The sequence below is a fragment of the Aquarana catesbeiana genome, linkage group LG05, assembly GCF_042186555.1.
Source record: "Aquarana catesbeiana isolate 2022-GZ linkage group LG05, ASM4218655v1, whole genome shotgun sequence".
Classification (NCBI taxonomy): domain Eukaryota; kingdom Metazoa; phylum Chordata; class Amphibia; order Anura; family Ranidae; genus Aquarana; species Aquarana catesbeiana.
Genome location: NC_133328.1, coordinates 35,147,512 through 35,219,600, shown reverse-complemented (window position 1 = coordinate 35,219,600; position 72,089 = coordinate 35,147,512). Strand labels below are relative to the sequence as shown.

General features: G+C 43.6%; 1 long non-coding RNA gene across 1 annotated transcript; it reads left to right on the top strand.

The window, feature by feature from the left end:
- The first annotated feature begins 21,245 nt into the window (after window positions 1-21,245).
- Window positions 21,246-58,281, top strand: LOC141144179 (uncharacterized). The gene is made up of 3 exons (XR_012244362.1): window positions 21,246-21,379; window positions 35,823-35,990; window positions 57,530-58,281. It is a non-coding gene; the product is annotated as an uncharacterized lncRNA (long non-coding RNA).
- Window positions 58,282-72,089: the final 13,808 nt, after the last annotated feature.

The window sequence follows — 72,089 nt, the reverse complement described above, 5'->3', positions numbered from 1 at the left end:
AAATTTACACGTCCCGTCATTGAATTGCCAACAGACGCCCCACTTTTTTGCGGCCGGCTGTCCGGGTGAAGAAGAACCGCCGGCCCCCCCTGGAAAAAACTGATTCGGGGCCCGAGCTGAGGACATAAGCTTCATCCAGAGGCTAATGTCCTTATGGTCCCAGCGAAGGGAGGGGCGCACCGCCCTCCGTTGTCGGAACTGCTCGTCATACCTGAGCCATGCTGTACCCCCATAAACTCTGTATGCCTCTCCAATGGCGTCCAAGTAGCAAAAGAGCGCCGAACAATGTTCGGGGTTCTTTTCACCGATTACACTTGCCAGAATCGCAAATGCTTGCAGCCAGTTAGAAAACGTGCGCGGAATCAACCGATACCGCCGTTTTTCTTCATCCTCCTTCTTACTGTCATCCGGCGTAACCCTGTCCAGGTTAAACTTTTCCAAAGGGAGAAGGGAAAAAATTTCCACATACTCCCCTTTCACAATTTTTTCACGCACTTCCGACTTCAAATGAGCCCCAAGCGGCCCCTCAAAGCAGACGTACACCTCGCATTTTGCGGCATCCGCAATGCGAACCACGTCCGTCCTTTTTTCCCCTTCACCTGCAGCCACAACAGTCGTGGCCGGTGCTGACCCTACCGGGTGCACTGACCCCCAGGGGGCATTCGCCCCCGCATCAGCCGTAGGGGGCACCTCCCCCCCCACCTGCGATGCCGCACTTGCGGGGACCCACACCGCAGTTTGCGGCGCCTGCCCATCCGTACCCGACCCAAACTTCTGGACTAAATCCCGCAGACCCCCTAATAGCGCCTGTAACTGCCCCTCCGTGCCCCCAGCAGAATGTCCCGGGCCCACTGGCAATGTACTGGCTGCCAACACCGCCCCTGGTTGCGGCCCACCCGATATGTTACCAGTTCCCCCCACATCAGCCGCCCCCAACAACCCCTGTAAGGCATTTGTAGGTGTGTAAGCAACAGAACGTGACTTACCGGGCCGACCAGGGGTTGACCCCGCCGCCGCTGTTCCTGAATCCGATGGCGCCGGACGCTCCTGCACTTCGTCCTCCTCCGACCTGCTCAGTTCTCCCTCAGACCGATCACTGGGCTCCTGCAGGGGCTCCGAGTCATCCATCCCCGGGGAAGAGGGCCTGAATGCTGCCGTCTCCTGACCTCGCTGACCACGCCTCCCGATGCCGGCTCCTCCCACCGCTGTCACTGTCTTCCTCACAGGCGTCCTGGAGACCTGACTGCTGGGCCGCCCACTCCTCCTGGACGGGGTCACGCTCCGGACTTCCAAGCCGCCGGCCGGGAATGGGGAAAGCCCGGCGGCCGTTGACGTCATCCTCCCGCGCTGAGACCTCTCCCTGGCTGCGTCCACAGCACAGGGAGCGTCCTTCCGTTCACGCTGCCCACGTCGAGCGGGCGGGGGGGAAACGCTGGGTCCTGCCGACGCCCCGCCCACTGAGCTCCGCCGCTGCCGAGGATTCCGACTGGGAACCACACCGGACGAAACAGGGTGTCGTTTCGCCGGTGGTCCCGACGGGTCCCGCTCTGGGGGGCTCCTAAAGTGGCGTGCAGCTCTGGGGGAGGCTTCTGGAGAAAAACGCTCCGGAGGCCGAGACCTCCGGGCGCGTGGAAGATCCTGCCCCCTCACCTCCTCTCCAGCTGTAGGTCCGAGGAGTTTAGCCACTTGGCTGTGCAGCCATCCAGGGCCATGGGTGGCCGCCGCCGCCCGCAGTTGGGCTAATAAACCGTCCACATCCGCCATTGCTCTGTTGCACAGTGTCACAAACTTTCTCCTCACTGTAATTCTCCCCGCAATGATGCCCGGGAGACCCCTCCTGACCCTTAAATAACCTAAACCCCTCCCATTCAACCATTTAACTTCTACCCAATCCCTTAATAATAAATCTAAAACAACTTTTATTTTAACCCCTGCTGTACCCTTATCTCCCTGTCATGCCGGCCCTCTGCTAGTTCCATTCTATTCCACCTGCTCCAGGCCTCCCTTTGGTCCCATTTTATAGACGCAATTCTAAGAGATTAATTTAAACAACTTTTATTTGCATAGTACTGTTGTGAATTAAATCTATTGGCTGTCACACCAGGTTGGTCTGACAGTACAACTGCTGTAATCACTATCTTGAAGCAGATATAGTAAAATCTCACTCTTGTTTAAGTACAATTATGTGGAGTGTTGTTTCCTTTGAATTGCTGACCAGGTGGAGAGCTGGAGGTAAAAGGTAAAGACAAAAGGTATATCATATTACATATTGTGAAATTGTCTTTAAGTTTCTGCTGCACACTAACATTACACCACAGCTGTGTCAAGGGGACTGAGTCAAATTAAGGGGGTGTGAAAGCAGAGTACAGGCCCAATCAAATATCAGCAGCTCCTTCGGGGGTCAGTGCTACACTATATATACACAAGTTAAGGCAGAACTCTACTAAGTGCACTTTTTTTGTGCAACCCCCGCCAACAAAAGAAGATTGGTAGGGCAAGATAACCAACCACAACCTGACATACCTTGCTATCTACCCAATATAATACAGTATGTTACAATGGAATACCTTTGCCGAAGCGTAGTAGCTCCTTGCAATCCTGCAGAGGAAGAAAGGAGAAAAATACACATGTACATAACTTTTATACATCCTATTCAAACTAAGAGTGGGAGCATCCGGGGGGGCGTGGCCTGGCTCGGGATGTGAGCGGACGTGTTCCTGTGTAGCTCCGGTCTCTCCCTATACAATCCTGCTCCATCCTGATCATCCATCGTCGGCACCTGACTCCTTTCCTGCCTAATCCCTTCAGGTGTGTCTTGTGCATTACTGAGGGGCATTTTGGTTGATGGGAAAGCGACGTACGAGGAAACAGCCTCCGGTAAAGATGAGCATCGCTACACGCTCCTGCCAAGATGGCCGCCGCCATACTGTACACGGGCCTAGCTCATCCCCAGCCTCCACTCCGGATCTTTTCGGTGACGGCCTGGACGGATCCCCACCACCCTCCCCAGAGATTCCGGACCCTGCAGCCACCCCTTCAATACCGACCCCGGGCTCGGCGGTCGCGGATGGCGCTAAAGAACCTACCCTGGCAGATGTCCTGGCCACTATCAAGGTAAACCATGCAGATCTGGTGGGGAAGGTGGATGGGCTCAAGATAGACTTAACTATTATGCGGCAAGATGTACACAAGCTGCGTGGCCGGGTTACCGAGACTGAACAACGTATCAGTGATTTGGAAGATACTATTACCCCCATTCTACCTAGACTCAATACATATGGGGGAAAGATTTCAACTTTGGAGGATAAGGTCGACGACCTTGAAAACCGCCTACGCAGGAACAACCTGCGCCTGGTTGGACTTCCGGAGCGGGTGGAGGGATCTGACCCTGTGGCCTTCCTGGAGAGCTGGCTTGAGCAAGAGTTTGGTCGAGAACAGTTATCCCCCTGTTTTGTGATTGAGAGGGCCCACCGAGTCCCTGGGCGCCCCCTACCAGAGGGACACCCCCCACGTACGATGGTGATTCGTCTCCTTAATTACAGGGACCGCGACTCCATCTTGGGGGCCGCCAGGCGGAAGGGAAGTCTCCGCATTAATAATGCAGTGGTGTCACTCTTTCCAGATTACTCAGCGACAGTCCGCAACCGTAGAGCCAGCTATCAACGGATCAAGCAGAAGCTTCGGGAACAAGATATTCAGTATTCCATGCTTTTTCCTGCTACCCTTCGGGTCACTTATCAAGGGAAAGCTCATTTTTTCCAATCCCCACAAGATGCCATGTCTTGGTGGGAAGCATTACCCCATCCTCCCAAGCCTCCTGCCTGAAGCGGATCTCCACTTTATGATGGCCCCACAGTTTACACACAAGTTTCCTCTCCTCTCTGGGATCCCCCTTGCCTGCATTATAATTTTTTTTTTTTTTCTTTCCCCCTGTCCCCCCCCTTCTTTTTTGCCATATTGGTCATGATGGACAATCTTTCCCTGTTTCAGTACGGTCGTGTGCTGACCTTGGCGGATCCTATTTGTCTCCGGAGGGAGAGTACCTAGTTCCGGTTTATAACTGGACCCGAGCTGCTCTGGGACTCAGTCCCCTTATTCTATTTTGAAATATTATAATTGACTAATGACTTTTTTTTTTGTTGCCTTTGAGCTTATAATTTTTTCCTGCCTTCTGTTCCGGGCCATGCGCCCCAGGCACGATACAAGTTTTGGGTATAGGCCCACTCCTCTTTTTTGGAGCTGGGCAGGGGAATTGATACCCCTGTTGGGTATTGAACATGACAATGTCTGTTGTTGTATGGTTCTATGTATGTTGTATGTATGGTTGAATGAAAGTCTGACACTGCGACCCTTAACTGTATATGTGGCCGTGACCGGGGGAGGGGTTCTGCTTCAGACCCCTTCTGTTCCGTATGCACCTATGCTATCAACCCCATGTCTAACGTAACTGTTTGCTCGTGGAATGTCCGCGGGCTAAATTCCAAATTTAAAAGAGCGTCCATCTTTGCGGCCCTGAAACTTAGTAAACCCCATATCCTGTGTCTTCAGGAGACTCATTTAATGGGGGCCAAGGTGATGGCGCTCAAAAAACACTGGGTAGCCAGCCATTACCACTCTACCTACTCAAATTATGCCCGGGGCGTAGCCATATTAATTCGTAAGGGATTACCCTTCGTGTGTCACCAAGTTATCCTAGACCCCAAGGGGCAGTATGTTATTCTACATGTGTCGATACATGGCACACCCTTCATTCTAGTGGCGGTGTATTTCCCCCCTCCGGTCGCGGCTGCAATGTTTTCTGATCTTGATATTCAATTTGCAAATTTGCCTAGCTGTCCTATGCTTATCCTTGGGGATTTCAACTCGGTCCTACAACCTGACCTAGATAGATTAAAACCTTTGAAGTCCGAATCCGGGTTGCTCCGCGCGTGGTGTAATACCTATGGATATGTGGATCTGTGGCGCTGGAAATTTCCAGAGGCCAAAGTGTACTCCTGCCAGTCTAGGTCCTATGCAACCCTCTCCAGAATTGACTTTGCTCTCGCCACGAAAGATTTCTTACCGGTTGTTCAATCCATAGCGTATCTTCCCCAGACGGAATCTGACCATTCTATGATACGGGTGGATTTGACTTTGGGTCATAGGCCGGGGTTTCGAACTTGGAGACTCAGCCCTCTGTGGATCTCTACTCCAGAGATAGCTGAGGGCATTCCGATTGACATGACTATTTATTGGTCCCTTAACGCTGACTCTGCTCCTGTGGGTCCTGTTTGGGATGCCTTCAAGGCTGTGGTGAGGGGTTCCTATATCTCTAGAATCAAGAGCTACAGATCTGCCGGAAGGAGGACACAGGATGAGCTTCGGAGGGTTTTGGAGGAGGCTCGTGCCCACCATGCGGGCGCCCTCTCCTCTGAAACCAGAGGCGTGCTGACTGGGGCCCACCGGGCGCTGCAGTTGCACTTGGTGGACTTGACTAGAAAGCAACAGCTGTACCTCTCAGCTCGTATACATGAACATGGTGGGAAGAATGGTAGGCTCCTGGCATATCTTGCTCACGCGGACTGTCAGGGAACCACGATTGCTGAAATTCACTTACCTGACGGATCGATTACATCCAACGCACTGACTATTAACAAAACCTTTGCGGACTTCTATGCCACATTATATAAGGGCACGGAAACCCCCCCAGAGACAGACTTTGTGGGCTTCTTTGGGTCCCTTGACCTCCCGGTACTCGACACCTCCCAGCAGTCCCTCCTAGACAAGCCCATCACGCTGGAAGAGGTCACCAAAGCCATAAGCCTCCTTCCCTCTAATAAAGTTCCGGGCCTGGATGGGCTTCCCTCGGAGTGGTACCAGGCGCATGCAGAGGTGCTGGCTCCTAGGCTCCTCAAATTGTTTCAAGACTCCCTTAAGTTAGGGAAGCTCCCTGAGTCCTTAAATGAAGCACTTATTGTGGTTATACCCAAACCCGGTAAAGATAGCAAATACTGCGGATCCTACAGGCCTATTTCACTTCTGAATGGTGATGTAAAGATCTTAGCAAAAATTCTCGCCCTTAGACTCCAGTCTGTCATCCTCGCCCTTATACCACCAGATCAGTCTGGTTTCATGCCTGGCAGGAGTGCATTTGACAATATCCGAAGGTTGTACCTACATGTCCATGAGGCGGCACGTGCGGGGCGATCCGGCTTAGTTCTGTCCCTAGATATACTAAAAGCTTTTGATACTGTGAGTTGGCCTTTTTTATGGGAGGCTATGGCACGGATGGGTATTGGCCCAACCTTTATTCATTGGGTCCGCTTACTGTACGCGGACCCAAGGGCTAGGGTGCGTACAAACATGGATATTTCTGCATCATTTTCCTTGGGTCGGGGTACCCGACAGGGGTGCCCTCTCTCTCCCCTGCTGTTCGCAATAGCCATTGAGCCACTGGCTCTGGCTGTGCGGCAGACGGCTGGGATTGGGGGCATCCGTTCGGGCCCGCTTGAGGAAAAAATCTCCTTATACGCAGATGATGCCCTGATATATTTAGATGGACGGGAAAGCTCTTTTGCAAAATTAATGCAGGTGGTGGAGGAGTTTGGTGTGGTCTCGGGACTCAGGGTGGGCTGGGAAAAATCGCAGGCCTTGGCTATCGGTCCCCCCTCCCCCTACAACTATCTACAGAGGTCATGCATCCAATTGACGCCCTCCCTTAAATACCTTGGTATCCAGATACATACTGATCTCCCTAGGTACGAGGAACTTAATGTCACCCCTATAGTCCAACAGATGACGGAGAAATTCCGTACCTGGTCCTCCTTACCTCTCAATTTAATTGGTCGCATAAACATATTTAAAATGATCTTTCTGCCAAAATTTCTCTATAGTTTTAGGGCCTCCCCCGTTTTCCTTACCAAAAAATTATTTGCAAAACTTGACTCTGCCCTGTTTACTTTCATTTGGAACGGTAGCCAACCTCGTATAGCCAAATCATCTTTACAAGCGGCCAAACCTGTAGGGGGATTGGCTTGCCCAAATTTGAGGAACTATTTTCTTGCTTCCCAGCTCACTTATATCCATGATTGGTTGCACTCTGACCCCCAAACTCCATCCACGGCTCTTCTATTGTCTCTATTTGCATCCCCTACCTCCTTGAAGGACGAACTACATAGGTCCAAAAAAACGGGTGGATCCAGATTTTCTCCCGCTGAGGTTTGCTTTATGGCCTGGAGGGAGGGGGGAAAGATACTGGCACAATCCCAAGTCGATATCTCGCCACAGACTCCTCTGTGGCGGAACCCGAACATTCCTGAGCTCTGTGGTCATCCAGATTCGATGTGGTGGGCCCGTTATGGGATCACGCACCTCTCTCATATTTTTGAAAACAATATATTAATGTCTTTTGAATCCATTCGACTTAAATATGACATTGCAAACAAATTTTTCTTCAAATACCTTTTATTGCGACATGCCCTCAGGACACAGTTTGGTTCATTGACCATAGAGCTCAGGGAATCCTCCATGGAGGACCTTCTGTCCTTTCCAGAGATAGACAAACTTGTGACGACCTTCTATGGGCGCCTTCAGGTGATGGGTGCGGATCCTTTTCAGAACTCTCAACGTAAATGGCAAAGGATTATGCCTGAGCTTTCTGAAGAGGACTGGGAGGAGGCAGTGGAAGTGTGCTTTCAGGATATCATCAGTACGGCTGATGTCCTGATACAATTTAAGTTTATACATCACTTACACTATACACCTGCTAGGTTGGTTACAATGGGACTGGGTCAGGATATTGCATGCGCTAGATGTAAGAGTATCGCTGCTGATTTCTTTCATATGTTTTGGGCATGTCCCGGGCTTGCAGCCTTCTGGAAAGATGTTTTTTCCTTTTTCAGCCGTAAGTTACATATACCGCTGCCACAAACTCCAGAGGTCGGCCTCCTGGGAGTACTAAATGATAGTGTTCCTCGCACTCATGCTAGGATGTTAATACGTATTTTATTGTTTTATGCACGTAAAACCATTTTATTGCACTGGAAAGATACTGAACCCCCTTCAGCCCAAGCCTTCTTCCGTATTGTACATGGGACCCTCCCCAAATTTAAGTTGATTTACAAGAGCAGAGCATGCCCTAGGAAGTTCACCAAGATCTGGCAGCCTTGGCTGGATGTTTCAAAGGACTTCTGGGGGGAGGTCCTCTCCTCACAGTTGTCTCAGTGAGGAGGCGAGGAGATGTGTTCTTAGCAAACATTACTTGACATATATCTTAATGTGGATGGAAATCTGTATGCGTTCTGATGAGGGGTTGTTCCACAAGAAGCGCCATAATTATACTGTAATATTGGTGGTCGCGGGTGACAGATGTATGTATGAGTGTGTGTATGAATGGTGCGAGTTGTTTCTGGTTGGGATGTTACTGTTCTGTACAGCTGTACTACTTCATGATTTTTGCTATACTCTCAATGATCAAAATACCTATGACATACATGTATGTAGGACAGTTTATATTATTGGTCTTCTTATTATTTCATCGTTTTTCTTGTATTATTTTTATTGCAAAAATCCAAAAATAAACACCTTTAAAAAAAAAAAAAGAGTGGGAGCATCCTCTCCTTAGAGGCGACCCTCCCACCTGACATGCATCTACCAGTAACATTCACGTAGAGGTGACTTCTGTGAATCCTGCCTCCCAAGGGCAACTCTTGACACGTTGTCTCTTTATGTTCCTGGAAGAAAACAAAGCAAACATTCTACCTAATCTAACTAGCTAGATTTTTTTTTTTTTTTCAATTAGAAAAAGGTTTAAATAGAAAATAAAAACACAAGAAACATTGGATTATTGCAAGTACAAAATTTCCAAGCTGGCATCCACAATTACTGTGGGCAACTACGAATAACATCATACAGGCAGTACATAAAACAGAGCTGCTGGCAATTAAAACCAGAAGGGAACAATACCTTCATTGCCACATTAAATGGGAATGAATAACATAAATTTCCACTTAGGCGTTAGGTTACAGTCAGACCTCTAGAAACATTAGATAGGTGGGTCAAACTCAACCAATTAATAGTCTGTCCATCACTAACTCCAATGGGCTTAAACCTGGTGTATCTAGCCAAGTGCCCCACAGGTTATCAAATTTACCAGGCCTACCAGTATGCTGATAAATATATTTCTCCAATCTAAGTGTTTCTTCCATGCATTGTAACCATTCTTTATGAGAAGGGGGGTTAGAGGACTTACAATTCCTAAACAAAACCCTGCATGGTTGGAAAAGCTTTCTAGGAACCTGCTCTCGCGCATGGACTGATAGATGGAGATCATCTAAGATGCCCGAAAGGGAGGGTTTAGAGTATAAAGGTAAGGAGGTCTGAAACACCTAATTTATGGTGCCCAGCACCTCCACCCAATAACGATGCAGTTTTGGGCATCTCCAGATTACATGAATCAAGTCTCCATGATCCCTTATGCATTTGTCACATGTAGAGGAGTCCAAGATACCCATTTTATGTAACCTGACTGGGGTGAAGTGAGCTCCCAGGAGTACAGTTGTACTCATAAGTTTACATACCCTGGCAGAATTTATGATTTCTTGGACATTAAGATAATATGAATGATAACACAAAAGCTTTTCTTTCACTCATGGTTAGTGTTTGGCTGAAGCCATTTATTATCATTCAGTTGGGTTTAATCTCTTTAAATCATAATGGCAACAGAAACTACCCAAATGACCCTGATAAAGTGATTGTAAAGGCTGGTTTTAAAAAAACAAACATGTTATACTTACCTCCTCTGTGCAGTTGGTTTTGCACAGAGCAGCCTGGATCCTCCTCTTCTCGGGTCCCTCTTTGCTGCTCCTGGCCCCTCCCTCCTGACGAATGCCCCCATAGACCAGCAGCTTGCTATTGGGGGAAACCGGGCTGTGTCAGAGCTCCGTGTATCCATTCAGATATGGAGCCCCAGACCCGGCCCCGGCCTCTCTCTCCGTTGATTGGCTAACTAACTTTAATTGTCCTAGAAAATCAGAAGGAGAGTCCTGGATGGCTGAGGACATCGCTGGCTAGAGAAGGGGTTCAGGGTAAGTATTAGGGGGTGCTCTGGGGCCTGCTTACACACAAAAGGTGCCACAATTTTAAAAAACGACAGCATTTAAAACAGCCAAACTTGACTATTTGAATGCTTTTAAGTTAAAAGGAGGGATAAAGAGTACCTGTCACTGCCTATTACTATCACAAGGGATGTTTACATTCCTTGTGACAGCAATAAAAACGATCAGATTTTTTTTTTTTTTTAAAGAGACAGTTTAAATAAATAAATAAATCAAATAAATCTGAAAAAAATGTAAAGCGCCTCCGTGCTCCCTCCCTCCGTGCTCGTGTGCAGAAGCAAACTCATACATAAGGCACGCCCGCAAATGTAAACGGTGTTCAAACCACACATGTGAGGTATCACCACAATCATCAGAGTGAGAGCAATAATTCTAGCACTAGACCTCCTCTGTAACTCTAAACTGGTAACCTATAGAAATTTTAAAGCATCGCCTATTAAGTACTGTAGTTTGTCGCCATTCCACGAGCATGCGGAATTTCAAAGCATGACATGTTAGGTATCTACTGTATTTACTCGGTGTAACATCATCTTTCACATTATATAAATAAATTGGGCTAACTTTACTGTCTTGTTTTTCTTTAAATTCATGAAAGTGTCTTTTTCCCGCAAATACCGTGTGACATAAAATATTGCAACGATCGCGATTTTATTCTCTAGAGTCTCTGCTAAAAAAAAAAAAAAAAAGCAGTGCATTGACGGCTACTGATTGGCCAAAGCATCACCTGACCTGCATGCTTTGGCCAATCACAGCGCGCTCTTCTGTGAGAGCCACGATGGGCCAAAGGCAGGGTGCCTTTGGCCAATCATGGCTCAGGGGGCTGAGTCCACGCCCCACACTAAGTTAGGCTGCTTACAAAAATTTTTTTTGAATGAGAGCAGAAAAATGACATTTGTAAAGGAAAAAATTTCATTTAAAACTGCTCGCAGATGTAATGTATTGCTGGTTCCTGGCAATATAGATGATCATTGAAAAAAAACGGCATGTATTCCCCCCAGTCCATTACCAGACCTGAAGGGCCTGGTATGGATATAAAGGGGAAACCTGCGCCAAAATAAAAAAAAAATGGCTTGGGGGTCCCCTCTAAAATCCACACCAGGCCTTTCAGGTTTGGTATGGATATTAAGGGAAACACTGCACCAAGATTTTTTAAAAAAATGGTGTGGGGGTCCCCCCCAAAATCCATACCAGGCCCTTCAGGTCTGGTATGGATTTTAAGTGGAACCCCGCACCAAATTAAAAAAAAAAAAAAAAAAAATGGCATGGGGGTCCCTCCAAAATCCATACTGGACCCTTATCCAAGCACGCAACCTGGCAGGCCGCAGAAAAAAGAGGGGGGGGGGACGAGAGAGCGCCTCCCCCCCTCCTGAACCGTACCAGGCCACATGCCCTCAACATGTGGAGAGTGTTTTGGTGTCTCTTCCCCACAACCCTTGCCTGGTGGTTGTGAGGGTCTGTGGGTGGGGGGCTTATTGGAATCTGGAAGGGGACCCCCAGATCCCGCCCCCCAATGTGAATGGGTATAGGGTACATTGTACCCCTACCCTATACCCATTCACCAAAAAAAGTGTAAAAAAATAACAGAAGACAGTTTTGGACAATTCCTTTATTTAAAAATAAAAAATCTTCAATCACAGCCAACGGTCCAGAGAAAAAAAAAAACAAAAAAACTCTGCCTCAATGGGAGGCATCCCCATGACGACTGCAGCCTTTTTTTTTTCCTGTCTCAATAGTTCTTTATTAGAGTTGTACATACATGTCATGGCTAAACCAATAAAAATAACAGAAACAGATGTTCCATCTAGAAACAAGCTATTTTTACAGATAATACCGTGTAAAATGTAAACGGCAACATTTCAAATGGGTTGGTTGAAGCAAGGTAGTCGAGTAAGGAGAGAATCTAGATGGAGAGGGGGTGGGATGTGGGGGGAGGGGGGTAAGGAACGGGGTATAGGAAGGAGGGGGGAAACAGGGCACCAGCGGACCAGTGATAAAGACATAAATGTTCACATCAGTACAGTTACACTTGAACAGTACATTTCGGATGTTGGCACCAGAGTGACCACAAAGCCATATATTTTTGTACATTCAAATTTTTCCTAGCCACTATCCCTTCCATTTCACACTGGAAGTCAACATCAGTGACAGTACTATAAATGGAGGGGACTGTGGTAGTTTTCCATAGTCTAGTAATGTTTAATTTGGCGGCATATAGTAGGTGGAGAATTACACATCTAGGTTGAGGTGGAAATTTTTCTATGTCAATGTGTAAGGGCAGGAGTCGGGGAACATGAAATCCCAGTGATGGAGGAGATCAAAGCAAATACTTGGTTCCAAAAGGAACTCAAGAATTTGCAAAACCACAGCGTATGTGGAATGGAGCCTATACTGCCACAATTTCTCCAGCAGGACAGTGATTGGCCTGGATACATTTTAGACAGTCGGTAGGGGGTTAGATACCATCTGTCGATGGTATTTTGGTAGGATTCCCAGTGGTTTGTGCAGCGAGATGCTTTATGGGTTTCTGTGAATGCTCGTTGCCACTGGGTTTGGGTGAGGGAGACATTCAACTCCTCCGCCCATTTGTTTAAGGAATGCACTTGGGAGCAAGGTCGGGTGTCGCTGAGACATGAGTACATCAGAGAGATACCTCTACTGGGGCATGGAGTAGTGGAGTAGTAGTGGTATACTGGTACAGGGATATTCACTGTGGAGGGTAGTTTAGTAAGGTTTAGGAAGTGTGAAATTCGCATGTATGTGAAAGCTTCTGAGCTTGGGAGTTTGAATTGGACTTGGAGAGACTCAAATGTATGCAGCGAATCATGGTCTTTCAAGTCACCAATGGTCAGGATACCAGCGGAGTGCCACCGGGAGAGGTTCAAATCAGGGATGCTGGAGGATATGGCTTTTAAATGGTATTGGTAGAGATCTGCTAGGGACTGCAGCCTTTTTGCTTTGACGGCTGTTATATAGCTGAGGGCGGGGCCACCCGTTGACGTAAATGGGTGACCCTGCCCCCTCTGACATTACATGATGTCACATGACATCAGGAGGGGTAGGGTCACCCGCTTACATCACCAGGTGGCCCCATCTTCACTTATATAACAGCTGTCAAAGCAAAAAGGCTGCAGTCACGGGACGCCTCCCATCGAGGCAGAGTTTTTCCATTTCTTTTTTCTTGGGTCGTCGGCGCTGTGATCGAAGATGAATGGACATCGTGGGATTTTTTTCTTTTTTAATAAAGTAATTGTCTCAAACTGTCTACTGTAATTTTTACTTTTTTGATACTTTTTTGGGGGGCATGTGTAGGGGTACAATGTACCCAATACGGATCTGGGGATCCCTGTGTTAAAGGGAGCATCTAAGATTCCGATAAGCCCCCCCGCCCTCAGACCCCCACAACCACCATGCAAGGGTTGTGGGGAAGAGGCCCTTGTCCCCATCAACATGGGACAAGGTGTTTTGGGGGGGACCCCAAAACACCCTCCCCATGTTGAGGTCATATGGCCTGGTATTGTTCAGGAGGTGCGCTCTCTCGTCCCCCCTGTTTTTCTGCGGCCTGCCAGGTTGCATGCTTAGATAAGGGTCTGGATGGATTTGGGGGCGACCCCCACTCCATCTTGGCTCAGATTCCCCTTAAAATCCATACCAGACCTGAAGGGCACCCCCATGCCATTTTTTCTTTAAATTTTGGTGCGGGGTACCCTTAATATTCATAACAGACCCAAAGGGCCTGGTAATGGACTGGGGGGAACCCATGCCGTTTTTTTCAATGATTTTTTTATGTACATTGCTGGGACCCGACAATACATTACAGCTGTGCAGTTTTAAATTAAATAAATAAATGTTTTCCTTTAGAAATGTCATTTTGCTGTGGTACTGTTCTAAACACAGGAAAATGTGCTAGTTTACAGGCAGACTAAGGACACCCCGCAGGCATGATATTTAAAGGAATATTTCATTTTAATTGTTTCACTTTAAGCATTATTAAAATCACTGCTCCCGAAAAAACTGACGTTTTTAAAACTTTTTTTGCATTGATACATGTTCCCTGGGGCAGGACCCAGGTCTCCAAACACGTTTTATAGCAATAACATGCATATAAGCCTTTAAAATTAGCACTTTTGATTTTTCATGTTCATGTCCCATAGACTTTAACGGTGTTTGCACAAATGTTTTGCCTGTTCGCAAGTTCTGGTGCGAACCGAACGGGGAGGGGTCTTCGGCTCATCCCTAGTGTGTACACACAACCAGCCCTGCCCTTCCTAATACAATGGCAGAAAAGCTAGCATTATGAGCAGTGGTGACTGATGATCCATTTTTTGGGGCAGCAAAAACAAACATCACCCCCCCATCGCTCAAACGTCAACCCACCAGCCCCACACTTACCCTATCTAGGTCACAGGCACTGCTTCCTCCTCGTCAGCTTCACCCTGCATCTCCTCCTCCTCGGTGGCCAATATAATCGCTTCTCCTCTTGGCCAATTGGGTTTTAGGACCCGTTTCCTGATTGGCCATGAGGAGAAGCAGGAAGACAAAAGTGAATAATAATTTGCTATTGTCACAACTGGGCGGGCTCAGGACGCAGTGTTTTGCGCCCCCCCCCACCCCCCCGAGCCCACCCTTTTTTTAAACCAATTACAGTCTCTGGCTCTAATCACGTGCTTCTAAAAAAAAAAAAAAAAAAAAAAAACACCCATTCCAATCCGTGTGTCCTGTGCCCCACATGTAGATTAGGGGCTGGGCACATGGATTAGGGAGGCGGCGCCCATGCACCCCATATGGACAGGCCACCACTGTTTACGAGTATCATTAGTGAGAACTTGGGTATGTGGGTTTTTTTTAATCTTACCGAAAACATGATAAGGGCATTAATGCAACAAAAGTCTCCCAAAATGACTGCAGAGTTCTAAGCTGGAATGTATCTGGAAATAATAATTACACATAGAAATGTAATAGCTCTTTAAAGGAGAAGTCAAGCCTGAGCTCGTTTGGCTGGCTTCTCCTCTATGTCACAGGAGTACAATTCATTTTGCACTCTTGTGACCTGTTTTCAGTAGAGAGCAGACTGAAGTCAGTCCAGGCACTGCGTCATCATGACAATAAAGTCTGGATCTGCCAGGTGCCTGGACTGATGCCCGTCTCAGCTGCTGACAGCCTGAGATGGTCGCTTCCCGCACCTCCATAGCTCAGCGATCCAGTGAGCGTGGGGCTGGGGGGGCAGAGCGGAGAGCTGCTGATTGACATTCAGCAGCTCTGCTCGGGAAGCTGTGAGAACCAAGCCATCGGCGATGTTCTATCACTCGGTTCTCAGTGTAGAGGCGCCGGGGGACCGATGCTGCATCAACCTAGGTAAGTATGATTGGGGAAAAAAAAAAAAAAAATTCTCTTTTAACCTTTTGCCGACACATGTGCACATATATGCAGCCTCACTGAAGTGGGTCTTCTTCCATGAAGCCGCATATATGCGTGCATGTCTTTGTGCTGGAAGTGCACTGGGTCCCGTACTAACGATAACTCCTGTTTCTGCTGTATTGACTATAAATGTGGATTTTTGAATAAAATCTTTTTTTTTTTTTTTTTTTAATTTTGCCATTTGTCCTCTTCACTTGCCACAGAAAACGTCATACCTGCAGCAAGGAAATGCTTCATTCTGTCTGTAGCGCACCCCCTAGGGAGTCGCAAGTACACTGGGATTCCCCATCCTGCACAATCGCCTGGTCACTGAATCTTCCCAGGCACACTTAAGTCAGAGAAAAGTCAGTGACTGTTTTTTTTTTTGTTTTATCAAGGGTAATAACTTGGATAGAAATGGGAGATTATGGGATGCCTACTTGACTTCAACAATAACTTCAGGGACAACTCTTCCTATATACAGTCTCTATATACAGCTCATCTTCTTCACTCCAGCACACACACTTGTTTGCAGAACTTAGCTGACAGTCAGATGAAGCAATGACCCTTTACAGGCAGGAACCCAAGGCCCCTTAGTTGTGTAGCAGAATTTCAGTGTCCAGCTATTATCACTCCTGTGGTTACTGATCCCAGCACCACCTGTTCAGACACTGCCAACGCACCTGGTCGCAGCTGTCCCTTTCACTAGCCCTCCAGGCTAACTCCCCCCCCCTCCTATCGATCTATCTACCACACTGTCTATGGGGTTACTTCAGACATTTTGTCTTGAGGTCAATTGTATCATGCTGCTGAACAAATGCCAGTCCTCTAAGGGTAGCTTTAGACCCCATTCACACAGGGGCAACACGACTTGCAGGTCGCCTCAGCGAGGCGACCTGCAAACGACTTCCGCGGCGACTTGCAAAACGACTTCTGTATAGAAGTCTATGCAAGTCGCCCCAAGTCGCCCCCCAAAGTCGTACAGGAGCCTTTTTCTAAGTCGGAGCGACTTGCGTCGCTCCGATTAGAACGGTTCCATTGTACAGAACGGGAGGCGACTTGTCAGGCGACTAGGTCGCCTGACAAGTCGTCCCTGTGTGAATGGGCTCTTATGGTTGCTCTAAAAGATTGCACTCTTGGTTTAATGGAAAATAAATGGTGCTATTGAGAGACACTGATCTCATGTCTTTTGTCAGCTTTGCACATTCTGATTGTATGTAGCAAGGTCCCGGGGCCCCTGGGGCATGATGGTGACCTCCAGAGTTAGGGACAGCTGACAGCCTTCTGTGTAGAGTGGGTTATCAGGCATGATGAGTGTAGTGCAAGGTAGATTAATGGGCGCCTAGACACTCCTTGAAAGCAAAGAGATTTATTTTCTCTTGAACAGAACTGTGGGAGAGAGGGTTAGGGCCAGGACACCCTTTAGTAGTTGCAATGTTAATTAGCAGACTCTGAGACTTCTACAAGTAGACAGCCATACAGGGAAAGGCACCCAGCCGGACACCACATCTGCATGTGTAGACACGCTGTCTCCTATGGCAACAATCTTGAACAGTTTTTAACAAAGGTTGCAATGAACTCTTTCATTTCCTCCACAATCTCCTTTTCAGATCTTCACTCAACTGAGCTCCCAGTCTATCACCTAGACCCGCTGAACCACTGGCACTGGATCTCCTGAGCTCTTCCAATCTTCTCACTGAGTATCTTCCTCAAGCGTCACCCCCCACATCCCTGCTGGGTCCCTAGCTTGGCACTCAGATACTCCTCAAACGTCACCCCACTGGCCTGCTCAGTCCCTGGCTTGTTATACAAGACTGCTCTGCAAGCGTCACCTCTGCTGGCTGGGTCCCTGGCTTGACACCTGTTGAAGTTTCCCCAATTCTTCACCGTCCCTGGTTGGTGAGAATACTGCTCTGGTACTTGCTTCAGCTAATCAGGTCCCTGATAATCAGGTGGATGGTCCCTTAGTGGTGACTGCTTCCCCTCTACCTCTGACCACACAGGTTCACTGGCTGGCAGAATCGTTACTTTTGATTGGACTGCAAGCTGCAGTCCCAACCCTGCACTGCTTTCTTGCTTCTGGATAGGCCCTCAGACAGCCTAGCAGCCATATGTCCCAGGGATAGACCTCAGGCTCTGGCCTAGCAGCCAGGGGCAGCACAACACACATCCACCCAGACAGCGTCCAGGTGGGACAGAACCCCGATCACCTGACCTCACCCAAATAAATAGGCTCTCCCAGTAGGCCAAGGGACCCAAGAAGATCCCTGCCCATTGGCTGAGACAGCCCATCTATTCCTAATATGTCCTTGCAATGCCCTTGTCTTATCTAATGCCACCAGATACCCAGCTATCTAGTGAAAGAAGAGAGAGACAAGCAGCAATTCCAGAATTAGGGTGGAATCAATTGATCTCATATCAATTGGCCAAAGCAACTATACTTGGCAGGTAAATTTACTAGCAACCCTGCCTAAACATCAGGCTGCTCCATGTATTATTTGCAAACATATGCTTTAGGACAGACCAGACAAAATGTTTCACATGCTCAGGTCTCCAAGGCTTTAAACATCCAAATAGTTGGTGGTTGATTAACTTTTCTATTTTCTATTTGTATTTTTATATATCTGTAGCGGGGACACATTTTTGATGTAACTTAATATTAAATCTTATCCTCTGGCGCCATCTAGCGGCCAAAGTGCAAAAGGACTGAATCTTTATTTTCTTTTCGCTTTTCAAGTTGACCTGGAAGTTTTTGTTTGTTTATATCTGGACATTAACTTGACCTGCCCACAATGCACAGTGACTCCCACAATCCTGAGGGAACAGAACTGCATTGTGGGAAGCTTATAAAAAGGCTGGGAGCGGCCATCTTAAGTCTCTTGGAGACGCATGGCCAGCCTGGGAGGATCTGTGTGAGGTCCCCAGCCAAGTGCGGCCTACCCTGTGTGGAGCGGAACAGCAGCCAGCGATCCTGCCTTACATCACTGCGTGCTGGAGCAGCAGTGTGATCGTTCCAGAGACCCTTAAAGGAGGTAACCGAGGACTCCTGGTCGTCTGTGAGCAGTCTTTGATCCGGCTTTACATCACAGCATGCTAGAGCAGCAGTGTGATCAATCCAGAGACCCTTGAAGGAGGTAACCGAGGACTCCCAGTCATCTGTGAAGTAGTACAGCGTGACGGTGTGGCCACAGCAAATGAACTGAGATACTGCGGAGGAAGAACCCGGCACACCAGAGCGGAGACTCCTGACAGCATTGTCCTGGTTGGGTGAGAGGGCTGAGGTCCACAAGTTCCTTGACGCACTTTCATACATCAGTTTACACAAGACAGAGTTGCTGGGACCCGTAGTCCAACAAGCAAAGTCAAGAGGATTCAACACTAAGTCATTGCATCAAAGTTAGTTATAGCTCTGCTGCATCAGGACTTTGCTTTATATATCAGATTACTTTGTTAAGGAATCATTAACCCTTGGATTACAAAATTACCTTGTTGCTAGCAGAAGAAAAGAAGATAAAGAAGGACTGTTAAGTAACACATAAGGCCTTGGGTTATTTTACTATATCAGGGTGGTGTGATATTACAGGAGGGAGCTCCCTAGTGTTGTATTATACTTGATCAAATTAGTCATTTGATTTAGTATAGCTTTGAGCACGCAGGAAATAGGACAGTGCTTAGAGTGAGATACACTCACTCTGATAGTATCCTATTTACTTTGTTATACCTCTCACCTTCGCACCAGAACATGTGAACAGGAAAAAAGTTTGTCTGAACACGCGAACCCCGTTAAAGTCTATGGGACACGAACATGAATAATCAAAAGTGCTAATTTTAAAGGCTTATATGCAAGTTATTGTCATAAAAAATGTTTGGGGACCTGGGTCCTGCCCCAGGGGACATGGATCAATGCAAAAAAAAAGTTTTAAAAACGGACGTTTTTTCGGGAGCAGTGATTTTAATAATGCTTAAAGTCAAACAATAAAAGTGTAATATCCCTTTAAATTTCATAGCTGGGGGTGTCTATAGTATGCCTGTAAAGGGGCGCATGTTTCCCATGTTTAGAACAGTCTGACAGCAAAATGACATTTCAAAGGAAAAAAGCCATTTAAAACTACTCGCGGCTATTGCATTGCCGGTCCGACAATACACATAAAAGTTCATTGATAAAAATGGCATGGGAATTCCCCACAGGGGAACCCCGAACCAAAATTAAAAAAAAAAAAAAAAAAAAGGACGTGGGGGTCCCCCTAAATTCCATACCAGGCCCTGCAGGTCTGGTATGGATATTAAGGGGAACCCCGGCCAAAATTAAAAAAAAAAAAAAAAGGACGTATAAGCCCCCAGCCCGCAGACCCCCACAACCACCGGCCAGGGTTGTGGGAATGAGGCCCTTGTCCTCATCAACATGGGGACAAGGTGTTTTGGGGGGCTACCCCAAAGCACCTTCCCACTGTTGAGGGCATGTGGCCTGGTACGGTTCAGGAGGGGGGGGGGCGCTCTCTCACCCCCCCCCTCTTTTCCTGCGGCCTGCCAGGTTGCATGCTCGGATAAGGGTCTGGTATGGATTTTTGGGGGGACCACACGCCGTTTTTTTTTTTTTTTTGCCCGGGGTTCCCCTTAATATCCATACCAGACCTGAAGGGCCTGGTATGGAATTTAGGGGAACCCCCACGTCTTTTTATTAAATTTTGGTTCGGGGTTCCCCTGTGGGGAATTCCCATGCCGTTTTTAATCAATGAACTTCTATGTGTAGTGTCGGACCGGCAATGCAATAGCCGCAAGTAGTTTTAAATGGCTTTTTTCCTTTGAAATGTCATTTTGCTGTCAGACTGTTCTAAACACGGGAAACATGCGCCCCTTTACAGGCATACTATAGACACCCCCAGCTACGACATTTAAAGGGATATTACACTTTTATTGTTTGACTTTAAGCATTATTAAAATCACTGCTCCTGAAAAAAACGGCCGTTTTTAAAACTTTTTTTGCATTGATCCATGTCCCCTGGGGCAGGACCCGGGTCCCCAAACACTTTTTATGACAATAACTTGCATATAAGCCTTTAAAATTAGCACTTTTGATTTCTCCCATAGACTTTTAAAGGGTGTTCCGCGGCATTCGAATTTGCCGCGAACACCCCAAATTGTTCGCTGTTTGGCGAACTTGCGAACAGCCAATGTTCAAGTCGAACATGTGTTCGACTCGAACTCGAAGCTCATCACTACTTCAGACATTATACACCTGTATTGTACCTTTGTAAAGTTTAGTTGTCTGTCAGACTATGTTGGTCTGACAGTACAACCATTGTAGTTTAACCCTTCTAATACAACAACAGGAAATACGGTTATATTTTAAGTACAACTGTGTCAGTGTTGTTTTACATGTCATCACCAGCCAAGAGGAGGGTAAAGTAACTACAGACAGGTATACTATATTGAGTATTGTGAACTTGCCTTTGTTATTTCATTCTGACTGCACATTATTACACCACAGCTGTGTCAGGGGGACTGAGATATTCAAGGGGGTATAAAGCAGAGTACAGGCCCAAATAAATCAGCAGCTCCTTCCGGGGTTCGTGCTACATATCTATATTTAGTTATGGAATTTCTGATATTGGCCCGAAGAAAGACAACAGAGATGATCTCCACCCACCAGAGGTATCAAGATCACCCTCAGGGGCAGACCAACTAGCCTGACCAGTCCTACTGTGGGTGTAGTCTCTCCTCTCTCTCTTCAAATATCCAGCAGGAATCTGTGACAATACACAGTTCACAAAGCAACACCAACTCTATTGTGGTGACGAAGACACAAGACTACAACATGAAAACCACATTGGTCCTTATTGTGATCGCTGCCAGTCTTATGATGTTTCAGCTCACCTCTGCACTTCCAGGAGGTCAGTTTTGCTGAAATAGTAATGCTTAGATATATAATCAGAGATGCCTTATGGTTTTGAGTGTAGTAGACTTAGAGCCCCTGTTAGGTTTGTATTGTCTGTGTCCCCACTGTAGATTCACCCTCTTGGTTTAAGCCTGTGACCATTGACTCCAAGACTGAAAGTGAGTGAAAAGTTCAATAGATCAGAACTTATGGGAAAGTCATTACAGTCAGGGCCGTCTTTAAGGCAGGGCAAAGGGGGCAGCTGCCCTGGGCCCTGTCATTGTTGTGGGGCCCAAAGCAGCTGCCTCATACTTGCCAACTATCCCAGTTTAAATTCCCTTGTCCCTTGAAGTTTTAGTTCCTTGCTGTGTCCTGATATCTCAATGTGAAGTGCTGCTACTAATGCTGCCCAGCTCTGCCCTATTGTTGTGTACAGATGACTCACCTGCAGACCCTGTGTTTACATATAAAAAAACAACATTCATATGTAAATAGCAGCCTCATTTATATGTAAATAGCTGCATCCAGTGGCATAGATATGTAAATAAAGGCGGCATTCATATTTATATCTTGCCCCCCGCAGTGAGGAGATGATGTGCTGTAACCTCTAGCTACCAATCAGTGAGCAGTATTACTGTACAGTAATCTATAGCAACCAATCAACAAGCAGAAATCAGGTGCTGTAACATCTAGCAACTAATCAGTGAGCAGTAATGTGTGCTGTAACCTCTAGCAACCAGTCAGTAAGCGGTAATGATACACTGTAACCTCTGGCAACCAATCGCAATCGCTGCCTGATCTGATACAGTAAACTGATTTTAAGTCTAGCTGCTATTTATTGTATGTCTCAGAGCAGGTGGAGAGCGAAATTGTATGGGGGGGGCCCAAGAAAATGTTTGCCCAGGGTCCAATCAATTTTAAAGACGGCCCTGATTACAGTGTCCATGTATGTATCCTTCCCAGTGTGTGTGTGTGTGTGTGTGTGGTGGGTATAATAGTATTTTGTGTTTATATCCTCCATCTCTAGCTATCTGGCCTCTTTCTCTTTTGCACTATTTGTACCTTTATTTACTGATGCACTATTAGTATGAGGTACTGTCCATAAATAGGTATTTGTTAAACCTAGAGATGAATTTCCACCATTGGTCTGATTTACTAATCATAACTTTTTGTGGAAATTTGTGACAACATGTGAATGATAATTCATGGAGGAGTGAAGGCAAAAAGATCTTTGTGTGTGCTCTGTATATATTTTTTTCTTAATATTGAACTCTGCTTATTTAGCATGTTTAAATTCACTTTTGACTGTGGAATGACTTCATGTGCTGCTGAAATGATGTTTTAAGCATTCACTTATCCTTCGATAAAATAATCCTTCCTAATGTAGTGCTAGAAGCCATTGATTAGGATGGGTCCTCTGTTCTTTGCCTCAACCTTTTTAAGAACCTCAGCCCCTCTAACACATCAGGTTGAATGTACAAACATACAACATCACAGCATTTATGATACAGGATTATTATAGCCATAGGCGTGCGCACAGGGTGTGCCAGGTGTGCCTGGGCACACCCTAATCGCCTTGTGTGGTGCATATTCCCCCCTGTTCAGACCACTGATATTTCATCCCAAAAAAAAAAAAAAATGTTACAAAATAAAATACTTTAAAAAGAATAAAAATAAAACTACTGACACTGTCCACTGCCCTACTGACACCATCAGTACATATACACATGCATATGTATTTGAGCTTTGGGGTGCACACCCTAATGCAAGAGGCTGCGCCCACCTATGATTATAGCGCTAACAGTTTACGCACTGAAAGTAATACTTAGCACTTATATTGAGCAGCCGCTGTCTGTCCATCCAAATGGTTAGTAAATATTCTGGCAGCACTTGCTTATTCCCCTTATCGGCCAGGCCATTTTTTGCGATATGGCACTGTGTTATTTTAATTGACAATTGCGTGGTCGTGTGACGATGTACGCAAATAAAATTCATGTCCTTTTTTCCCCCACAAATAGAGCTTCCTTTTGGTGATATTTGATCACCTCTGCGGTTTTTATTCTTTGCTCTATTTTTTTCTGCTATAAAACATACCCAATAAAAAAAAAAAAAATATTCTAATTTCTTCATCAATTTAGGCCAGTTTGTATTCTGCTACATATTTTTGATAAAAAATAAAGCATATATTGATTGGTTTGCGCAAAAGTTCTACAAAATAGGGGATAGATTTATGGCTTTTTTGTTTATATATCTTTATTTTTTTTACTAGTAATGGCTGTGATCAGCAATTTTTAGTGGGACTGCGACATTGAAGCGGACAGATCGGACACCTAACTGACATTTTTTACACTTTTTTGGGAACCAGTGACATTATTACAATGATCAGTGCTAAACATATGCACTGGCATTGTATTAATGGCACTGGCAGGGAAGGGGCCATCAAGGGGTTAAATGTGTTCCCTGGGTGTGTTTACTAACTGTATGGGGGATGGGCTGCCTGGGACAACACACAGATCTATCTTCCTGCATAGCAGAAAGACAGGATCTCTGTATTATCCCCTGACAGAACTGAGATCTGTCTTGTTAACTTTGGCAGATCCCCGTTCTGTCTCTGCTGGGAATGACCGTGGGCGGGTTGGCGGACACAGAGTCTGCCGGGCCCGCTGATTGGCTCCCCCGCTGGCCAATCAGCACACGCGTGCATCTCCGGCGGCGCACGCCCACAGATCGCTGTCTACAAGCCCCGTTACGGCGATTCGTGCAGCCGAGCCAACCTGACGCAGTTTAACAGTGGCGGCTGGTCGGCAAGTGGTTAAATTACTAAATTTAGTGATGTGTATTGTGAGTATCTTTACTGAAAGAAAACAATCAGTATACCAACATAATTCTAATATCAAATAAAGTGACAGTGAAAACATAAGGTATAAAAGTATTTTGTGCAATTTTAGGTGACTTGTGCTTTCTATATATTCACCACCTGAGGTATGTAGTCACTCCACGCTCACCAGATGTTGGTGACTACCTTACTTTGACAGTCAACTGGGCTTACAGGTCTCTTATTGGGGGGACCTATCCCACTGGGATATTCTCTGCTGACTCTCACCGGTCCAGAGCCTCCTGTTGTAATCCCAAGAATTTCTTCCAGAGTGTGTTATGCAGACAGGAAATAAATAAAGAGATGGCCTCTTATAGTGTAAAATCATCTTGCGTTTGTTTATGCAAGGCAATTACAGGTAGAGACCAATAAAACCAGTAAAAAAAAAACAATAAAAATAGCGCCACTGTTCATTAACAATCGTCCCTCTAGTTGCTTAGAATAATGGATGCTGCCTGTGCCCTGGTGTGCATTTCACTCTCTGGGCCGGAAGGGACGTTCAGGAGCATCGGCTTGAGGGGGATAGGTCCCCCAATAAGAAACCTGCAATTCCCAGTCTTTGCTGTAAAGTAAGGTGATATAGATTTATATATATATATATATATATATATATATATATATATATATATATATATATATATATATATATATATATATATATATATTCGTGACCCTAAGACCGAGACAAATGTGGATCACATAAACACGCGACAAGACTCACAACATAAATAGACCTGAGGTGTGGCTTTTGGTCGTCTGGTAGGTATGGCAAGAAAAGGGGCCAAAAATAACCAGGTAGGCAAGTATCTTTATTGCCTCTAACCTCATTGAGTGAGCTTGGAGAATCTTGAGGGTTTGGAATATATATCTGGTAAAGCAGGCAGACTTTCACCTGCCTAGCTTCTTGGTCACATGGTCTGGTACTCCATGCTGAGATGTGGCTGATGCTGCGCCGATCCAAAGGAAGGTCCAGAATACCAGAATCTAGGCCTAAGTTGACCAGTAGGACCCCAACATGTTTAACCACTTGAGCCCCGGACCATTATGCTGCCTAAGGACCAGAGGTCTTTTTCCAATTTGGCACTGCGTCGCTTTAACTGCTAATTGCGCCGTCATGCAATGCTGTACCCAAACGAAATGTGCGTCCTTTTCTTCCCACAAATAGAGCTTTCTTTTGATGGTATTTGATCACCTCTGCGGTTTTTATTTTTTGCGCTATAAACGGAAAAAGACCGAAAATTTTGAAGAAAAATGATATTTTCTACTTTTTGTTATAAAAAAAATCCAATAAACTCCATTTTTGTCATACATTTAGGCCAAAATGTATTCGGCCACATGTCTTTGGTAAAAAAAAATGTCAATAAGCGTATATTTATTGGTTTGCGCAAAAGTTATACCGTCTACAAACTAGGGTACATTTTCTGGAATTTACACAGCTTTTCGTTTATGACTGCCTATGTCATTTCTTGAGGTGCTAAAATGGCAGGGCAGTACAAAAATTGCTGAGAGGCATGTTGAACCCATTGAACATTTATTTTTTTTGTCCCAAGTGACTGAATAATGACAAAAAAAAAAAAATAATAATATTTACAAAAAGTTGTCACTAAATGATATATTTCTCACACAGGCCATGGGCCTATGTGGAATTGCACCCCAAAATACATTCAGCTGCTTCTCCTGAGTATGGGGATACCACATGTGTGGGACTTTTTGGGAGCCTAGCCGCGTACGGGGCCCCGAAAACCAATCACCGCCTTCAGGATTTCTAAGGGTGTAAATTTTTGATTTCACTCTTCACTGCCTATCACAGTTTCGGAGGCCATGGAATGCCCAGGTGGCACAAAACTCCCCCAAATGACCCCATTTTGGAAAGTAGACACCCCAAGCTATTTGCTGAGAGGCATATTGAGTCCATGGAATATTTTATATTTTGACACAAGTTGCGGGAAAGTGACACATTTTTTTTTTTTGCACAAAGTTGTCACTAAATGATATATTGCTCACACAGGCCATAGGCATATGTGGAATTACACCCCAAAATACATTCAGCTGCTTCTCCTGAGTATGGGGATACCACATGTGTGGGACTTTTTGGGAGCCTAGCCGCGTACGGGGCCCCGAAAACCAATCACCACCTTCAGGATTTCTAAGGGTGTAAATTTTTGATTTCACTCTTCACTGCCAATCACAGTTTCGGAGGCCATGGAATGCCCAGGTGGCACAAAACCCCCCCAAATGACCCCATTTTGGAAAGTAGACACCCCAAGCTATTTGCTGAGAGGCATGGTGAGTATTTTGCAGCTCTCATTTGTTTTTGAAAATGAAGAAAGACAAGAACAAACATTTTTTTTTTTCTTTTTTCAATTTTCAAAACTTTGTGACAAAAAGTGAGGTCTGCAAAATACTCACTATACCTCTCAGCGAATAGCTTTGGGTGTCTACTTTCCAAAATGGGGTCATTTGGGGGGGGGGTTTGTGCCACCTGGGCATTCCATGGCCTCCGAAACTGTGATAGGCAGTGAAGAGTGAAATCAAAAATTCACGCCCTTAGAAAGCCTGAAGGCAGTGCTTGGTTTTCGGGGTCCCGTACGCGGCTAGGCTCCCAAAAAGTCTCACACATGTGGTATCCCCGTACTCAGGAGAAGCAGCAGAATGTATTTTGGGGTGTAATTTCACATACTCCCATGGCATGTTTGAGCAATATATCATTTAGTGACAACTTTGTGCAAAAAAAAAAAAAAAAATGTGTTTCTTTTTTCCGCAACTTGTTTTGCAATATAAAATATTCCATGGACTCGACATGCCTCTCAGCAAATAGCTTGGGGTGTCTACTTTCCAAAATGGGGTCATTTGGGGGGGTTTTGAACTGTCTGACTGCCACACAAGGGGTTGACCGGAAAAGGCAGTAACGGGCTGGAGACTGGCTGGGTAGGTGAAAGAGCAGACGATCACAAGATCGTTCCAGGCGTTGCTGGTTTGAAAGAAGTTGATATTCACTCCGGGTCCAGTTTGTTGTGTTTTGGAGACTGTAAGATGAAGGACATAGTGGCTTGGATACCGGCCAGGTACAGCTTGATAGTGATATGAGCGAGAGCCAGCTGATATGAGCGAGAGCCAGCTGTGTGTGGCAATAGAATATAAAGGCTAGGACATGAGTGACATCATCTGCTGTGGCAAGGAACCTATGGTATGTGTTCCAGGCAGTGCGATAAGCCTTTAGTGTGTTGCTAGACAGTGAGTGGTTGATGAGCCGGGTTGCATTGGCAAGGTGTGGCTTCAATCCATTGTTAGTTGAGATCAAGGTGGGATAGGAGTGGATGATGGGTCGGCTCTGGGTTCCTGCTGGAAGAATGAGACAAAATTGAAGCAGGACAGTGCATCGGCTGCGGCATTGCACTTGCCAGGGATATGCTCACAGTAACTGTTAAGTTTGGTGATGTAGTGATAATTGCAGCATCCTGCACAGGAAGGATATCATGGGGAGCGACTTGGATCTACCCCTATTAATGATGTTGGCTCTAGCCTGGTTGTCTGTGGTGAAGAGCTCTGTCTGACCTGTCCACGTGTGGCCCCAGACTTGGGCTGCTGCCACGATGGGGTACAGCTCGAACAATGACGAAGATCGAGGGAAACCAGGAATCAGGCAGATTTCCAGGGCCAAGGTCTGGCGAACCAGTGATGGCCAAAAATTGCAGCAAAGCCGGTGGAGGCTGCAGCATCTGTGACTACCTGGGGAAACTGAGCTGATACTGAGGGAAAAACATTGATATGCCGTTCCAGTTGAAGAGGAAATCGTCCCACATAGCCAAGTCTGCTATTGCTGCCGGGTCTTGTCTAAGGACTTGGTTGGGTCCTGCACTTGGGCGAGAAAGACTAAGAGCCGTGAGATGAACGACCGCCCCTGAGGAATAGTTCTCATAGCGAAATTGAGCATCCCTATCGAGGACTGCAGCTGTTAGTACACTCCTATGACTGGGTAAACTCCTGAATGACCAAACTAACACGAGCTAATTTGTCAGAAGGCAGGCTAGGCTGCATGGTGTGCGTATCCAGGATGATGCCTGAGAAACCTATGAAATGTGTTGGGCCTTCCAATATGTGTTCATTGAGATTGTTGAAGACCTCTCTTAGCTTGTCTAGATCTACTGGGGGGGTATCTCCAGGTTGTTCGATGAGCAGGAAGTTGTCCGGATAATGGATAACCCTGTGACACTGGGCCTGGTGTGACAGATTCAAGTGAGGGACTGGGCGAAAACATCAGCTTTGTGGGAAAAGTGGCAAAAAAAAGAGTTCCGTGTCTGTGAGGCTCCAGTCAGAGCTGATCAGGAACTGGGCAAGTCTCGCTGTTGCTTTGACTGAAAACGACTGATGGTCGTCGTAGAAGGCAAGACCTCCATATTTGTAAGCAAGGTCTCTCACTGCATGAAGGTATAAGTCCAGCTCCTCCCTCCTGCTGAGGGTGGCTGAACAAAGTACATCTTTGAACATCCTGAAGGCCAGGACGAACTCAGTGGCTGACAGCTTACGACTGAGGCTGGGGTCTCTCGACTTGACAACCACTGAGACATCCCCCCAGGCGTATGATTTGTTGTCAGCTAAGTCATGGACTGAGATGAGCAGGGATGCCAATTGATGTCTTTGCCCTCCAATATATTCTCCCCGACGCTAGTCGGGACAAGATGAGCGTGGAGGACGATAGATGCAGGGCCTGGTGTACCTGCAGAAGGAGAAGCTGTCATCGGGACCATGACCAGGTCAGGGAGGGCCATGGGTAGGCAAACTTTCAAAGGTGTGACTCTGGTCTGGACGTCCGAACTGTTGCGGCTAAGGGGGAGACCAAAATGTGCAGCTGGGCCCCGTGGATGGATTGTAGGGATGCCTGTTGGGCCCAGCTGCAGCTGGAGGCGGGAAGAGAAGCCTGAAAAGCTCTACCTTCCTGGCCATAGCGGGAAAGGGAATATCCCTGCAACTCATCTCGGCTATGAGTTTTGGGATGTTCCGTCCCCTGAGGGACTGCAGGCAGCCGCACTCTGAGCCTGCTTGGGAGGGGGGGTGTAACAGAGGGATGGGTGTGAAGTCTTCGCTGCCAGCCTGCGACATGGCTCCAGCCAGAAGACAAAAGGGGGCGGGGTGCTCATATTTAAGAAGTCATAGCCATAGGATAGAGAGCGGAGTGGTAAAGCGAAAACTCAGAGGAGGAAAAAAGGGAGAAGTACAGAAAACGGAATGATAGGCATAGACAGGAGCTAACAGAGGTCTTATGTAGAGTGGAAATTTAGAAAACTCAGAAGAGTGCGTGGCGACCGAGGTGGGCCAGGAGGTGACTGGCCAGATAACCGATAGCTCGGGTGCCTGTCTGTGGCGAGCACAAACCTGAAGACCAGAACCCCAGGGCGTACTGGGTTGAGAAGTAGAAGTCTGGTACGGCCTACGTAGGAATGTTGCGGTCTGTAGGGGGTGACTTATGCTCGGCCTGCTAACACTTGCACTGCCAGCAAGCCTACTGTTAAGCGACCTTGTCTGCGAGGTGAAGGGTCGCCCTTCGAAAGCAGAGTGTCATGTATAGACATATGTGACAGAACTAAAGCCTGGAGATCACGTCCAATGATGTATGTGAAGTAACGGTATAGTGAAAGGGTGCTGCAGAATGATGAAAGCCCATGAACTAGGCCCTGACTGACGCTCTAGTAGTGGGAACTGGTTAGGATCAAAACTCTGTCGACCGGGAACACCTGCAGTAGGGGTGACATGAGTGCAACAGATTTCTTTACGCTTTTTTTTTTTGTGTCCCCCTTGTATGCGACAGAGCCTGGTAGGGCTGAAACAACTAATCGATTAATCGACAACTATTCGATTATGAAATGAATCGATTACTATTTTCATAATCGATTAATCGGCCAGTAAAATAGTGGGGTTAAAAAAATAAAATGAGCCCTTTATAGTACAAAAAGAGCAAATCGCTACTGTAAATATTACTTTCACCGTTCTACAGTAAAAAAAATGAACCGCTTACAGTTGCGATTATTTGCTTTTTTTGTACTATAAAGGGCTCATTTTAGTTTCTTTTAACCCCATTATGTTACTAAACGTCTTAGACCTGGTTCACATCTATATGTTTTTTGGTGCTTTTTGCAGAAACACACTACAGTTAATTTAACATGGTTTCCTATGGGACAGGTTCACATCTATGCTTTTTTTCAGCCGCTGCGTATTTGAAAAGGGTCAAGGACTTTTTTTTTTCTTAATGCAAAATGGTGCTTTTTAGGTTCAATATACTTCAATGGAGAAGCTGCAGAAAAGCATGTAATGCGTTTTTGCAGCAATTTGTATTTTTTAATCTGCCCAACAACAAATTGGCCAAAAAACAGTATTTCTCTTCTAATAGTGTATACAGTATATCTCCTCTAATAGTGAATATACAGTATATCTCTTCTGTCTGTTATTCTCAGAGTGGATTCAATATTTTGCTCCCTAACCATATAGTTGGTTGTTTATATTTACCACTGCATAGAGATATTTAAGAATGAATTGCCTTTTTTTTTTTAAACTTTATATATTAACTAAATTATACAGCACACTTTTTTTTTTAAGGTTATTAACCGATTAATCGAAACAATAATCGGCCAACTAATTGATTATGAAAATAATCGTTAGTTGCAGCCCTAGAGCCTGGTGAAGATGCAAACATAGCGTTTTTTTTTTTTTTTTTAACCTGGGAAATAACGTCCAACTCGGTACAGGATGGAACCTGAACTCGACTGACCTGAGGGAGAAAAGACAGACGAAAATGATGAGTGGCTTGTATGAATGCCACTGGAGACGAGTGACCGATTAAGTGCCACTAAAAAATGAAGTGGGCTGTATGAGCACCACTGAGTGTGCTTGCAGCAATTGCAAGGAGTATATGTTGAGATACATGTTTGCAGCGATTGCAAATGGGTATATGCTGAGATGCGTGTTTTTGCAGCGATTGCAAGGAGTATATAATGAGATGCATGTTTTGCAGCGATTGCAAAAATGGGTAAATGCTGAGATGCGTGTTTTGCAGTAATTGCAAGTGGGTAAACACCAAAATGCATGTATTTGCACCAATTGCACAGAGTTTATATTGAGATGCATGTTTTGCAGTGATTGCAAATGGGTAAATGGTAAGATGCATGTATTTGTAGCAATTGCAAGGGGTTTGTACTGAGATGCATGTTTTGCAGAGATTGCGAAATGGGTATATGCTGAGATGCGTGTTTTTTGCAGCAAATGCAAGGGGTTGTGATGAGATGCGTATCTTGCAGCGATTGCAAGGAGTTATGATGAGATGCGTATCTTGCAGCGATTGCAAGGAGTTTATACTGAGATGCATGTTGCAGCAATTGCAAAAATGGGTAAATGCTGAGATGCGTGTTTTGCAGTGATTGCAAGTGGGTAAACACCAAACTGCATGTATTTGCAGCAATTGCATGAAGTTTATACTGAGATGCATGTTTTGCAGTGATTGCAAACGGGTAAATGGTAAGATGCGTGTATTTGCAGCAATTGCAAGGAGTTTGTACTGAGATGCATGTTTTGCAGAGATTGCAAAATGGGTATATGCTGAGATGCGTGTTCTTGCAGCAATTGCAAGGAGTTATCATGAGATGGATGTTGCAGCAATTGCAAAAATGGGTAAATGTTGAGATGCGTGATCTTGCAACTATTGCAAGGAGATTATACTGAGATGCATGTTTTTGCAGCAATTGCAAATGGGTGAAGTTGAGATGCGTGTTCTTGCAGCAATTGCAAGGAGTTTGTACTGAGATGCATGTTTTGCAGAGATTTCAAAATGGGTATTTGCTGAGATGCGTGTTTTTTGCAGCGATTGCAAGGAGTTATCATGAGATGCGTGTTCTTGCAGCGATTGCAAGGAGTTTATACTGAGATGCATGTTACAGCGATTGCAAATGGGTTTATGCTGAGATGCGTGTTTTGCAGCGATTGCAAGGAGTTATGATGAGATGCGTAGCTTGCAGCGATTGCAAGAAAGGTCACCTACTGATAGGCGAAAAGAAAAGGATAGCAGAAATTGTATATGTAGGAAGGAACTGCGAAGTGGCATACGTAACAAATCGTAGATTTGTGATAGGGACTGTTACATATTGGTGTGTGGGATACTCGTGATGCGAACCGTTGTGCCGCTTGTGCGACTAGGTTCGGAGTGGACTGTGATGCATGTAGCTGCTGAGGTGATGTGAATCGGACAAAAAATAAATAAAATAATGAATCATAGGGTATGGTAAGAACCACTACAAAATTGGTGTGCAGGATAAGACCGATGCAAACCGTTGTGCAGCCGAGGCGACTAGGTTTGAATCGGACTGTGATTCGTATGACATGAAAGCAAAACGAAACAGTCAGTAGAAAATTACATAAACAACTAACCATTTGTGGGGTACAACAGGTACTAATAAGAATCAGTGAGCGGGATGCATCCGATACCAAACGTTGTGCCGCCGATGAGACTAGGTTCGAATTGGATTGTAGCAGGTATGCAATATGAATCGGTTGTAAAAAGATGACACTGATACAAATCTGTTGCAAGATGTATGAAGTGGATCCAATACAAATCGGTTGCAGCGTGTATACCACACCTTACTTCTAAACCGAACACATACCAACCACCCAGCCCCCCAGGCTAATCAAAGTGCAGACAAGGCCCCATGTGGGTCTAATTACCACCTCAATCAGACATAGAACCCATGCAAACAATACATGCGAGAACCGCCGACGAAGACGCCGCAACCCACTTGTAATCGAACGCACAGACTTATGAACACAAGGTAAGCTGGGAAGAGTCAGCCCAGTGACATGTACTATCGTGCACTGAAACTGACAAAGAGGAAGGGGAAGTGGTCAGCTTAAATACCCCCCAGGCTCCTCCCATAAATTCAGGCCAGCATACTGGCTATATATATATATATATATATATATATATATATATATATATATATATATATATATATTAGATGTCCCCCCTGCTCTGTGTGCGAGCCGTGTCTCCGCTCGATCTATCACAATGCCGAGCACAGTTCCCTGCGAGTGTTGCGACGCACGGAAACTGAGCACGGCGCCAAATTCAAAAAGTGAAACACACAATACATACAGTACACTGTAATCTTACAGATTACATTACTGTATCAAATTATTTCACCTCCCCTTTGTCCCCAGTGCTTTGTCCAGTGCCTTGCATGCAGTATATTATAAATACTGTTCTTTCTGCCTGGAAACTGGAAATTGTCCATAGCAACCAAAACCATCCCTTTACATCAAAAGCATGTTTAGACCAGCTAGAAAACAGCGATAATAAATTAGAATCATTTGCAGAATTGAGCGATAGTGATTTGTGGGGAAATTCGTCATTAAACACTGAAAGTAATGACAGCAACAATTCTGCAACTGAGCAAATTTCAGTGTTTTTGAATTGATTACATTATTGAATAATTTTTATTATTATTATATTATTATTTGCTATAATTATTTATAGTTATTTATTATATTATAATTTATGATTTTGTGTATCAAACTTTATCATACCCGTGATGTCTACTAGACTCTTGTTTGGACAGATTTAAGTGTGTTATTACTAAGAATTACAGGCCTACAGTATAAAATGCCAAATTTCCATGCAAAACATTGTACCGCTTTTAGCATCAAAAATCTGAAATAATCATACCACCAGGGAGGTTAAATCATAGGTATGAAAAAGGGCGCTCGCACTATGAATACTAGTATCAATTTGCAATAACAATAAACTCATATATATTTTCAGATGTCCAAAAGCCATAGTTCAAAATTGTAAAGATCAAAAACAAAAAAAGTCTATCATTATTGGCAATATTCTCAATCAAGTATAAAGTGCTGTAGTGCCAGGTGCTGTAAACAAAATCGGTGCAATCCGTGCCCCCCTCCTGTGTGCCCGCTCACTCACCAACTGCTTTGGACTCCCATAACAGAAGTCATATGCACTTTCATCTGAAATACTGAAATTAGCAGTCCTCCCACAAGGCTCCTTCTTTGTAGATAAAGATTCTCCCCATATTCTGGCAGAAAAAAAGGGAAAGTATATAGCATAATTCCTTTTATTAAAATGGTAGTAAAAGGACACATTATTCCACTTACTTTTTACAAGATAAAAACAAGCATAAAACCAGCATAAAGCCGGAAACCGGAAGTCCACTTGCGTGCCACTTGATTGAAGAGGAGGTTCAGGGGCGCTTTGTGCGATTCCTTTCCAGGTAACTATAAACCTCTTTGTTTAAAAAAAAAAGGGTATCGACTACTTTAAAATATCAGGGACATCCTGACAAAGCCAGGGTCACAATGGAGTGTGGGTAGAAAAGTACGGTAAGTGTGATTGAATTGAGAGGAATATTGGCCATGGCTTGAGGGGGCATGCCATCAATGGAAAGAATAGTGCCCCAGCATTGGTGGTAAGATGTCAGAGTTGAATATTATAGTTTACATATACAAAATGTAAACAATGGAGAAAACACATATACGAGAGCACCCAAAGCTGCACAACCCAAAGTATAATACAAAAAAGACAAATTCCCCCGGGGGGTTTTTTAGGCAGCATTGTATTGAATATTATTACTGTATAACAGTAAAATAAATCAAGTTCATAAGGAATTCGAATATACAACAATTTATTATAAAATACAGACTCTGGTTCACGTGTAACAAACATCGGCATAGAACATCAACCATGGCTAAAGTGACGTATCATCAAATAGTTATCCACATGAATACCCCGATGCATTTCGACCCATTGGTCTTCTTCAGGGGGATTTAGATTCTAGGGAAATATATCACAATTAGAGTTTGAACTTGAAACTTTGGTCAATATGTAAGACATTTACACAGCATTTTACGTTAATAAATAACTGTATTACATCGTATCTATGGAGGTATATTTACCATTGAGTGGATGGTATGGTATGGATGGGTGTGTGGTGCATCTCTACCATACCATCCACTCAATGGTAAATATACCTCCATAGATACGATGTAATACAGTTATTTATTAACGTAAAATGCTGTGTAAATGTCTTACATATTGACCAAAGTTTCAAGTTCAAACTCTAATTGTGATATATTTCCCTAGAATCTAAATCCCCCTGAAGAAGACCAATGGGTCGAAATGCATCTGTGTATTCATGTGGATAACTATTTGATGATACATCACTTTAGCCATGGTTGATGTTCTATGCCGATGTTTGTTACACGTGAACCAGTGTCTGTATTTTATAATAAATTGTTGTATATTCGAATTCCTTATGCACTTGATTTATTTTACTGTTATAATAATATTCACTACAATGCTGCCTAAACCCCCCCCCCCCCGGGGGAATTTGTCTTTTTTGTACATATACAAAATGTAGGTAAAATCACAGGACAGACCTGCAGAAACCTGGACAGTTGGAGGTATGAGCTCAGGCCTTCTAGTGGTATACCCAGCACTGATTATACTTTTTCTGTAAGTTTCCAACAGTCTTAGTGTCTATCATCCATTTTCTCTTTTAATGTTTATATTTTGTAATTCTGTATTTTCCAGATGCAATCTGTAACTTACCTGCAATAAAAGGTCCATGTAAGGGGTACTTTCCTCGCTATTTCTATAATACACACACAGGAAAGTGTGAACCATTCATCTATGGCGGTTGTGCAGGAAATGAAAACAATTTTTCTACTAAGAACAACTGCAGGAATGCCTGCGAATTTGGTAATTTTTTTATTTCTGTGTATTTATCTTTGTATGTTGCTCAATATTTTACATAGTTACACAGTAGGTGAGGTTGAAAAAAGACACAAGTCCATCAAGTCCAACCTTTGTGATTCATTTCAAACCTATACAGGTTTTTCTACAACCAACCACATTAATGCATTAGGGATTTCTTCCCCCAAGGCCCTGACACTAGTCTTGGATGACTAGAGCCTGTCTTTGCTCCATTGTGATTATTACAGGTCTTTAAATATCCCCAACAATTTTAAACGGTGCTTTACATATTGTACATTCACTTCAGTCCCTGTTGATGCTAGAACAAGTGGTGAAGGCAAATCTTCCAATGAGGACACCTGTTACAGTGACACCTATTGTGGAGGATGATCTCCTCTCTCGTCCTGTTGTATCTCTGTAATAGGTAGTGAAGATAAATGTCCTCAATGGAATAGCGACAACAAAAGATGAACTGTCAGCAGCTTTAAAGGATAAATTCACCTTTAGGAACATGTTACATGCTCCCACTGTTGCAGCTGCTCGCCATTCCCTCCTCTCCCTGTGACAGCAGTACAAGGAGAAGTTCCCAGTACTAGCTGTCACTTTCTGAAAACAGCTCCGCCAACACGGCCACATCATTCATTTCCACAGCTTAGTGTGAATGAACTACAAGCCTGACATCCTTTGTGACTGTCAGCTTGTAGTTCTCAATTAACTACCACGGTGCTGTTGAGCGCTGTGGTAGTTCATTGCGTCTTCCTGTTGGTGTGAAACTGACTAGTCGTACAATGTACGGGGCAGACAGCTTACACTGGTAGTCTGCAGGAGACCTGCATGGCATCAGCGATCTGCTGATTGCTGGCACCTTGCTTTCCAGGCTCCTAAAAAAATATAGTAAATGTAAAAAAAAAGTGCATTTATGTTTTTTTTTTTCTAAAGTCAAAGTCTCTTTTAATGGACCAGGAGCAATCTGCGCTAACCCCAAAACCCCACAGTAATGTGTGATAAATTAATAAATACAAATCCACGTAAACTCAAATTATCATAGAATAATGATGAACAAAACACTGAGTAAGTGCTGCACCCCAAAAAAACTTGAATATCCAGTTCCAACAATAAATAAAAATAAATTAAGGTGCGCTACAAATGTCAGAAAAAAGTGTTTTAAAAGGACACCTTCAACCTAAACACCATAATGTAACATAATGTGATCCTAATGGGTGAATGTAAAAAGAAACAAAATAGCGTCCTGAAAAATCAATACAAAGTAACGTCCAGTAAAAACAATCAGACACTGTATATCTGTATAGGTCCCTGCTATATCTAGTAACATTCCATCTCCCCTGGTGTTTGCACACACCGAACAGCGGAAAAGAGAAGGGGGGGGCGCTTACCAGATGTGGTGGACCCCTATCATGGGGGTCTTACGAGCTCTCAGATATCGGATCCAAGAGGCGGGAACAGCTGATTCAGGTGATAGGAACAGCTGATTGTACTTGCTGGCTTGGAATTCCCCTTCAGTCCTTCCCGAGCACTGGGATTACCGTATGACCTGTGCCTCTGAGATCGCTCATTTACATGTAGGGAGAAATCAGATAGACAGAGGATCCTCCATGGTGTAGTACTTAATTCTTTGTTTAAAAATGATGGATGGCTGACATCAAGAGTAAAACAGAAAGTTCCAGAAACAGACAGCTCAGCCGCGGTGAAGCTGGCCAGCTGATGTGTGGTGACGTCAGGTCCGTGGCTCTGTCCGACGCAGCGTTTCCCCGTAAGAGGCTTCAACTGGGAGAGGAGGCTGGAGCCAGACGTCACTCACCACACTATATAGGCATCTCTGCAGGAAGGTGACACCGGAAACCAGATTGAAAAGTTCACAGTGTAACCATGTATAAAAATAAATTTAAACATAAAAAATTATATAATATAAAAACAAGAACTATTCATATCATAAGACTCTTATAATAAATTCTACAACAATTAAATTAAAATAAATGATCATAAAATAAATAATCATAAGTTTATAACTACATATAAAATATATCTCAGGGGTGGCCAGTACCGACCTCTACAGTGGAAGCAGCATACCTATCCCTGAAATACCGCATTAAATCATCCTCCCCTGCCAACTCTCCCCATCATTCAAATAAGGGAACATTGTGGGCAAGCAAGGATGTTCCAGACTTTACCAATGAAGTGCAAATACACTTAAGCATTAAAATCTTGCATGTGCAAAAAACTTATGTAAGCAATATCATAAAGGGAAAAAAATATATATTTAAAAAATTTTAAAAAATTTACTAAAAAATATTAAATCCTTGGAGGGAAGGATTTAGAAAATCACTAGAAGGAAAAGAAGCCAAACTAATTCACAGGAAAAATGTTCATATAGGTATGCATATGTGAAATGCGAGGGTACCAACCTTACTAGCTATTATCAATATAACAGTTTATATCCCATTCTATATTGAGGCCCCACGGACTATAACGCTGCATATCAAATATCCAGCGGGTTTCGCGGCGTGAGATATGGCGTTTTAAATCACTGCCCCTCCAATGTGGGGTAAATTTTTCAATGGCCATAACTTTCAGCTGCGATGTATCTCGGTTGTGAAACTGGTGAAAATGCCAAGAAACACTATGTCCGACAAACCCCCTGCGTATGTTAGATAAGTGTTCATTAATCCGAATTTTTAATGCATGGGTGGTCTTCCAATATACTGAAACTCGCATGGGCGAGTAAGAAGGTATATCACCCCCACGGTCCCGCATGTAATGAAATCTTTTATGGAGTAAACCCTTGAGGTAACAAAAGATGAAATTGTAGAACCTCGGACCATTTGGGATGACCTGCACACCGCACACTTATTGCACGGAAAAAACCTTTAAGATTACCAAACATTTGAACTTTGGGAGGTGGATTAATCACACTGGGTGCCAATAAATCTCTAAGGTTTTGATTCCTCCTATATAAGACCTTAGGTCGATCCGGAAGTGCAGATCCCAACACCTTATCACTCTTGAGGGTCTGCCAATGTTTCCGAATGGTTTTATTTACCCACCAGTAGTGTGAGGAAAAGGTGGTCAGAAAGGACCATTCCAAATCTTTATTTTTGCTTTCATTTTCATTGCCTGTTTTGGGAACTAAAAGTTTAGATCTATCAAGAAGAGCAACCTCCTGCAGATCCTTATCCAATGCAGAAGGTTGGTATCCCTTATCTATAAATGGGTTTTTTAGAACAGTAGCTTGAATCTGAAAATCTTCTATATGGGAACAATTTCTTCTAATAGGTTGGAATTGTCCTTTGGGTATGGCTTGTAGCCATTTTGGGTGATGTCCACTGTCTAATGGTATGTATCCATTACGATCAGTGTTTTTAAAATAGGTTTTGGTAAGGAGGGAACATTGTTCTTTAAAAATTACCAAGTCTAGGAAATTAACTGAAGTCAGGCTGTATTCATAAGTGAACTTAATCCCCCAGTCGTTATTGTTCAATTGGGTCATGAAACTATGGAGGGACCGTTCATCCCCCTTCCACAGAAAAAAGGCGTCGTCAATGTAATGGCGCCAAAAAAGGAGGCGGGGTTCGTTGAGGGAAAAGAGTTTGTCATTTTCCCACAAGGCCATGAACAATCCAGCCAAGCTGGGGGCAAATTTTGCCCCCATGGCTACTCCGGTGCTCTTGAGGTAGAAATCCCCTCCATAGTAAAAATAATTAAATAATTAACGTCTCTTTTAAATCATACCTATTCTATGCAAAACTATTCGATCAGTTCCCAGTACCTTAAAGTGTTTGTAAAGCTAAAAAAAAAGAAAAAAAAATCCTGTTCCTTTAACCACTTATTGACCAGCCACCGTCATTATACAGCGGCAGGTCAGCTCGTTCCCGCGAATCGCTGGTACGTTGGCTCCTTTAAAAACCATAGCAGGCATGCCTGTGCCTGCTGCAGGGCGGGGAACCCGATGCGCGTGGCCGACAGCTGCGATGGCCACCCTCAATCACGGGCATGAGAACCAGGCCAGGGATTTGTGTGTGTAAACACACAAATCCCCGTTCTGACAGGAGAGGAGAGACAGATCATCTGTTCCTAGTAATCAGGAACAGCGATCTGTCTCCTCCTCTAGTCAGTCACATCCCCCCCACAGTTAGAAACACACACGAGGGAACACATCTAACACCCTGATCACCCCCTAGTGTTAACCCCTTCCCTGACAGTGACATTTACATCCTGCTAAAAATTGCAGATCGCTGCCATTACTAGTAAATAGATAATAAAAATGCCCTAAATCTATCCTCTATTTTGTAGATGCTATAACTTTTGCTCAAACCAATCAATATACGCTTATAGTGTTTTTTTTTTTTTTTTTTTTCCAAAAATATGTAGAACACATATTGGCCTAAACTGATGAAGAAATTTGTTTTTAAAAAAATGGAATATTTATTATAGCAAAAAGTTAAAAAAATAGTTTTTTTTCAAAATTGTCGCTTTTTTGTTTATAGCGCAAAAAATAAAAACCGCAGAGGTGATCAAATACAACCAAAAGAAAGCTCTGTTTGTGGGGAAAAAAGGACATCAATTTTGTTTGGGTACAACCTCGCATGACCGCACAATTGTTAGTTAAAGCGACGCAGTGCCATATCGCAAGAATAGCCTGGTCATTAAGGGGTAAAATCTTCCGGGGCTGAAGTGGTTAAAGCATGTTATACAGCACAGTGCTTGTGCTGTGTAATTTGGCCCCCTGTATCATTTAAAATACCTGGCTGATCCTGCCTGGTTCTGCCCTCCCCTCTGTAAACTGACCACAGTTTATCATGGCTGCTGAGCTCTGACACCATGGTCACTTTATACTTGCCCCCGTCATCCACAGCTCTCCTCTGTCCTCTTCTCCCTCCCTGCCTGTCAGCTCCCCAATCCTCCCCCCCGATGATGGAATAACAGTGTAAAGTATCTCCAATCCCCTCTGTTAGATAATGCTATGTTCCCCAGTGTGTGTGATTTAAAAACAAAAAGCCACTATGGGGGTTATTTACTAAAGGAAAATCCACTTTGCACTGCAAGTGCACTTGAAAGTGCACTAAAAGTGCACTTGGAAGTAAAGTCTCTGTAGATCCGAAGGGGAAATGCAAGGAAAATAAAAAACAGCATTTTAGCTTGCACATGATTGGATGATAAAATCAGCTTCCCCTCATTTCAGATCTACCCCTCAGATTTACAGCGACTGCACTTCCAAGTGCACTTGCAGTGCAAAGTAGTTTTGCCTTTCATAAATAACCCCCAATGTATTTTATTACATAGCGCTGATCGGCGCTCATGTGATCCCCGTCTCTCCTTCTCCCAACTGAAATCAATGGGAGTTCTCAGCCCCTCCCACTGTAGCTGTCAGCCTGGGAAAGGAGAGAGCTGGGCTGTCACATGAGCAGCGATCGGCGCTATGGAATAAGGTACGCAATGGCTGTTTTTTTTTTTTTTAATCGCACACACTGGGGAACATAGCATTATCTAACAGAGGGGATTGTTGAAACTTTACAAGTAGCTTTACAACCACTTTACGTTAAAACACATCGGGAATCTGTGTATTTCCTATGAATGGACCAGTGGGCTTCATTCACAAAGTGGTATTTTCCTCTTTAATATTTGCAGTAAAATACCTCATAGCATTTTTTCAAAAAGTTTTTTTGGCATTCACAAGAAAAGCTACAAAAAAAGGCATGCAGTATTTCATCGGCATATGTAGTATTTATCTCACAAAACCCTGCAGTATTTTATCTCATGCGCTTTCAAGTGGGATGGATACGGTGGACATGAATTAGAACTCCTATTAGTTTTTATTGCTATTAAAGAATTAAAATGGCGATAGCTAAACCCTGTGGACTAATAATAAATGGTTTACACTGTAGAAATATGTCAACTTGCTAAGACAGTGCGGTCCCTGCAGCATATGTATTAATACAAAAGAAAAAAGGTGACTAGAATAACAGTCAAAGGGAAGCTTCTTTCACAAGACATACATGATGTATCAAAAACAACTAAACTAAAAAATATTTAAATGTAAAATTTCGAAAGCAAATAGTATCAAAAATCTGATATTTTGTATTTACTTAAAGTATTACTAAAGGAAAAACTTTTTTTAGTTTGGAATAGAGTGGAGAGGTATTAGTAAACCTATTAGGTTTTTATTGCTGTCTGTGCCCTCATTTGGGAGATTCACCCTCTCTATTTTTACTGTTTACCATTATCATTAAAAGGAAAATGAAAAAAAAAAAGTAATAGGGTGGAAATCTTCCAATGAGGACACAGATGGCAAAAATAAAAAAAACAAACTGACAGGGGTACTAACCCTCCATTACTCTATCCAACATGAAAAATAAAGTTTTTCCTTTAGTTACACTTTCACAGCTTTTCTCAATTTTTTTCAACACAGAGGAACCCTTGAAATCGTTTTCCAGTCTAAGGAAACCCCTGGATTTACTAAAGGCACATAGACTGTGCACTTTGCAAGTTAAGTGGCTCCAGAGCTTAGTAAATGAGGGGTAGCTCTGCTGACTTCCATCATCCAATCATGTGCAAGCAAAAATGTTTTGTTTTGTTTTTTTCTTGCATGTGATTGGGTATTCTTTGTAATGTGAAGCTTGTGTACCAAGCTCTGGAGCAGCTTGCAAATTGCACAGTCTATTTGCCTTAAAGAGGAAGTAAACTCTTTTCCCTCCCCTGCAAAGTAAAGGCATAATGTAACACTTACCTGCAAATGAAGCCCACATCGTCCCTGCTGCAGGCCGTATCCATCTTCGCCCGTCTTCCTTGTGGGGCCACGGACTCCGACTGTGTGACTGGCCAGAGCCACGTGACATCACTCCCGTGTATGCGTGCTGGAGCTGAAGGTCACGGTACTGTCTTCTGAAGAACGGCATGGGTGGCTGTTTCTTCAGAGCGCATGCAGTATACAGTAAATATTTCCTAAACGGCGCACGTTTAGGAGATTTTTACAGTACCTATAGGTAAGCCTTATTATAGGCTTACCTAAAGGGTATAAAGTATACATGAAATTTTATAGCCTCTTTAACTATATATTTTATTTTAACAAAAAAAAAGATAAAGAAGTTGAAACCAACCAGGGGTATATGGGGAACCCAACACTCTGTGTCACATCCTAAAAAAGAACATGTAGAAAATGGGTTTGGCCCCAAGGATATTGCGGACACAGAGAGGAGTACAATGCAGGTATGCCCAAAAGTTGTATAAAAAGTATAAACTTTATTAGTACAAAGATTATATACAATACAAAATAGCTGTACAAAAATCACCTAAAAACAATAAAATGGAACACCTGACACTGGAGATGAAACAGCCGCTGAACTTGGAGCACGCCACAGATCAAGACAGGAAGTCAGATTAGTGGAACATGTATGCCAAGGTACCCAACATGTTTTGGAAAGCAAGAGGGATTTTTTTGGGACATGTATATTTCCTTCTTCAGGGGTTAAAACAAGCGTGCTGTTCCATTTCTATTGAAAAAGAGGATATATGGGGGGTAGTATATCAATGGTGTGATAGCATATAATTGAAGAAAACTGGTGGTTCATAGCAATAATATGGTGCATGTAATAGAGTGAAAATAACCTGTACTTACATACCGGTGTTTTAATTTAACAGTACACATCAGTAGACAGGACATCAGGCCTTGGGTATTGCTAAGCTGTATTTCCAAAGTATATTCATATATTTTGGGAGAATAAGAAAATCGCTCCTAAATAGTTGAAGTGCAGGCTGGAAAAATAACAGCTAAGTGAATGAAAACCAATGGGCCAATGGTTACACCAGAGCGGTCCACCAATGCTCACGGGGATATCTCTAACAGGTGGAGATGGATATCTGATAGGAAATGAAACAAAAGAGTGTGTAAAAATAAGAGAAAATAATATGGCTACAAGTATTGGCAGTCCTCTGTTGGGCTAGGTAGACATCAACACGTCACCGCCCATAGAGAGACTTGTAATGTAAAGGTACAAAAAGTAAAAAAGGGAAATGAGTAGTAGCCAATACCTGTAATATAGATGTAGATAAACATTCACAGGGATCCCTGGCGTTTCCTGGCTGTGTAGCAATGACTGCTCACACATACAGGCATATATACGCCCAGGGATCACAAGATAGCCAATCAGAGAATTTTATTCACTAAGGTAGTGAAGGGCGGACACAGGTGCCAGGGATCGTCATCTGACGTCTCCCCAGATCACCTGTGCCGCAAGTCCAGTCCCATATCCATCTCCAATGGGGATCCCCCGGCCGATCCAGCGTCACCGCGCATCTCCCCATTGGAGATGGATATGGGACTGGACTTGCGGCACAGGTGATCTGGGGAGACGTCAGATGACGATTTTTACACACTCGTTAGGGATATCCCCGTGAGCATTGGTGGACCGCTCTGGTGTAACCATTGGCCCTGTTTTCATTCACTTAGCTGTTATTTTTCCAGCCTGCGTCAACTATATAGGAGTGATTTTCTTATTTTCCCAAAATATATGAATATACTTTATAAATACAGCTTAGCAATACCCAAGGCCTGACGTCCTGTCTACTGACGTGTACTGTTAAATTAATACACTGATATGTAAGTACAGGTTATTTTCACTCTATTTATTACATGTACCATATTGTTGCTATGACCAACCAGTTTTCTTCAATTATATGCTATCACACCATTGATATACTACACCCCATATATCCTCTTTTTTTCAATAGAAATGGAACAGCACGCTTGTTTTAACCCCTGAAGAAGGAAATATACATGTCCCAAAAAAATCCCTCTTTTGCTTTCTGAAACATGTTGGGTACCTTGGCATACATGTTCCACTAATCTGACTTCCTGTCTTGATCTGTGGCGTGCTCCAAGTTCAGCAGCTGTTTCATCTCCAGTGTCAGGTGTTCCATTTTATTGTTTTTAGGTGATTATTGTACAGCTATTTTGTATTGTATATAATCTTTGTACTAATCAAGTTTATACTTTTTATACATCTTTTGGGCATTCCCGCATTGTACTCCTCTGTGTCCGCAATATCCTTGGGGCCAAACCCTTTTTCCACATATATATTTTATTTTGGACAGATTAATGGAGGGTTATAAATTACACACAGTTGTACTCTATTTACTAATTAGGTGACTTCTGAAGGCAATTGGTTCCACTAGATATTAGTTAGGGGTATCAAAGTAAGGGTCCTTTTACACAGGCTGTCCGCCCGGCGATCTCCGCTTCGCTCAGTGGGGGATCGATCCGCTGATCCCAGCTAAGCAGGTGGATGACAGGTCTGTCTCTGCTCACTGTGCAGAGATGGACCTGTCAGAGCCCCACTCTCCTCTACTGAGAGATCGGATGAAAACAAATCACCTGGCCATTTTCATCCGATCTCATCCGATCCGCAAGAGGGATGGAAAATAGGACCGCCATCCGTCTTGATTCCACAGACAGGGTCGGATCTGATAGTGGCGGATGTCAGCGGACACGTCACCGCTGAATCCCACCGCTCCATAGGAGTGAATGGAGGCTCCGATCAGGTCCGCCTCAAAAACTGACAGGCGGACCTGATCAGAAAGCCCACGTGAAAGGGACCTTAAGTGAGCTGAATACAAATGCACGCCACACTTTTCACATATTTATTTGTAATAAAATTTGAAAACCATTTATCATTTTCCTTCCACTTCACAATTATGTGCAACTTTGTGTTGGTCTATCACATGAAAAATCCCAATAAAATACATTTACGTTTTTGGTTGTAACATGACAAATGGTGGAAAATTTCTAAGGGTGTGAATACTTTTTCAAGGCACTGTGTGTGTGTGTGTATATATATATATATATATATATATATATATATATATATATATATATATATATATATATATATATATATATATAAATATATAAATACATATATATATATATATATATATATATATATATATATATATATATATATATATATATATATATATATTATAAATATAGTATACTGTATATATACACACACACATGTGTGTGTTTTAGCTTTGGGGTGCACACCCTAATGCAATAGGCTGTACATACCTATGGTCACACCTGTACACCCCCTATGGACCAGTCAAGGTCTCCTGCAATGAAGAGAAAAAACAGAGCGCCAGGCTTTGCATAGTGTAAAATCCTTAAAGCGATATTAAAGCCTTGTTTTATTTTTCTGTTTTTTAATAGTAAATATGTTATACTTACCCACTCTGTGTAACGATTTTGCACAGAGCAGCCCTGTTCCTCCTCTTCTCAGGTCCCACGCCGGTGCTCCTGGCCCCTCCCTCCTGCCGGGTGTCCCCACGGCAAGCAGCTTGCTTTTGGGGCACCCAAACAGGCGCGCTTCCAAGCTGCGGCTCTTTGAGTCTATTGACACACACGGAGCTGTGGCTTGGCCCCACCTCTCCTTCTCCTGAATGGCTCACTGACTGTGATTGACAGCAGCAGAGCTACTGCCAAAAGTCAATCAAGAGTGTGAGTCCCTGGAGAGGCAAGGCTCTTGTAGACATCGCTGAATCGAGAGGAGGCTCAGGTAAGTATTGGGGGGAGGGGGGTTTCACACAGGTTTTTTTCCTGAAAACGTAAAACGTGGTGACATCACGACCTCAGGTTACCACCCAACTACTCAAAATTGCCTATTATATTTTTACATTTCTTAAATACCTGGACCACTACGTAATTAACACGCATGCATTTAATTATTTATTTCCTTTTGTGAATTGCGTTTAATGCCTTTTCTTGCAGTATTTACGGAGCGTTTGCGGTAAAAACTGTTGCAATTCACTATTGACAGTTTCAGGATCGCATGTGGTATTTAGGCAAAATGCCTACTGTGACAGGCAATCAAAATCTAGAACAATCTGAACTTTTTAAAGAATGCCGAACAAGCAGGAAGGGGTTAAAATGAAAAGTAATTTTTTTTTTAAGGACAATGTTTTGTTTTTATGATATTGTCTTATAACAATGAACTTTTCTTTTTTTATGCAAAAAAAAGACAAAAAAGTAACAATTAACTTTTCTTTTTTTTATGCTAAAAATGTGGACAAAAAAGTAACATAACTAAAAACAAAAGCACTTTTTCCTTTTTTGGCAAGCTTTCATTTAATTAAAAAAGTGTCATTCTTTAAAAAATAGTGTTATATTCTTTTTTTTTTTTTTTAATCCAACAAGATTTTTATTAAATTTGCAGGAAAAACGTTACAGACATTATATTCATTGTATTCAAAGCCATACAACAACTCTGTATAGTGCACAGTCCAGTTAATAATCATCAACCTCAAGTAACATCGTTGACACTTATGCCCTGTACACACGGTCGGACATTGATTGGACATTCCGACAACAAAATCCTAGGATTTTTTCCGACGGATGTTGGCTCAAACTTGTCTTGCATACACACGGTCACACAAAGTTGTCGGAAAATCCGATCATTCTGAACGCGGTGACGTAAAACACGTACGTCGGGACTATAAACGGGGCAGTGGCCAATAGCTTTCATCTCTTTATTTATTCTGAGCATTTGTGGCACTTTGTGCGTCGGATTTGTGTACACACGATCGGAATTTCCGACAGGATTCCAACGGATTTTGTTGTCGGAAAATTTTATAGCAAGCTCTCAAACTGTGTCGGAAATTCCGATGGAAAATGTGTGATGGAGCCCACACACGGTCGGAATTTCCGACATCCAGGTCCTATCACACATTTTCCGTCGGAAAATCTGACCGTGTGTACGGGGCTTAAGTCTCAGTCTTGGCCAAACTTAATTTATACATCACCCAACATTGATTCCTAGTAAGCTGTCAACCACTAGTTCCATAGGGGCCAATCCCGGTACATTTAACCATGGCGCCCATAGTTTTTCAAATTTTTGCGTGCTACCTCTGTGTTGGTATATCAACTTTTCCAATCTCAGTTACGTTAACATTATCAAACAATTCCTTAATAGTCGGGGGCATTTCAGACTTCCAATGAATCATAATCAGTTTTCTAGCTTGAAAAAGTACTCTATGTACAGCTTCTCTACAGTGACCTTCCCACTCATACTTCTCCAGAGCCCCCAAGAGACATGCTCTAGGGTCCTGTGGAAGATTTACAGCAAAGACTGAGTTGATCCGCACCACTTCCGCCCAATATGTATGTAGCTTGGGACACCTCCACAGCATGTGTATAAGGTCCCCGTGGTCACGTTTGCATCTCGTACATGTCGGTTCAGCCTGTACTTTCATGAGATGTGGCCTGTATGGAGTATAGTACGTTCTCAACAAAATGTAAAGTTGGGTAAGTTTTTGGGACACATTAAGTGAACAAAGGTTCACCGCCTGAAAAATCTCCTCCCACTGATCCCCGTCTAGCTGTCCCACCTCCATTTCCCATTTCTCCCTTACCTTCAGGGGATGCCGCCTCATCACGGATTGCAACAGGATGGCATAGCATTGAGAGATAAATCCTTTAGAAGAGCCAGCATCCCCCAGAAGATTAAATACAGGGGTTGGGGACAAATGCCACTCCGAAGAGCGGCCCTGAACCGCCACCGCATGTCTAAGTTGCATATAGTAAAAATACATTGAGGGAGGCAAATTATACGCTTCCTTAAACCACTTTAAGACCAGCCTCATTTTGGATTTTAGGTGTTTACAAGTTTAAAACAGTTTTTTTTGCTAGAAAATTACTTAGAACCCCCAAACATTATATATTGTTTTTTTTCTAACACCCTAGAGAATAAAATGGCGGTCATTGCAATATTTTTTTTTGCACCATATTTGCGCAGCGGTCTTCTAAGCGCACTTTTTTGGGAAAAAAAATCACTTTTTTGATTAAAAACATAAGACAACAGTAAAGTTAGCCCAATTTTTTTTTTATATTGTGAAATATAATGTTATGCCAAGTAAATTGATACCCATCATGTCACGCTTCAAAATTGCGCCCGCTCGTGGAATGGCGTCAAACTTTTACCCTTAAAAATCTCCATAGGCGACGTTTAAAAAATTCTACAGATTGCATGTTTTGCGTTACAGAGGAGGTCTAGTGCTAGAATTATTGCTCTCACTCTACCGGTCGCGGCGATACCTCACATGTGTGGTTTGACCACCGTTTTCATATGCGGGCGCTACTCACGTATGCGTTCACGTCTGCGCGTGAGCTCGTCGGGACAGGGCGCTTTAAAAATTTTTTTTTTTATTATTATTTATTTTAATTTATTTTATTTATTTTTTCATTGTTTTTAAAAAAAAAAAATTTGGATCACTTTTATTCCTATTACAAGGAATGTAAACATCCCTTGTAATAGAAAAAAGCATGACAGGTCCTCTTAAATATGAGATCTGGGGTCAAAAAGTCCTCAGATCTCATATTTAGACTAAAATGCAAAAAAAAAAAGTCGTTTAAAAAAATGACACAAAAAAAATTGTGCCTTTAAGAGAAGTGGGCGGAGCTGACGTAATGACGTCGCTCCGGCCGTCCTATGGTATAGAGATGGGTGGGGGCCATCTTGGCCTCACTCGTCTCAGTACCTCAGCAGTGACAGGTCCCGATCTCCTCCGCCGCTACCGACGGCTCCGGTAAGCGGCGGAGGGTACGGGAGAGCAGCGGGAGGGGGGGTGGCACCTCTCCCGCCGCCGATATCGGTGATCTCGCGGTGAACCCGCCGCAGAGACCACCGTTATCATGTACAGAAACGCCGGCCCTAAAGATGGATACCTCGGTTGTGGCAGCAGCTGCTGCCGTTACCGAGATATCCATCTTTAAAAAAATGACGTATATATACAGTGAGCGGTCCGGAAGTGGTTAAGTCAGCAAACGTACGTAGCACCCTGTCCCTAAATATATGTTTAATGTGTGTAACTCCGAACTTCTTCCATCTAGCCCCACACTGCAGTTTGGCCAGTTCCCCATAGGTATCATTATGCCAGATGGGGCTATACTCAGTATAGCCATCCACATTCTGGAGGTATTTGGACTTATTCCATACTTTTTGTACCAAACTGAAAGTTGGGTATTTTTTGTGTGGTTTAGTAAAGGCTAAGGCCTCCAGAGCCATGTGACTCTGGCCCCTTCCTACTGTGTGTATCATTATTTTATGGGACGACTCTTGTGATGGTACAACTGTGCCGATCAAGTTTTGCAATTGGGCAGCCAGGTAATATAACCATGGATTGGGCAACGCCAGTCCTCCGCTATCTTTGGGCCTCCTGTAAGTGTTCTAATTTGATCCAGGCGGGTTTATTCTTCCAAATAAGGTTTCGGAAGATAGCATTAACTATATGGAATATCTTTAAGGGAATAACCATAGGAGTATTATGTAAAAGGTAAAGTAACTGTGGCATGAGAATCATTTTTATTAGATTCACTCTACCCGCTACTGACAGAAAGAGAGTTCCAAGTTTTAATTCCATCCCGGAATCTTTGTAAGAGGGGAAAATTGTTCAAGTGAATGAAATCCCTAGGCTGCGAAGTAATTTGAATCCCCAAATATTTAAAGGATGTAGCAATCGGTATGGGGCAAGAGGCATTCACCGTCTGTGAGATATCTCCGTCCAGCAAGAGGAGGGCAGACTTTGACCAATTTATAAGTAAACCCGAAAACCTTCCAAACTTGGATATGGTCGCCATGGCCTCCTGAAGGGAAAGGTCGGTGTCACCAAGTAAAAGCATGGTATCGTCAGCATATAGCATGACTTTTTCCTGCATGTCTCCATAACAGAAGCCAGTGATGCGTCTATTTGCCCTGAACTCAATCGCCAATGGTTCTATGGCCAGTGCAAAGAGGAGGGGAGACAGGGGGCATCCCTGTCTTGTACCCCTCCTCAACGCAAAGCTCAGGGACAGGAAGCCAGACACCCTAACAGCGGCCGCCGGCTGGCTGTGAACGAGCTTGACCCAGGAAATATAATTCAGGCCGAACCCGAATTTGTGTAGCACTGACCATAAATAGTCCCAATCTATGCTGTCAAACGCTTTAGTAGCATCTAACGATAATAGGGCCCTGCTACCCATATTGTCAGCTTTAGACTAAATATTAAGGAATAACCTTCTGAGATTAACGGCCGTTGATTTATTGGGCATGAAGCCAGCCTGGTCTCCATGCACAATAGCGGTAATTACTCCATTCATTCTAATGGCCAGTGCTTTAGCCAATATTTTCACATCGCTCTGTAGCAATGAGATCGGGCGATACGCCCCTGGATCTACAGGATCTTTGCCAGGTTTGAGGAGCAAAACAATGTTGGCCCTGGTCATTGAGATTGGTAAATGTCCCTCCTCCCGGGATCTATTGAAAACCCTGAATAGTTGTGGCAACAGTTCAGTAAGGTATTGTTTGTATATCTCCATAGGGATCCCGTCCTCCCCTGGTGCTTTACAATTAGGGAAGGAGCGGACTGCAGTCTGTAATTCCTCTACCGTTAGTGGACATTCTAGGTCTGCTCTCTGACCCTCATTTAATTTAAAAAAAGGAAAAAGACCCCTCAGAGAGTGGTGGGACTTTGAAGGCAACGGAAATGAGAATAAAAAAGCGGGTTTTATTAATACAAATATATAAAACTATACATATCGACAAGAATTTTTGCAAATACAAACATGTGAATCAGTTTGACAATAAAAACAATATTCTGCTGGTGAGCGAACAGAAGGTGTGTTCATGTAGTCTTCTACCTGAGCCTACGCGTTTCGGGACTACTGAAGTCCCTTCATCAGGGGCAAATGGTAAGCAGACTTTACACCAAGCATGAACAGGAGGAGAGGCCAACCGTCGGAAACACTTTCGGGGACAACCACACATCAGACGCCAGAAAACCAAATTTGGGAAACGGGCGTGTCTCTGGCCCCACCTTCTCCACACTGGTCCCAGTGTATCACCACAAAAAAAGGGGGGACAACGCTACCCCAAGAGGTCCCAGCGAACAGCAGATCAGAGGGAGAAAGGAGGGAGAAGAGGTGATTGTCCCAATATTAGTGTGTAAAGAAATATGCCCAGTGGCAAGTGGAAGAAGCGAATGTGCTTGAAGCGCAAAACCAGCTGCAGTTATAGTGATAAATAGCGACCTCATATAGGGAAATCTGGGTCTCTAATGTTGCCGATGTTGTTGATGGCTTGTAGCCGCCTCACACCGCCGCCGCGTCGGACAGTGACAAACGTACACACTAATATTGGGACAATCCCCTCTTCTCCCTCCTTTCTCCCTCTGATCTGCTGTTCGCTGGGACCTCTTGGGGTAGCGTTGTCCCCCCTTTTTTTGTGGTGATACACTGGGACCAGTGTGGAGAAGGTGGGGCCAGAGACACGCCCGTTTCCCAAATTTGGTTTTCTGGCGTCTGATGTGTGGTTGTCCCCGAAAGTGTTTCCGACGGTTGGCCTCTCCTCCTGTTCATGCTTGGTGTAAAGTCTGCTTACCATTTGCCCCTGATGAAGGGACTTCAGTAGTCCCGAAACGCGTAGGCTCAGGTAGAAGACTACATGAACACACCTTCTGTTCGCTCACCAGCAGAATATTGTTTTTATTGTCAAACTGATTCACATGTTTGTATTTGCAAAAATTCTTGTCGATATGTATAGTTTTATATATTTGTATTAATAAAACCCGCTTTTTTATTCTCATTTCCGTTGCCTTCAAAGTCCCACCACTCTCTGAGGGGTCTTTTTCCTTTTTTTCGTATGCTAGGGATGGTGGCAACTCTTGTGACACCGTTGGATGGTACCTTCCCCTTTTTCTCATTTAATTTAGGGAAGTCAGTCTGCTCTAAGTACTGTTCTAGATCCTCTGATGTGTAGGATGTACCCGGCCTATATAATTCTTCATAAAAAGCAGCTAGTGCTTGCAGCACCTTTTCAGGTGTGTTAACTGTTACCCAACTTAGTTCTAACGGCACCTATGGTTGGTGACTTCTGATAAGAATTTGCCATCCTCGCCAATATGCGGCCCGTTTTTTCGCCCTCCTCAAACGCCTGTTTCGCAGAGAACCGCTTCTTTTTGGCCGAAGAGGACGGCAGGTGGTGGTATGCAGAAAGAGTTGCCTGCCATGTCTCCTTGGTCGAGTCCGAAGGGTCTGTAATATACCTTTGTTCCATTTCCTGGACCCTGGCCTCCATGTCAGTTTTAAGAATAGAAGAATCATGTTTGACTTTGTTCATTTCAGCAATTAAAACTCCCCTTAAATATGCCTTAAAGGCATCCCATTGCCCAACTGACTCGTTTGGATCCTGGGTGTGAAAGAACTCACGCATGCTCCCCACTATCCCCTCATGACTGCGGAACAGTTGCAGCCAAAAGGCATTCAATTTCCAAGGGGCCTTGGGTAGTGTAACTATTGGGGCTATTGTAATTTTTATGACCACCGCAGAATGGTCGGAAACACTGCGGGGCCTGTGGATCATGTCAGACACAAAAGGGAGCATGTTTTTTTTTTTTCAAATATATATTTTATTAATTTTCATAGAAAAAGGGCAGAGCCCCAAACAAATACCACAATGGTACAGAATAGAAAAGTGAGGTCACAGCCTCCTGACAGTACATCATAATAAAACATAATATATTTTTTTAAAAGTAAAGTTCTTGTCAACCTAATTCTGTTATATAGTATTATCCCTGACGTGTACATCTTCTCAATGTTACATCATCTCAGAACTGCAAAATCCTATCACACTCACAATAGTCAGTGGTCAATATCTCAGTTAAGCGTTTGATGTTTATAAACAGGTCCGACTGAAACAGTCAGGAGGTAGCTACCAGAGAGTGAATCAAAGAAAAGAAAGAGCAAGTAAAAGAAGGAAGAGGGGAAAGGGTTGGGAAGGGGATGAGGGGGGAAGGGAAGGTGGGGAGGGGGAATGGTTGGGCACCGGCGGAGGATTTGAGTAAGCCATTTTTCCTTTTAACATAAGAGTTATAAGTTGTCATTGAGTAAGGTTCCCCATAAGGGCTTTACCTTCGTCTGAATATTTAAACATATTCCAGAGCGTTCAAGTTTTCTTATAAACTGCTTGTCTATCTTGAGCTGTCAGTATAATGTCTTCTAAATTATTTATGTCTTCCACTTTCCGTAGCCACATCGATACGGTTGGTGGGGCAGTTTGTTTCCATAACAAGGGGATACAGGACTTGGCTGCGTTGGTTAGGTGTCGTAATATGGATTTTTTATAAGTTTTGAGTGGCATGGAAGATACCTGAAGTAAGAAGAATGCTGGGTCATTTGGAATCTGAAAATCTGTAAATTTTTGAGAAATAGAGCGAACAGCAGTCCAGAAATTTGTCAATCTAGGACAGGACCAAAACAAGTGTAGCATCGTTCCCTCTTCCGCCTGGCAACGCCAGCAGTATTTGGATGTATCAGGAAATATAGTATGTAGGCAACTGGGTGTTAAGTACCACCTCGTCAGGATCTTATAGTTCATCTCTTGTAATTTAGTGCATATTGAAGATTTAAGGGAGAGAGCTATCATGTTTTGTTTCTGGACTGCAGTGAAAGTACGCTGAAGGTCTGTTTCCCACTTTATAATGCATGACAGGTTGGGTTGTTGTGGAGGTGTATTTAGTAGAGTGTACATTTTGGATAAGACCTGTGGTAATGGTTCTGTGTCTGAACATATCTCCTCAAATGTAGTCAAGGGTCTATTGTACAATTGAGGGTTCTGAATTGTCTGAAGGAAATGTTGGATTTGTGCTGCACTCCAAAATGTAAGTTTGAATGGGCCAATCGGGTCCAGTAGTTCTGAAATGGAGGGCCATTTATTGTTCTGTATAAATTGCGAGGCTCTAACACAGCCAGAGCTCTTTAGTGCCTGAAATTGTCCGGATGAGATTCCAGGTGGAAACTTGGGGTGTCCCAAGATCGGGGTCAAAGGGGATTCTTTGGTCATTAGTGATGTCTGTAGCGTGGCGTGAAGGCATTGCTTTATAGTGTTTCCTATGAAAGGATGAGATTTCAACTCTAAAGGAAGGGAAACATAACACCACAGTGCGGTCTGTAGGGGTATCTTTGTTTGATGTTGCTCTATTTGTGCCCATAATTTAGATGCTTTATGTCGGTGCCAGTCCACCACTCTACCTACGTGGACTGTTTGGTAGTACTTCCTGATATCCGGAAGCGCTACCCCTCCATATTGTTTTGATGAACATAACTGTGATCTTGGGATTCAGGGTTTTTTATTTGCCCATACAAAGCGGGTGAAAAGAGATTGTACTTGTTTAAAGTATGAGGTAGGGATGTTGATTGGCAGGGCTTGAAATAAATATAAGAATTTTGGCAATATGCTCATTTTAATTAAATTGCACCGCCCAAACCATGAGTGCAGTCCCATAACCCACTCATTTAATAGGGTTCTAGTCCTAGTTAAAAAAAAGGGAGCATGTTTAAGCTACACACCCCCAGATCAATTCTGGACAGACTGCCATGAGTTTTGGAAAAACAAGTAAACTGTCTGACCCCGGGGTTCCGGTGTCTCCAGATATCCACCCAGCCCACCTCTTGAAACAACTGCGCCAGGGGTGTACCCCTGGAGAGGGCAGAGGGTTCTGGGCCTGGGTGTCTATCCTCAACTGGGTTCAGACAATTAAAGTCCCCCGTCACCAGCAATGGCGTGTCAGACCTGCCATCCAAGAATGTAAGCAGAGACCTAAGCACCACCGCCGTGAAAGGAGGAGGAATGTATACAGCAACCAGCACACATATCAATGTACCCAACCTGCAATGGAGAAAGACATAACGACCCTCAGTATCTATTTCACCTGCAAATTCTTCATAGTCCAGTGTTCCGTGAATCAGCACACTCACCCCCCTAGAGTAGGAAGTGTGTGTGGAGTGATAGGCCTTTCCCACCCAGGAGTATCGCAGAAAACTCGCAGTGTCCGCAGTCAGGTGGGTTTCTTGATAACAAAGTATCCCGGGGATATATTTCTTTAAGCTCATGCGAATCATGGTGCGCTTTAAAGGGGGGTGGAGACCCTAACGTTCCAAGATACTATAGGGATGTCCGCCATGCTTTCCGGTGATCAGTGATCGGTGGCTGGAGATGCATTTAAACATAAAGTGTTAACAGAGACTGTACAGTTATTTACAGCTCTAAGAATATCAGCCAAAGTAGGTTGCACAGCGTCCAGGTCTGCTGAGCTGTGTGGTTCCCCAGATGCATAGGCTATCTGCTCCCCCTCCTCCTCTCCCCAATGTATAGGGAGAGAGTCTGCTTGCATGTCCTCCTGCATGTGTTTTGTCCCTGTAGTGTGGGATGGCTTTTCCGTTCCCAGAGTCCCAGACAGCTTTTGTGTATAGTAGAGCGTGTCTCTAGGGGCATCCCTACTAGAATGCTTGGGAAGCTTACTTGATTTAGGGCCAGCATCCTTCGTTTTGTCCTGTCCGTGCAGTGTGTGCTTCACTGAGGCCGCGGCGGCGCCATCTTGGATTTCTAGGCCCGACATCTCCAGCTGTCCTTTTCGGGACTTTCCCCTGGTGCAAAACGCCGGCGGATGTTCCCCTGGGGTCTCTGGGTCGTACCCGTGCTGCATATGTCATTGCAAAGTCGGTATGTGGGCTGGGGGAGGATCGGTTACCGGATCACTGCCGGGAGCTGTGGGAGATGCGTCCTCTCACATGCCTGACTTGGCCACGCCCCCAGTGTTATATTCTTTAATTTGTCCTATTTAAAATGACACTAAAATTATCATTCTGGTACAAAGCAGATGATATTAAGAGGTTGTGTGCTTTGGGATTTTTTTTCTTCTTTTGTCAGTTCACTTTAAAGCAGATTTAAACTCATATATATATATATATATATATATATTATATATTTTAATGGTCCTCCCAGGAGCTTTATACCATAATATTATAGTATGCACAGCATATGTGCACATTATGATGATAGACTTACCTGTCAAATAATGCCCTTGAGCGATGCACTTTCTGCTTTCGGCATGTCCCTCTTCTGATTTAACTTCTGGGCTTGCTCTGTTCCGTAACTTGAATGGCTGGGCCATGATGGTGTCACTCCTGTGCATGGGACTCACGACACAGAGCAGTGCCATAAATCTACTCTGAGCTGCGCATGGGTGAAGCATTAATGACAGAAGAGACAAATAGGGTATCTTCCTATCATAAAAACCCTACCTGTCAGCAGTTTAAAAAAAAATTGTTTAATTTCTCTTTAACTGACAGCATCTGCAGATTGAAGTTCATCCCTATGATCTGCAGATTGAAGTTCATCCCTATGATCTGCAGATGAATGAAATAGTGGATACAAAAGTAACAATGCCCCTTTGCATCTTTCTATTTCACATCTCACCAGTGTTTTGTTTTGTTTTTTGTTTTTTACAGCAGCCTTCATTTTCAGAGTTTAGAATTGCTGGAAATTGTGAGGAGGGCAGAAGGACTGGATGTTCCGCATATGTCCTCTCTACTTTGAGGATGTCTTCCTGGACATGTAGCATGTCCAGTGTCCTCAATTGATTGATATGAATGTGAATGACTTTGAAAGAAAGATTATTTAACATTTGTAATGACATGTCACTTTCTTTCTTTCTTCATACAGCAGAAGCAGAAGTATCAAAATTGCAATAGCTATGGCATAACTTTTGGATATGAACCTAGAAAGACCAGAGAATGTTCCAGTTTTACAAGTGGAGATTGCTTACTGATATTTTGTTGTATTTGATTCTGTTCTGTTCTTTACATAATACTGTAATGGGTTTTACTTTCTCTTGATCTTCCTTATGTATTGCTTAAATCCTAATTCAAATGTTAAAAAAATGATATGATATAAACTCGACTCAATCTGATTTGTTGGTCCACTGAAGTTTAAAGTGCAGATGTCTGTTAAATAGCTTGTATACTATTTAAAAACTTTTTGTAATTGTAAAAAAAAAAGTTGATCCTGCCAGAAATCTTGTCAGCTGAAAACTTCCGGTGTTTTCTGCTGCATGATTATCAATTGCAATGTTCCCAGCTTTGTCTGAACTAAGGAAGACATCCTCCAATGGTATGGAGATGGTGTTTTCTAAAGTCTTAACACACCTCCTATTCTAGAAAACAATGCTGCTCTAAGATATAGTATGTTACGTACAGAATTATCAGTTAAAAATAAAGGCGACGCCTGATAAAGGAAAACAAATGCGACAATCACATATAAGGTGAAGTGACCGCCGGCATCCATCAATAAATCCAGGAGGTAAAGCTTCTGGACTTTTGATATTGTTATATACAGTGTTTTGAAAATGTACATACCCTTGGAAATTTTACACATTTTGTCTTGTTACAACCAAAAACATAAATGTTGTAATTGTGAAGTGGAAGGAAAATGGTTTTCAATTTTTTTTTTTTTTTTTTTACAAATACATATCTGAAAAGTGTGGCATGCATTTGTATTCAGCCCCCTTTACTTTGGTACCCCTAACTAAAATCTAGTGGAACAAATTGCCTTCAGAAGTCATCTACTGTAATTAGTAAATAGAGTCAACCTGTGTGTAATTTATTCTTAGTATAAATACAGCTGTTCTGTGAAGCCCTCAGAGGTTTGCTAGAAAACCTTAGTGAACAAACAGCATCATGAAGGCCAAGGAGCACACCAGACAGGTCAGGGATGAAGTTGTGGAGAAGTTTAAAGCAAGGTTAAGTTATAAAAAAAATACCAAGCTTTGATCATCTCACGGAGCACTGTTCGATCCATCATCTGAAAATGGAAAGAGTATGGCACAACTGCAAACCTACCAAGACATGGCCGTCCACCTAAACCGACAGGCCAGACAAGGAGAGCATTAATCAGAGAAGCAGCCAAGAGGCCCATGGTAACTCTGGAGGAGCTGCAGAGATCCACAGCTCAGGTGGGAGAATCTGTCCACAGGACAACTATTAGTCGTGCACTCCACAAATCTGGCCTTTATGCAAGAGTGGCAAAAAGAAAGCCATTGTTGATATAAAGCCATAAGAAGTCCCATTTACAGTTTGCGAGAAGCCATGTGGGGGACACAGCAAACATGTGGAAGAAGGTGCTCTGGTCAGATGAAACCAAAATTGAACATTTTGGCCTAAAAGCAAAACACTATGTGTGGCAGAAAACTAACACTGCACATCACCCTGAACACACCATCCCCACCGTGAAACATGGTGATGGTAGCATGTTGTGGGCATGCTTTTCTTCAGCAGGGACAGGGAAGCTGGTCAGAGTTGATGGGAAGATGGATGGAGCCAAATACAGGCAATCTTAGAAGAAAACCTGTTAGAGTCTGCAAAAGACGTGAGACTGGGGCGGAGATTCACCTTCCAGCAGGACAACGACCCTAAACATACAGCCAGAGCTGTAAGCTGACAGAGCTTAACCTATTCTGCAAAGCTGGTAGAGACATCCCCAAAAAGACTTGCAGCTGTAATGGCAGCAAAAGGTGGTTCTACAAAGTATTGACTGAGGGGACTGAATACAAATGCACACCACACTTTTCACATATTTATTTGTAAAAAAATTTGAAAACCATTTATCATTTTCCTTCCACTTCACAGTTATGTGCCACTTTCTGTTGGTCTATCATATAAAATCCCAATAAAATAAATTTTTGGTAGTAACATTAGAAAATGTGGAAAATGCCAAGGGGTATGAATACTTTTTCAAGGCACTGTAGCACTTCATTGAAGCTCTTTGTAGCATATCACTGTAAACACAATGCTGAGCAGCCTTAATGAAATATGTGTTAACCTTAAAGGGGGAACCCCACTGTTTTGTCAATAACGTAGGTTCCCTTGATCCTATTAAGGCCTTTATCCAGGCATGTAACATGAGGGGTGGGGATGGGTGGCTGGAAAGGAAAGGCAATGACCATGCTCCCCCTTTCTAAACAATTCCATGCCACATGTGTTTTTACATTTTGGAGTAGCAGCAAAGCCTCTACATAGCAAGGCCCCTTGTCCCAAAGTTGAGTGACAAGGGTCCTCTTTGCCACATCCAGTCACAAATGAAGGAATGTTGGAAAGAAATCTGGAAGTCCCCTTGTAAGAACTGTACCCACAGATATCTGCCCCCTCTCCAATGGGAATGAGTAAAGGAGTATTAGTATACCTCATAGCTCATTCCCCAAAAGGGTTTATAAACACACTGACCTTACAAAATTGTCCTTTAATTATGTGCTGTCATCTAGTGGTCCTCTCAAGAGGGTCTTAAAGCATGACTAAATTCAGGCATACCTAATCTCCAATACAGCAAGGTCTTCCAGGTGTCAGTCTTCGGCCATCTTGATTGGCCATTGTGGAATGACGTTGCTCCTGAGTAGGGATGGGCGAACAGTTCGGTCCGAGCATAAGTTCGGGCTGAACTTTGTATGTTCGGAAATTCTGCGAACAACGAACAATATGCAGTGTTGGTGGCAAATTTGAAAGCCGCAGGACCCCCTTAAAGTTTATGGAACACTAACATGAAAAAATAAAGTGCTAATTTTAAAGGCTTATTTGCAAGTTAATGTAATAAAAAGTGTTTGGGGACCTGGGTCCTGCCCCAGGGGACATGTATCAATGCAAAAAAAGTTTTAAAAACTGCCATTTTTTCAGGAACAGTGATTTTAATAATGCTTAAAGTGAAACAATAAAAATGAAATATTCCTTGAAATATTGTGCCTGGGGAGTGTATATAGTATGCCTGTAAAGTGGCACATTTTTCCCATGTTTAGAACAATACCACAGCAAAATGACATTTCTAAAGGAAAAAAAGTCATTTAAAACTGATCTCGGCTGTAATGAATTATGGAGTCTCGGCAATATAGATAAAACTCTTTGAAAAAAAACGGCATGGGTCCCCCCCCCAGTCCATTACTAGGCCCTTTGGGTCTGGTATGAATATTAAGAGGGACCCCGAACCAAAATTAAAAAAAACTGAAGTAGTCATGCAACATAAATGATCAATCATGATGAACTGCCACCCAACAATGTTTCCCCACTGCCACGACAACCCAGTGCCCATTGTGCCCTCCCCACTTTATCTAGTTATCAAATAATAGACATGTGCAATTTGTTTCGTAACAAATTAAAATTCAGCCGAATTTTGCATCTTTCGGACATATCGGGTGCATCCGAATGTCCGAAAAAAATAACGAATTTCAACTAATACGAAAGAAATTATAGCGAATATAACGAATGAATTCGACATGATTTGGTAATTTGTTAAAAATCTAATGAAACAAAAGGTCAACCCAAAGTATAGGCCCGTACACACGATCAGACTTTTTGACAACAAACATGCAAATTAGCTGTTTTGGAGCAACATCCAACCGTGTGTACGCTCCATCGGACAAACTTTTTCTGTTTCCATCGGACTTTTGTTGGCTGTGCGAACGCACAAACTTTCCGACAACAAAAGTCTGATGGAGCAAAGTCCGATCGTGTGTACACAAAACCATTGGACTTTTGTACAAACTACAGTACGCAGCCGCGAGAATGTTTCCAGCCGGAACCCATCGAGCTGGTTCTTGGCGACAGGGTACTGTACATCTCGCACTGGCTGCAATAGGAAAAACACATTTTCCTATTGCGGCGAGCACAAGAGGGAATTCCCCTCTGGGGGCATACCAGGCCCTTAGGTCTGGTATGGATTTTAAGGGGAAACCCCTAAGCCGAAAAAATGGCGTGGTGGTCCCCCCAAAATCCATACCAGACCCTTATCCGAGCATGCAGCCTGGCCGGTCAGGAAAAGGGGTGGGGACGAGCAAGCGACCCCCCTCCTGAACCGTACCAGGCCGCATGCCCTCAACATGGGAGGTGGGTGCCTTGGGGGAGGGGGGCGCCCTGCGGGCCCCCCACCCCGAAGTACCTTGTCAGAATCCTTATCTTATCGGAATCCGGGAGCCCCCTTTAATAAGGGAGCCCCCAGATCCCTAGTCCCCCACCCTATGTGAATGAGTATGGGGTACATCGTACCCCTACCCATTCACCTAGGGAAAAAAGTGTCAATAAAAAAACACACTACACAGGTTTTTAAAGTAATTTATTAGGCAGCTCCGGGGGTCAACCGCCAGGGTTGTCGGGAAGAGGCCCTTGTCCTCATCAACATGGGGACAAGGTGCTTTGGGGTGGGGGGGCCACAGGGTGCCCCCCTCCCACAAAGCACCCACCCCCCCATGTTGAGGGCATGCCGCCTGGTACGGTTCAGGAGGGGGGCCTTTCGCTCGTCCCCACCCCCTTTCTTGACCGGCCGGGCTGCGTGCTCGGATAAGGGTCTGGTATGGATTTTGAGGGGGACCCCCACGCTGTTTTTTCAGCGTAGGGGTTCCCCTCAAAATCCATACCAGACTTAAGTGCCTGGTATGCCCCTGGAGGGGAACCCATGCCGGTTTTTTATTTAAAATTTGGCGTGGAGTTCCCCCTCAAGATTCATACCAAACACAGTGCCTGGCATTGGCGGGGATCCAAGTCGGATCCCTGCACCAGTGTGAACCCGGCTCGCAAGGTGTCAATCTTGCCGATAAAAGCGGCAAGATTGACACAATATCAGACAATACAGAAGTTGACCAAAGGGTGGTGGTAAAGAGCTGAAAAACCACGTGATTTGGTGAAAGTTGGCTGAAAAAGTTCTGCCATGTATATGCAATACAAACTTATGGCCAACGCCTTTTGTACAAAAATCCAAGGGAAAGTTTGTACAAAGTCCTTTCGTGTGTATGAGGCTTAAATCTTACAGTCCAATTGATTAATTTTGTGCTGGACGTTGGATTACTGGCAAAGTGCATTCCTGAGAACTGAGTGAGAAGGGTGTTGTATTTGAGCAGAGGAGAAGAGATATTGTCATTGTGTGTGTTAATAGATTCAATAAACAAACAACTTTCCAAACTACGAATCATTATCGTGAATCAATATACATACATAAATATCGAATTTTAACTAATATGAAAGAAATGATAGCGGATATAATGAATGAATTCGACATGATTCGAGATTCAGTATAACGAATATCGTCACTCTACGAATAATAACAATTTTTCCGAAAACGAATTAACATAACATAACGAATATAACAGAACGAAATTAGGTATTTTACGAATGACAACGAACCGAAACTAAACGAAATCTCCCGTTGTGCGCAAGTCTACCAAATAACAAATCACAGATGCTGTAGCAATGAAAACATAAGGTCAAGAACTTGACTGACATCTCTGTCAATATTTGGTATTGACCATATATGGTTAATGATGTTATCCAGGATTTCTGAGTTTTTTTACCTTCTAGCAGCTAGAATTTGTCATTTATATAGCCGGGTGCATCTGCTTTCCCTACTTGTCCCCCCCTCACCGCAGACATGAAAGTTGAAAGTGACAGAGCGACAGGAAGAGTGGATTGTGTATGTGCAGAGATTCCTCGATCACCCCCTTCCTTTCCTAGCAGCTACGGTGAGCCAATTAATGGGACGGAGGTGGCTCTGTGGGAAGATGCAGCTGCGCAGAGGACAATGGGAGATGTAGTCTTGGTGGAGTGTTGTACAAGGCAAATGGATGAGCATCAGGACACACTACTCAGGATCCTTTTCTGACTCAGAGGAGGAGAAAGCAGGATTTGCCAAGGGAGAGAGAGTTAGTGAAGGGCTTTATTGTGGGGAACTTTCCAGAGAAAGAGGGAACGAGATGCTGGAGAGTCACTGCTGTGTGGTCAAGATTTCACCACAGGGTACAAAGCTGTGACCTGTGTGCAGAGGGACAAAGCCACTGCCAGGATACAGGCTTTGCTTTGCTACAGACCCGAGTGCTACAGGCAACCCAGAGTGAGCAGACACCTAATTTGAGGGATCACTGTTGCTGTGTTGCTGGGTCTGCTTAGGGAGCCTCACAGCCATGACTTGTTGCTACCATTGGAGACTGTGTATTTAGGAACTAACCGCTGCTTCATAGATCTATTACTTCATGCAGGCCTTATTGACTGTCCTCAAGTGCACTGACGGTGATCAGCACCCTTTACCATTGCTACCCAGAGACCTTGCCATAGCCATTTCTTTAGCGTGACTGTCCAACTTGCTGTACTTGGCCTCAGGTAAGTCAGTGCACACCAGCCTCCTGGAACTCAACCAAGACAACAAAAAAGCAGCCAATCCAAAATGGTGCACGAATACAGACAACAGGAGATATTACCCCACTGCTGTCAGTAAAGTTCCTGATAAGTTATTAGGATTTTCTCCCATCATGCCAATCCAAGTGGAAGGCATCTATACAAGGCCCTTCTGGAGCACAGGTGACCCAGGACTTTTACAAAAAACACCTCAAACACCTACCCCTACAAAAGTTGAAAATGCTAGAAATGTGTGGCCTCAAAATTTCCCATATGATGAGTAATTGTCAATCAAGTTGACCTTCGACCCCTCCATGGTTGTGTAATCATCGACATTTGATACTATAGCCATTGGGTGTCCTCTCCCACCTGGCACCAACAAGAGTTCCCAGAATAAAAACCAACATTGACCTCATTAGGAAACTACTCTTTTCTTTTGTCACAAAGCATAACACCCCATGCTATGGCAAGTGTATCAGCACCTGATTCAAGAACAGAAATATCTAACAGAAGAAGTGGGAAAATACAGCAATTAGACAGAAGCGAGAAGATGCTACAGCCAGGGGAAGTGACATGCCTACAAACTTCAGTCAAATTCAACTGGGAACAACCAGGAACCTTTATTGTCCTTAAAGTTTTTTCTCGAAGAGAGGACACACGAGTTGGGGTAATACCAGAATTAGTGTCAACTAGGGCCTTAAAATGAAGTCATGGGAAGATTCCTGTCAGTGTTTACAACATTACTGACTTTCCAGTGAAATTCCAGGCCTGAATGCTTCTAGGACAAGTGAATTCAGCTACCCCAGTCTTGCCCCCTGATTTGGTGGGGGAACAGAAGATGAAATTTCCATAGAGACGTTATACCCACAGAATAAGATACAAATATATTAGTGGAAGTGATCCAAGATTTTTTTTACCTGTGAGTCATCAACCTAAAAAAAGAGCAGAAGAGAAACAACAAAACAAAGTGGTCTAGGGTGGCTCATTGGTAACAAAATCAAAAACTGCAACTTCTTAAATATCATTGTTTATTACATACAGTGCATAGGATAAAATTACCAACCAATGGGCATAAAAAGCAAAATACATCACATGTCATAAAAAGGAAAAAATGCATTCTTCCATATGTAAATGTCACATGTTACATAGTCAATAAGTTTTGCAGTCGCAAGGGGCTTCTTCAGGACTCTGTATTTGCATATGACAAGTTTCTTGCAACAATTTGTATCAACTCTAATATTGTAGAAAAGGTTATAAGATAACATTATCACCTGGTCCCTAGGGATTTTTTCCAGATACATAAGCAATATCAAGATAGAACAGCCAGGTAAATGGGTTCCTATAATAGATATACAGTACATATACATCTATAAGGTGCCATATATTGGTTGAAGAAAACGCCATCATCAAATAAACAAAAACATGAAAAAGAAAGGTTTACTAACACTCAAATATTAAAAAATATTTGGCACGCCAAACATGCTCCCAGGTATCTGGAAGTTGGGTGGTCAAGATGGCTGGGGAAAAGGTGGCGCCGTCATTATGAATGGGGGGGTCTCTGGGAGGCCCAGGGGGTTTTTAAGAGAGACATTTACTGCATGAAGATTGCCTGAGTCTGACACAGGAGAGCAGTTATGCTGTGGTGAAAGCAATATAGGTATGTAATCTCTTGATAAGATAAGTTGGATAACTACCTGGCTTGTTTATTTGAGGCATTATAGAGGTTGAGCAATATTTTTTCTACTTTATAGTCAGAACATCTACTGCTAGCCCTTATTTGATACATGCTATGAAGAGATCTACTTTGGAGACACACCACATTGCATTGTTTCTCCATCTGGAATTGAAGTCTATCTGCATACATGTGTTCTTGGTTTGGGAAGCATTGACCTTAATTAAAATGGCAAGGCCATTTTTTATATTTGAGAGTTAGTGAACTTTTCTTTTTAATTTTTTGGTTTATTTGATGAAGACGTTTTCCAATATAGATAACGCATTTTGGCACCTCATAGATTTATATGTATATAACTTTTTCATAATTTGTTATAAAATTTTGCAAACAGGTAATTTTCTACTTCACTGATGTGTGCTGATGAGGCTGCACTGATGGGCACTGATAGGCTGCACTGATGGGCACTGACGAGGTGGCACTGATGGCATGGCCCTGATGGACATTGATGGACACTGATAGGCAGTACTGGGAGGCACTGATGAGGAGGCACTGGTGGGCACTGATGAGGCTGCACTGATAGGTGGCACTGATAAGTGACACTGATGGGCACTGATAGGTGACACTGATGGGCACTGGTAGGTGACACTGATGGGCACTGGTAGGTGGCACTAATAGGTGACACTGATGAGGAGGCACTGATGGGCACTGATTGTCAGCACTGATGGGCACTGTTGGGACTGCACTGATAATCAGGGCACTGATAATTATGCTGTCAGCATGAGGAAAGGAGTGCTGATAACCGGCTTCTATTTACATCCGTGATTAGCTGTGATTGGACACAGCTGATCACATGGTAAGAGCCAATCAGTGGACAATCTCTTGGACACTGTGATCACAGAGCATGCCACCTGTGCGCCGCCCGTGCCCCGCTGCGGGAACGCGGCGCTCATGATCACGGGAGGCCGTCATATGGGACGCCACCATACAGCTATAGTGCAGTCAGCAAGTGGTTAAAGATGGGAAAACCCTAAACACAAAGTTTTTCTGGTAATAAGTGGCTCAGAACCATATAATTTCTTAAAACATGCCATAATGTTGTGTAGAAAAGGTGGTAATTAATAACCAGGAAAACTTTTCAAATTTGGATGGGTTTTTTATTTCCCTTTCATTTAAGAGGTTATGCCTAGCCACCATCTTCACTGGAAATGGTTGCATCCCAAGACTTCACCCCATAGCCCTTCTCTATAAACCTTTCTCTCAGAACCCCATGTTGTGTCATAAAGCCCTGCTCTGTAGAACAGTCGCGTCTGATGTCCATAAATTGGCTCCAAGGGACTGACCTCAGCCATGACTGATGATAGCCATGACTGATCTAAGGGAATAAAAGAGTTATGATCCGTGGCCTTGAAAAAGTGGTCATGACCTTTAAAAAGGGTAATTTGGGGTGTTTGTACTATTCTGGCATTTTAGGGCCTCCAAAACTGTGATAGGTAGTCAGGAAATCAAATGTGCAAGTTATGCCCTTTGAAAGCCTAAAGGTGCTTATTAAATCTTGGACTCCCGTATGCGGCTCCCATAAAGTCTCACACATGTGGTATCCCCAAACTCATGAGAAGTAGCAGAATGTGTTTTGGGGTGTAATGCCACATTTACCCATGACACGTGTGAGAAATATCTCAGAAAAGTGGCAACTTTATTACCCTCCCTATGTAAACATTTTTTTTTTAATTTTTAAAAAACTTGTGACAAAAAATAAGATCTTGGGGTGTCTACTTTCCAAAAAGGGGTTATTGGGGGTTGTTTATACTGTCCTGACATTTTAGGGCATCTGAAAATATGATAGGTAGTCAGGAAATCCTATGCGTAATTAAAAGGCTGAAGGCGGTCATTGGATTTTGGGCCCCTGTACATGGCTACGCTGCCAAAAAGTCTCTCACATGTGGTATCCCCATACTCAGGAGAAGTAGCAGAATGTGTTTTGGGTGTATTTCCACATATACCCATGGTATGTGTGAAAAATACCTCAGTAAAGCGACAACTTTGTGTAAACAAAAAAAAAAAAAAAAAAAAGAAAAAAACGTTTATTTTCCAAAAACTTGTGGCAAAAAAATAAAATCTTCCTTTAACTGAACATGCATCTAAGCAAATATTTCAGGATGTCTACTTTCCAAAAAGGGGTGATTTGTGGGGGAGTGTTTGTATTTTTGTGCCTCAATGTAATAGGCAGTCAGAAATTCAGAACAGCTTAAAAGCTGCATAAATTCCAGTGAATATACTGTAGTTTGTTGATCTTTCACACACACAAATTAGTACTTACTTTTTTTTTACCAAAAACATGTGTCAGAATACATTTTGGCTAAAATTTGTGAAGAAATTTGATTTTATTGGAGATGTTTTATACCAGAAAGTAGAGAATACGCATGACCGAGCAATTGCCAGTTAAAGTAGCACAGTGCCGAATAGCAAAAAATGGCCTGGTCATGAAGGGTTAAAACCATTTGAAGGTCAATTGATTAATAAAGAGCTGATTATTAAAAGCTATAAGCTATTGAGACCCTTAAAGGGGAATGTGCATTATGGCCTCTTATTTTTATAGATCAATGTGTTCAGGTTAGAGCACCAAATGAATGGTGATGGAACTCAGAACACTGGAATATGGACTAAAATACTGTTGTTATGTAATCTTTTTTTTGTTTTTTTGTATTTTTTAAACAATTGATTTAGAGTCACTGATTTTTAAATAATTTATTAGTTACTTTTTTTACAATTAAGTTACGTGTATATAAAGACCATATATGAGATAATTACACGATAGTCAAAATTTTTTAAAAAATGGCGTGCGGTTCCCCCAAAAATCCATACCAGACCCTCATCCGAGCAGGCCGCAGGAAAAGAGGGGGGGCGAGAGAGTGCCCCCCCTCCTGAACCGTACCAGGCCACATGCCCTCAACATTGGGAGGGTGCTTTGGGGTAGCCCCCCAAAGCACCTTGTCCCCATGTTGATGGGGAGAAGGGCCTCATCCCCACAACCTTTTCCCGGTAGTTGTGGGGGTCTGCGGGCGGGGGGCTTATCGGAATCTGGAAGCCCCCTTTAACAAAGGGGACTCCCAGATCCCGGCCCCCCTCTGTGTGAAATGGTAATGGGGTACATTGTACTCCTACCATTTCACCAACTGGATATTCTGTCGCTATGGATGAACGCTCCAGTGGATGTTTCCTACACTGGAACTATGGTCCGCACATTCATGCTGACAAGGTGGTCATTTGCAGACCAGGAAAAGATGACGTGGTGTACTTTATTACTACAGTGGATAAACAGGGAAAATCACTGACATTGCCAGATCCTCGGTTCTACTGGTGATTATGGATAAAGAACTGTGGGGTATGTAGATAGAAAGTGTCAGTGTTCAGAGATCTTCGAGGTCAAGATTTGGTGTTCAGCTCTGTGTTTCTAAATCCAACGCCCGTGTTTTTTTGCTAGCTGGACTTCCTTCGTTTAAAAGATATGACATACCTAAATATATATAGGGATGGACTCCTCATGTTATTTTAGTTTGTTCCTTAGTGGGAACATAAGAAAGATTATGGGAAGAGAGTTTCATTTTTTTTTAAGAATGAGACTTTGCTCCTAAACTGTATATATCTCATGTGTGTGTTTAACTTTGTTTCTTTTCAGGAGCAAGTGGACCTGCTATCAAGCTGTTAGGCTTTTCAGCTAGATAGATAGTGAGGTTGCAACAGTCTTAATGTGGTTTTGTTTACGGATGTGAACGTATTGTTTAAAAGAAAAATGTTGAAATTGTAATGTCTCTCTACGGTCTTCTTCTCCTCTTTACTTTAATCCAAGTTTTAAGCTCAAATACCTACTCTCAGGCTTGGGAGTTATGGGGGGAGTGGGGGGAGTATGTAGCGCTGGTAGATTTTTAATCTACCGCTGATAGGTAAATCTTGTGGATTACTTGTTAGTTGAAGTTAGATTTGCTTCTGTTCCAGCTTGGCTGAGTTGCGTGTAGTTCCACACTGCGCCGGTGGGTGTCATTGTCACCATGGGCTGGTGTTGGAAAGGCAACGTGTTGAAGCGTATGAGTGCTCCTCTGTCCCTGAGACAACTCGGTGGAGGTGGTCCTCCGAGTTGCATTCTGGGAGAGGGTATTTATGGGACAGACACCATGTTTAGGGGTTCCTTTTCAGCCACCTGCTGGCCCTCCTGGCCGACAGGTATGCGTTAAGAGTACCACCTCGTTCCGGAGGTCCACGTCGCTGCGGCGTGTGGGTGGGCCCAGAGGCCTGTCTGGGGCCTACCACAGCAGCAAAGGAAGGGTCCTGAGCTGTCTATCCTGAGTGAAGAAGCTGGACAACTGAGGAGATCCCAGGGGAGGACCCGTCATGGAAGGATCATGCAGAGTGCTGGTCTGGAGAGGGGCCTGGTGACTCGGTTGGAGGACGTATCCTGAAGTAATCTTACTGCATAGTACTGCCGGGTTGGCTTAAAGCTTCCAGTACTGTGTCTGACATTCATCGTAAACCAATACATCCTGTGGCAGAGGATCGTACAGGTTTTATTCCAAACAAGTCTGTGGCAGAGACTTTTGTTCGTGCTACATACTGGCTGCTAGGCAAGTGAGAGAGGCCTATCGAGGCGGGCAAAGATTGAATCCCACAAGGGAAGTGCATCCAACTACAAGTGTTCAATTCCAAATAATGTTCTAAAGAATACTAAGAAAAGGTATTTGAGCTTCCCTGCAACTTTCCTTCTGCCTCTTTCCTGCTACTTCATTTATTACTTGTTCATTAAAGCATTGGAAAACATACTCAAGTGTTTGGTGCTTACATCGTCCAGAGGTAAACTCAACGGGACCCTAGACCCGGTGCTGGTGAAACAGAGGTAGCGAGAGTAAAGGTAACAACTCGCTTTAAACCAGCAGCTCCACCGAGAGTTATTGCTACACAAGTACAAGACGGAAGCGCTCGGTCTGGTAAAACTAGCCTTCGTATTGAAGCTAGCACATTCCTCTTCTGTGATCTTTTAATACAGCTCATTCTTTTTTTCTTTATAATGCGAGAAGAAGGAAGTTGTTTTGCTGCTTATATTCACACAGAGTTCTCACAAACTACTTTCTTCATGATTTATCCTCATGCCATGACTAATATGATATTTTTTAAAAGCCAGATCTCCAGAACTAAAGTAGCAAATTTTTTTTTGGACTCATCTTTATTTTTTACCGATTTCAACCATATAGCTTTTACAATGTGTGCTAAATTATACAAAATGTTTTATTTTAATTTTTTTTTTGTTTTTTTTTGTTACCACAATAACCTTAATAATTTTTATTGTTTTAATGAACCTTAATGAGGTTGGTGTCCCTTGTTAATTAGACATAGGGGGGTTATTTTAAAAAGGCAAAATAATTTTTCACTACAAGTGCAAATTATACTTGGAATTGCCCTGAAAGAGCATTTGGAAGTGCATTCGCTGTGGATCCGAGGGGCACATGCAAGGAACCCCAAAAAAAAAAAATTCTCTTGCACATGATTGTATGATAAAATCAGCAGAGCTTCCCCTCATTTCAGATCTTCCCCTCAGATTTACAGCGACTGCACTTCCAACAAGTGCACTTGCAGTGCATTTTATCAAGTGCACTTTGCAATAGCACTTTGCACTTGAATTGCAAAATGATTTATCCTTTTGTAAATAACCCACATATAGTCTTTTTGACCTCTACCTGCCTACTCACAAACCAAATGTCCTTTTTGAATCAAAACACATAGTCAATAATGTAAGGTAACAAAAATATCCATTTATTTTGGTCATAGGTGTACGCAGCCTCTTGCATTAGGGTGTGCACCCCAAAGCTCAAATACATATGCATGTGTATATGTACTGATGGTGTCAGTAGGGCAGTGGACAGTGTCAGTAGTTTTATTAGATTATTTTTTAAATTATTTTATTGTGTAACATTTTTTTTTGGGATGAAATATCAGTGGTCTAAACAGGGGGGAATATGCACCACACAAGGTGATTAGGGTGTGCCCAGGCACACCTGGCACACCCTGTGCGCACGCCTATGATTTTGGTCAAAACAGAAATGAGGAAGGCAACACTGGAGACACTTTTGGAATGTGTGAAGCCTTTTGTCCCCCAGGACACACATCAAGTTAGAGGACAATAAAGTTGGTATCTTGCGACTAGGGAGCACAGTCAGAAGTCAGACCAGACAGAAGCCAGACAATCACTTTCGACTCTTCCATGGAGCCTTCCCTGCACGCCGCCCTGCAGCCTTCCCTCCACGCTTCGCTGCAGCCTTCCTTGGAGGCTGTGCCTCTGGTGGTGTACTTGGGGCAGGAGGAGGATTAGCAGGAGGAGTGGCTTCATCTGCTATATATGTTTTTGCAGTAAGCTCCCCTCTCAAGC